This window comes from Dipodomys merriami, unplaced genomic scaffold (genome assembly GCF_024711535.1).
Source record: "Dipodomys merriami isolate MVZ:Mamm:240054 unplaced genomic scaffold, mDipMer1.0.p SCAF_59, whole genome shotgun sequence".
In the NCBI taxonomy this organism is placed as follows: domain Eukaryota; kingdom Metazoa; phylum Chordata; class Mammalia; order Rodentia; family Heteromyidae; genus Dipodomys; species Dipodomys merriami.
In genome coordinates this window covers 5333172-5405260 of record NW_027206168.1, presented here as the reverse complement: position 1 = coordinate 5405260, position 72089 = coordinate 5333172, and the positions used below count along the sequence as shown (strand labels likewise).

The window sequence follows — 72089 nt, the reverse complement described above, 5'->3', positions numbered from 1 at the left end:
GCATCTATTGAAATGTTGAAATGAAATACCCTTGCACAATTAAATGATGTGAATAAAAACACAGGCAAGGGGAAAAAGAAAAGGTATGTGCATATGGCAAGATTAATGAGTAAAACAATGATTATTTAGAAAAAATAATGGTGATCTAAAAAAACAAATAAACCAAAGTATTAAAATGTTAAAATATTATCACAAGGCATAACTCTCTCCCAGAAATATATGATTTTTATAATAGGAAATGATCATTAAAAGCCATCAAATTAATGAAAACATAAATGAATAAAAATATGATTCTTTCAATTGTGATGGAGATATATTTGACCAAATTCAACCTTCTTTAAACCCTCAAGTAAAAGAAAATTGTCTTTGCTTATAAAACCCATCTGTAAGCATATTGACAAACATCTCAGTTAATGGTGAAAGCATCTGAAGTCTTTCCACTGAAAGGAAATTTAAAGTACAAAGATGATTTCTGCTGCCATCATCCTGCACCAGTGTTGTATTGGAGATTTAGTCAAAGCAAGGAAACCAAATGGCATGTGAAATTATTGAGAAGGAAAAGGGGACTTGGCAGTGGTCACATATCATATATTCTCCTCTTTGAAAATTCAGTATTTTTTTCCTATACCACCAATGTATTTTCATGTAGATTTATAGCCACATTATAGTTACTACAAATGAGGGAAACCATGCAACCTATGTTTCTTTGGGACTGACTTACTTCACTTACTATAATTTTTTCCAAGTCTTTCCATTTCCTTGCAACTATCATTCTTTCTAATGGAAGCATAGATTTCCATTGTGTATATATACCACAGTTTCTTGATGCATTTGTCCACTGAGGGGCATCTGAGATGACTCCATATCTAGGCTATGGTAAACAATACTGCAATGAACATGGTTGTGCTGGTATCTTTAGTGTGGCCCTGGGATGACTCCATATCTAGGCTATGGTAAACAATACTGCAATGAACATGGTTGTGTTGGTATCTTTAGTGTGGCCCTGTTTGTGGTATATTGGATAAATGTCCAGGAATGGAACTTCTGGGTCATAGGGAAACTCTACATTTAGTCTTTTGAGGAACCTCTGTACTGCTTTACAGAGTGGTTAAACAAGCTTATATTCCAACCATTGGGACAGGATAAATTATACAGGTCTCTAATCATTCATACAGGGTGAAAAGAAAGGAAGATATTCTTAGGAGAGGATCACAAAGGCTCAAGAGCTATGTGCATCTGATCATATAAAATAATACTTATCAAAATGAACTCCAGGAAATGGAAACAAGGGGTTGTTTTGTTGTTGTTGATGTTTTGGCTTTCTTTTCCTTTTGTCCTATTTGTTCATTTATCTGTCTGTAGGAGGGTACCGGGGGCATAAGTATGGAGGAACAAAGGGTGAGCAAATGCAGAAGTGGTACTCACTGGACACTATGTTGAAAATGAACTATTGAAATTGTGTGGATGGGAAGGAGGGGGAAAGCTGGGAGAGAGAAAGAGAAGGGGTAAAATTGTTCAGACAAAAATGTACTCTGTATCTGATTTATGTCACCCCTCTGCATATCAGCTTTCCAATGACAATAAATAAACATTTAAACAAAGAAAATTCAGAATCAAATGGAAAAGCATTACAACTGCTGGATGCTAATGATGCACGCTTGTAATCCTTGCTACTCAGGAGGCTGAGATGTGAGGATCACGATTCAAAGCCATTCCCAGCAGAAAGTCTGTGAGACTGTTATCTCCAATTAATCAGCAAAAAGTTAGAAGTAGAGTGGTAGCTGATGCTAAGTGGAAAAAAGCCAAGTGAGATTGCAGCATCCTGAATTTAAGCTCTAGTACAGCATGAAAGTGTAAGGAAGGAAGGCAAGGAGGGAGGTAAAGAGGGAGAGAGGGAGGGAGAGATGAAGGGAGGAAGAAAGGTTGCAACTAGAGTGTGTAAATGTGCTAGCTATAATATTCAAAATCTAATATACAAATAGATAATTGATAAACACAATAAAGAAGACCCATACATGAACCCAAGCTCATAGCCTACTTTTGTTACAAGTTTTACTGCAGCACAGGTGGACTGGCTAGCTGTACATTGTCTGTAACTGCTTTCACACCGAAGTGGCAGAACTGATCGTCTGAAATAGAGACTATATTGATCGCAGAGCCTAAAAGATTTGCTTGGCTATTCACAAAGACTGCCAGCCTGTGAGATAGAACATTCATTCTCATCAATGATGAGATCCATAAAATAGAAATAAATTCTTGGTTTGTGAAAGGAGTAGGGAAGAATCAAGGGGAAGAGGGGTAGATGAATGATGAGAAGAAATTGGGGACTGTAGTCAAGAATCCAATCAATATAGAGCCTACAAAATTAAGAAGAGTGAGGGAAGTGAGGGATGGGTGAAAATGTTGAAAGGGGCAATATTGATCAAGATATATTGTATTAAAAAATGCTTTGTTGCTGGGTGCTGGTGGCTCATGCCTGTAATCCTAGCTACTCAGGAGGACTGCAGTTCAAAGCCAACCCAGGCAAGAATGTCTATGAGACTCTTATCTCCAATAAACCACCAGAAAACTGGAAGTGGTGCTGTGGCTCAAGTGGTAGAGTGCTTGCCTTGAGCTGAAGAGCTCAGGGACAGCACCCAGTGTGGGGAAATCTGTGGGGAACACAGGTAGCAAAGATGGCCCTGAGAGGAAGTTGAGTGGGCAGAGCTAGATTTGTTTAGGTTCAGTGTGTAAACATCTCATGGAAGGTTGGGTGCATGATAAGGTATGGCCTTTCAGTGATTGGTTGATCCCATTTCCTCTCCTCCCACGCAGTCTTTTGCTTTAAAAAGGGGATGCTCCCTGTTAATAAATGAGTTCCTGCTTGACTTGACTCCCCGCTGTGTCTGATTGTCTCTTGGGCTAAGGGAGGCTGGGGAACGGGCACTTACCCCTCCTCAGACCCCATCCGTCCAAAGACTGACGAAGACCCAACAACCCAGGCCCAGAGTTCAAGACCCATGACAGACAAATAAAAGCAAAACAACAACAAAAAAAACCCTGCTTTGTTAAATGGCAACTCCTTTGTGTAATTAAGGATAATAGAAAAAAATTAAAAAGAAATAAATTTATGAAATAAACTTACAACTTATCTATAAATAAAAATATAAAACATTAAAAAGCTAAGGCTTAATAGTAATTTAAATAAGTAGAATATCTATGTATTTTATTTTGGAATTAAAAATCCTCAGTATTATAAATATATCCATTCTCCTCCAATTGAATCTATAAACATAAACATAAAGTATTCCTATTTAAAATCCCAATTTGTTAAATATGATATTGTACTTTGAATGTTTTAAATAAAAGAGAAAAATGTAGGAATTCTACTTCCAGTAATGGCAAGTAATTTTGCTCCAAACCAGCCTTTGTACGTGTACCTTATAAACAGACAAATGAGGCCAAAGACAATATTCCAAAGCAGCTGCTTAAATATATCAAAGTGTTAACAAGACAAAAATTATCAAACCAAAATTGGAAAATGACCAGAGAACAAAATGGTGAACCCAGCTTTGAAGGACATTTGGTTCAACAAGCGATTCCAAATCAAGACAAGGTGACTTCCAAGCTCAAAGTTGGAGTCTAGGCCTTAGCACCTACTCACCCACTCACAGAGCTATGCTGCAAGAGAAAGGACAAACCAGAAGTACAGGACTTTATCTGTGACTCTGCTGTGAAGTCTTCAAGTGAAAAGGAATGGAGGTGATTGAACACTGCTAGCACAAGGCAGAACCAAATGAAATGGAATGGGGGCTGTGCCACACTTCAGATCAGAACTGAAATCAGAACCAGGTAAGAACTCTATGTGCAAAACCATGATTAAAATGAAGATCTCAGGACACAGCTGAAGAGGGAATTCATGAATTGACATATGCATCAGAAGAAACTATTTAGCTAAGTACAGAAAAGCAAAATAACAGAAAGTATAGAAAAGAGGGTAATAGGCACAGGGAACACAGGAGAAAGATGAATATTTATTTGGCATCCCCAGGGAAAGGATCGACAGAAAAGGTTAAAGGAAGATTTGAGCAAATAAAATAGCTTTAAGAACTTCCAGAACTAATGAGATAACTCAATCTATGGACTCAAGATACAATGAATCCTTAGATAATACATAAAAATACATATATTTCTGTTGTTTCTGTGAAATCACAAGAAAACCAAAGACAAAAATTTTATGTATAGCTAAGGATAAAGGAAGAAAGATCACATCTAGAAAGAAACAGATGTACAAGGCCCAGTGTCAGTGGCTCAAGCCTGTAATTCTAGCTACTCAAGGGGCTGAGATATAATAATGCTTTGTGAGGGCAGAAATATGTACAGGATTCAAACACTCAACAACAGAACCTGAGTAGAGAAGCCGAGTGGAATAGAAGAGTTCCGTGGGTCTTATATTGTACAAGAGGAAATAGGAGCGCCTGAGAATGTTGTATGTCAGTGAAGCTGATTTTAATGGACAGAATTCAGGAAGGAACAGAGTATATAAGATACAACCAATTTTCTGGTGGTTAATTGGAGATAAGAGTCTCAAAGAATTTTCTGCCTGGGCTGGCTTCAACCCATGATCCTTAGATCACAGCCTCCTGAGTAGCTCAGATTGCCAGCATGAGCCGCCAGCATCTGCTTTAAGCCACCCCTTCTATGGCATTTTATTATGGCAGCTAAACTAACCAAGACAAGTAGATGATTAATTATAGGAATGGAAAAGAATCAACAGTGTAAGGTCTATGGAAATTACATCTACAATGACAGCAATAATATTATGAGGAAGTGGTAACACTGTTCTAAGTGTTTTGCTTTAAATAATTTAAGGCATGAATTTATAATTAGTAATAAAATATTATCTGCTATAAAGGCAGTAGTTCAAGCTCCTATGAAAGAAAGGACTATTCAATAAATAGTTCGAAGAGAGCTATATACCCATTTGAAAAAACAAACTTAAATATATATTTCATACAAAACAAATTCCTACTACATAAAAATGCTAACAGTAAAAAATTGATAGTATAAAAAGTGTTAGAATCAAACTAGAGCATAAGTTAGATACAGTATCTCATTCCTGTAACCCTAACTATGTGGGAGGCTGAAATTGGAAGGATTACAGTTGAAGGTCAGCCCAGGGCAAAACATTCACAAACCCCTCATCTCAAACAATAAAAACTATTGAGCATACAACCTCAGTACTGCCAGAAGCAAACAAGACTTATCAGGAAATTATTATAATCTTGGTACTGGTAATATTTTTCTTAAAACAAGACATAACCAAAAAGCCATACAATAGAGGATTCACTTTTTTTGGGGGGGGGGGGGGCGGTCATGGGGCCTGAACTCTGGGCCTGGGCACTGTCCCTCAGCTCTTCAGCTCAAGGCTAGCGCTCTACCACTTGAGCCACAGCACCACTTCCAGCTTTTTCTGCTTATGTGGTGCTGAGGAATCGAACCCAGGGCCTCATGCATGCAAGGCAAGCACTCTACCACTGAGCCACTTTCCCTGCCCCGAAGATTCACATTTTTAATCTCATACAAATTGAAAACACTTTGGTTGAAAAATGATGATTTAAATACAAAGTTAAAACACATACAGCAATTGGAAGACCTTAGTCACAACCCAGTTAATACCCACTGAATTAGTAACCCAAGTATATCAAGATCTTACACAAATCAATAAGAAAGACACCACACCATAAAGCCCAGACAAATGATAATAATCGGCAATTCACAGAAGAAAAATACAAATGTCGATTATAAAGTGCTCAGCTGCTACTAATCAGGGAAATGGAAATTAAGACAATAATGAGACATGAGTTTCACATTCACTAAATTGCCAAAGTTGAGAGGATTGATAGTAACAAATGTGAGATCATTTACAATCAGGTCCCACTGAAACTGTTTAAACATACAGTTCCTTCACCCCAACAATTATTCTGGGAAGCCAGGCTTGGGGAACTGCTAGTCAATACAGAGACACATTTACAACCCTAGTCACTGTAGCTTGGTTTGTGACAGTAAACCTTTGGGGTGTTGAGTTTGTAAACAGAGACAACCAGAGAGACTAAATGAAGTATAGAACCACAGAATTCCCTGTGTACATTCAAATAATGCAGTAAAAAGGCTAAGCATGGTGTCTCATGCCTGTAATCCCAGCTAGCTGAGAGATGAAGATGGAAACAGTGTTGTTTGAAGCCAGCCTGGAAAAAAAAAATTGTAAGATCTTGTTTCAACCAATAAGCTAAGCATGGTAGTGCAAAGCCATAATTCCCTACCTCTTAGCTAAGTTTCCACCTACATAACTGGCAGACCTGGAAGCAGTCACCTTCCCCTCCTGCTAGGTCAGATTCCTGGGCCACCTCTAGTCACATTCCTCCCATCTGACCTTAGGGAGGGTCCCACACCCTGAGGTCACAGCTGGGATCCAGTGTGGCCACACCTTTCCCCCACCTGGCCAGACCTCTTCCTGTCCCTGGCCTAGATAAGTCCTGGCCCAGGGGTGGGTGGTCCTTTCCTTTCCAGCCAGACCTCTCCACCATGCACGTCGGGGGCAGCAGTTCGGTAAATAAACTTCTCCTGCCTGAATAGCGTGTGTTCTCTTCATCAGCTACCTAATGAAACCTACCTAGTTAATATACCTTACACATGGGAAGTATAGTAGGAGAATTGCCATCTGAGGTCAATCTGGCACTGGGCCAAAGTGTGAGACTCTATATGAAAAATGACTACAGTAAGAAGGGCTAGAGGCATGACTCAAGTAGGACAGCACTTGCCTTATTTTTAGGCATGCATTTGTAGACACACACTCTCACACACACACACATTGGGAAGAATGGATTCTAATCAGTGCTGTCACTGGTTAATGTAAAGAAGGGAGAGAATGAGTAATGAACAAATTAATGGCAACTTTCATGTGAGAAAGAAATACTTTGACTCAACATAGTGTCTTGTACGTGACCCACTGGTGATTCAACAGTGTGTTGTTCACCCTCTATGTGTTACCAGACTTCCTTTGATGGCTTTTGGTGTTGAGTTCTAATTTTATTCCCTTGTGGTCTAAGAGAAGTCATGGCATAACTTCAATGTTTCTGAATGTGGATAAGTTTGCTTTGTGACCTAAAATGTGATCTATTTTGGAAAATGTTCCGTGTGCTGCTGAGAAGAATGTGTATCTGATGCTCCTGGGTGAAATATTCGGTAGATGACTGTTAAATCTAGTTGAACTTTACAATTTAGATGGGGGAGGGGGGAGGGAGGAATGTAGTTGTGGAGGTGGGAGGGAAGGGAGGGTAAGAGAAAAACAAAGGAGGAGGTAAAAATGCTTGATAGGAAATGTACTCATTACCTTGCTCATGTAATTGTAACACCTCTGTACAGTATTTTTACAATAAAAAAGTATTTTAAAAAAAAAGAAAGACTTTGACTGAAGCCTACAATCCTGGTTACTTGGGAGATGGAAATAGGGAATCTCAGTATGAGGCCAGCCTGGACATAAAAATTCTGGAGACAGCTGGGCGTTGGTGGCTGACACTTGTAATCCTAACTACTCAGGAGGCTGAGCTCTGAGGATCATGATTTGAAAATAGTCCAGGCATGAAAGTCCATGAGACTCTTATCTCCAATTAACCACTAAAAACCTGGAAGTGGAGCTCTGGCTGAAAGTAGTAGAGCACTAGCCTTGAGCAAAAAAACAAAAACAAAACAAAATAAAAACTAATGGACAGTGCCGAGGTCCTAAGTTTAAGCCCCATGACATCTCACTTAATGCTGGGTGCCATGGCACATTGTTGTTTCCCCCCCACCCCCAGTGACACTAAGAAGCACAAGTAGGAGGACCAGAGCCCTGGCTGGCCCATGCATAAAGCCATACCCTATCTCAAAAACAACTCAGGCAAAAGGTGTCTGGAAATGCGGCTCAAGTGAGAGAGTGCCTGCCTAATATGTGTGAGTCCCTGAGTTCAGTCACCAATACTGACAAGAATATGGGGGAAGGAAAGAAAGGAGGGAGGGAGGGAGAGAGAGGGAAGCAGAGAAGGAGGAAAAGAAAGAGGAAAGAAGGGAGGGAGGTGGGAGGGAGGGAGTGAGAAGGAAGGAAGGAAGGAAGGAAGGAAGGAAGGAAGGAAGGAAGGAAGGAAAATGACACTGAAGTATGTTGTGTGTTCAGCATCTTGAAGGGCATTTATGGTTTGAGGGAAGGGCAGGCTGGGGTCTCTAAGATCTGACTTCTTGTCAGGATTGGGCATCCTGTCAGGCCCATGACCCTGTGCTTGGAACAGGCAGTTAATAGCCCCAGATCCATTTGTTATCCTTTATCTTTCAGATACATGATTTGTTGTTTTTGATTAACGAGTCATGTCTGATGTTGGTTGGAAATTATCCATGCCACAAACTTAACCCCTCTGCCAAGAGGACTGGGGTTTCTTTATGACCTCGTGAAGTCACACAGCAGGCCTTGTCCGGCAAGGCAACTATGAGATGAGGAAGAATGGTCCAAGCCCAGCAGAGAAAGCTCAATCTCTCCCCCAGGACATTTACTCTCCACACTCAATCCTTCAATTAACAAGCACTAAACCTTGACTCATGTCTGGAAATTTTAATTGACTGTGCTTTGCACTGTTCTGTTTAAATCTTACTCTAAGCATGTACTGACGTAATCTCTGAGAAAAACCTGAGACATCCCCAGCAATTGAGAGGAAGTCTAGAATTTCCTTCCAACCAAGGAAATAAGGGCAATGATAAAGGTAACAATTTCTTGAGTCTAATAATATGAAACTTACAGATTCATTGAGGAATTCATTTTCCTGGTCTTGAACTCCTGGTCTTGGCTCTCCTGTGAGTAGTGATCCTCCTATACCAACCTACTCAGGATATTTTAGATCCTGGGGTTTATAGAGTCAAGGGAAATAATTCAGATAAGGAATTTCCCACAAAACATATATAAAGCAATGATGATGCTGATGATGGTCTGGTGACAGTGCAGGGGGTATCATCTTTGTGAAGGAGAACCACTTTCTTCTATGGACAGATTCTAGTGATGCTTAAGTCATAATGTCACTCATTGAACTCAGCTCAGGTGAGAAACTGTCTCCAAAATATGAGCCAGTGGATTATCCTGGCAATGGACAACCACTTGTGTCCTGGCTTGGGACCTGGCACTGGGCCAGCCTCCAGGATCCCCCATTCACTCTCCACATAGGTAGGTACACCATGCACTGTTCTGAGGTTTTCATCAGAGAAGCAACAATGTATAGAGAAAGCGTCTGGGGAATAAGGTATGGTGATGCATGCTAATCAGCCTCAAGTGGGAAGCCAGAGCAGCCTTTTCCTCTTGTCCTGTGTTCCCAAGCCCACCACAACCCATACCCAAAGGTCACCTTGGGCAACAGGTTCTCCAGCTATGAGGCAGAAGACACTGGCATGGAGCATTCCCATTTCTTGGCTCATCCATATTCCAGCCACACAGTAATACATGAATAGATCTAGTGGCTACTTGATTCTTTCATCACTCTGATCTTTGGAAAGACTGAAGCCTAGAGAAGTCCAGAAACCTGAAGAGCACCACAAACCCAAAGAGAAACGGGTGCCAGGTGACAGCCTTGATCATGCCCTTTACCTCCCCTCTAAGCCACAGCAATCCATGATATCATCCTCTAACACACCAGGACTTGTTAAAATAAGCACCACATGAGATAGATCCTGCTCTCCACACCAGTCATTCTCTCTTACTGATGACCAGACTCTGCCATCAATCTTGTCTTTGTAAAGTGGGACCTTGAGCTTCCTTGTTAGCTGAGATATGGGGAAACTGGAGTTTGTATCCCATTTCTAAATATACCTACCTCTTCTCATACACTCATGATGCTTCCAGCTACACCCACCCTCAAAACCTTTGCTCTGTGCACTGTCTCCCAGACCCCAGCCCACCTCATTCTCCCAGCGCAGGAAGGAAGAGGTTACGATCATAATCCTCTTCTAGAAACATCTTCCTGACCAGCATTGCTCTTCTTTCTCTGCATGGTTGAAGCCATCTGGATACAATTGGGTTACGCAATGTCTTCTCTTCAAATCACCCAGGCAGGGGCTTGGGTGTGAGATGAGAGAGTACAGTGCCAGGCACTACAATTCCTATTGAAGCTCAGAGGATACTGGCAAGAAATGAGCAAGTTCTTCACAGTGGAAAGAAATATAGGGAAGTCCATATCTGGAAGAGCTGGAGAAACTGAGCTCAGGACATCTTAGCTGGTGATACCCATCCTGTACCCACTCATCTGCCCCAGCAAGCCCAGCCCTGTCTACCAAGTTGAAAGTGTGAGATGGCCTCACCGGGCCCCTCACCTGACCAAGGGAGATCCTGGCATCTGGGGGTCACACTGGACCTGGACTCTACGTGCCCAGTGCAGGCTCAGGACAATGAGATTTCCAAAGAGGAACACTCAGGCATCCACAGTGCCTGCTGGGAGCTCTGATGGGCAAGCCATGGGCTGGCTCCCTGAACAGGTGTCTGTATAGATGGCAGCCCTCACTGAGCTGCTGACACCAGAGACAAAGCAAGTAGAAACGGCAGGGTCAGGCATGGTCATCTGCACATGTAAATACTGACAACGGAAATGGTTAGAAGGGTGGTTCCTGTCCCCATGGGTTGGCAGCTTTGTATCTGAATCTTCTTATCCATAATACAGTTTCTGCCTCAGTCAAAAGCCTCAGGCCTGTGTCTCTGAGGGTCTGAGGCTACCCTCTTCCTAGCATGACACACGGAGAGCCAATGAACCCAAGGCTGGAGAGTCTCTAAAAGCAACCTTGGCTGCCCAGTGATTTTATAACAAACTCCCAGCTCTGCCTCCCCCTCCAAGGGACTCATCCAGCATTTCCTTGCATCCCTCCAATGTCAGGGTTCTCACCACCTTCCAAAGTCTTCATGTCATCATGACCAGCTCAGATGGAAAGAACACATTACAGGAAATAGAAATCCAACCATCTTGGGAAGGGTTAAGTAGACAGTCACTAGATATTCGCAGCAGAGCCTTCACACTCCTCACATCCTGGAAGCATTTGTTCCATTATCAAATTGTCAGCCCTGGGGGATGAACTTTTCAAATCTTAAAGCAAGGTAGGTTAATTAAAATCTTTGATCAAAGGCCCATAAACAGCATAAAGCTTCTCCCTCTTAATTATCCTGGATGGTTTCACAAGCATTAAAGCCAAAGGGGAGAAGATAGAGGAGAGGGAAGTGGGGTGGGCAATAGGGAGCTGGAGGAAGGAAAGCCCAGAGAGCAATGGACAGCAGCTGGAGGCTGCTCACAGTGGACAGTCAGGACAAGGTGTCCCAGTCTGCTTCCCACCCCAGGGCCCTTGCACATTCTGTTCTGAGTGTCTGCAGTATTCCTTCTCTCATGCTCTCCTTCCGTCCACTCTTCCTGTCTCACCTTCCACTAGCTTCCTTGGCCCCACCCAGGTAGCATTGGAGAGCAAGGTCAGTATACAGACTCACTAGCCCTACCCTGCTGCAGACCCAGATCTGATTCCGTAACTTGTAGAGGGAGGGCCTGGGGATCTCCACCTTAGCTGGTTCTAAGTACATATTCTCCTCACAGGCTGAGACCAAGGCTTCTTCACTGCACTGCCCTGTCTCTCCTAGAGTTAAATCATAGTAGCTAGAGAATGCATGATGGCATCCATACCTTCTGCTCCAGGTCATTTATTAGAATAATATGATGTCTACTGCAATGATAACTTTTGGAAAATTTGTGTTTTGTGGTCTTATATAGAACATAAATAAGAGCATCTGGGGGAAAAACTTGGCTTTTAAAAAACTGCTATTTATCACTATGGAACTCAAGAAAACTCAAGGTGCTTTCTATGCAATTGCTACTTAAGCATTTATTCCACTCTTCCTTCTTTCCTAGCACAGTTCCTCTGAAGCCTCTGTATATAGAAATTCCAGCATGATGACATAGCGATTGGTTTTCCTAGGCCCCAGGCTGAAGGAAGCAACAATGGTTAAAAAACAATTGATTGCCAAGGCTCCCCTTCCCCATAAGGCTTGGGGAAGGCTCAAGGACAGCATCTCAGCTTACTTGGCCAAGAGCACACACAGCTTCTCCCTGTTCCAATTCTTTGTCTCATGAATAAGATCAACTGTTTGTCTTCCTGAAACTAGCTGGACACATAGATAAACATTTCCTGACTACAAAACCAATCCCAATGCCAGGTGCTGGTGGCTCACGCCTGTAATCCTAGCTACTCAGGAGGCTGAGATCTGAGGATCATAGTTCAAAGCCAGCCCGGGCAGGAAAGTCCATGTGAGACTTGTATCTCCAATAAACCACTAGAAAACCGGAAGTGGCAATGTGGCTTAAGTGGTAGAGCGCTCGCTTTGAGCTGAAGAGCGCAGGGATGGCACCCAAGCCCAGAGTTCAAGCCCCACGACCTACAAAAACCACCAACACCACCAACAAAAAAAAATCCCAACTGTAAAATCATGCCACCTATAACCTGGCTACTTCCCTCTCTTAAAAGCTGAAGGCAAAAACCAACCTGACAAGATACCCTGGTCTTCACACCTAGGGTGTTAATTCATATTGCACAAAATTCCCAGATCCCTAAATTGGTTTTTATCCTTCATAGATGCCAACATTGTTAGAATATTTATATTTTGGGATGCTTGACAGCCAAGATAAAACTAGGGAATTGGGCCAAAATTACATTACAGCCTCCAATTGGACTGTCAGTTATTACCCAAAGAAGGGATTCTGTGTCCAAGGCCCATTGGCTATGTGAGTCCTTCTCTGCACACAGCAAATGAGAATGTGGGTCAGAAAGGAATCATGAGAGAAAAGAGGCCCTCAAACCCAGGCAGTCAGGGCCCAAGGCCCAGATCACTTACATTTTAGGTCATTTCTGAGAACTCCACTGGCAGAGATGAAGCTGTGAGATTGTTCCCTCCGAAGTCTCAGGCTACGAGGTAACCATGACTTCCTGAATTACTGCCATCCCTTTAAGTGGCGCCCTTTGTTGCATCCATGGCCACCTCTGTGGGTAAGCTCAGACACCAAGAAAATGTGGGCTTGAGTGAGACTCTTTTTTCCAGACTTTGGCGACCTCAGACAGATACACACACACACACACACACACACACACACCTTGTTTTGCTAGTTCTTCCGACTTTCCTGTAAGAAATCAATTTACAACAAGAAAGGTTGGCTGTGGCTCATGGCTTTGGAAGTTTTGGTCCATCCTCAGTTGGTCTTGTGTCTTTTAGGCCAGTCATGGTGCAGAGCATCAATCAGAGGTATATGGAAGAATAAAGCTGCTCACCCTATGGCCAGAAAACAAAGGGGAAACAAAAGGAAGGGACTAGGACCCCTTTCAAAAGCATGCTTCCAACAACCTGAAGACGTCCCCTGAGGCTCCACCTTCTAAAGGCTCTGCCACTTACCATGGTGCTGCAGATTGAGGATCCTGGGCCTTCACATACATCTATCATCCCTACAATAACACCCCTCTTCCAGGAAGCCCTGCTGGCTGCTTCTCCATCTGAAATCTGGAATCCCAAGGCTGTTCCTTCTCTAGTGCTCACCCTTCTGCGGTGCCACAGGGTAGCCTTTCCCAGAATCAGCTGAGTGAATCCTGAGGATCCCCAGAGCACCATGTGGAACAAGCAGGTCTGGGAACCAGGATGTAGTTTCGCATCTCCATGTAACTTGTGGAAGGCTCGCCCTAGCCTTCAGCAAGCTGAACCTGTTTCTACTGAGCCTTTTTCCATGTCTGTGTAACAATGATTTCCGTCTATACAGGAACCACTGGGGACCTCGTGAGATTGCAGATTTAAACTTGGTAATTGGGGGTCAGCCTCAGGGGCTGCCATTATAACAGGGCCTCAGGAGCTGTGGTTGGTTCTGGCCAGCAACAAAGCATCATATACTCTGTTCTTGTGGAGAATGCAGCATTTTAAAGGACCAAGCTTATGTGGGGCGCCAAACAAGTGAGGCTTTGTTAATCCTGTTACTATCTCATCAGGGCTCTGACTGGCAGGCACTGACTGTTAGAAATAAAGGTAGCTAGTTATCCTTTCTGCTATCTGTACTGTTCTGGGGGCAAGATATACGCCTAATTCCATTGCAATGCTGTGCACACGCAAAGTTAAACTATGCACCTGTGAAGGAAAGCACCAAACAACACCTCCCAAACCCTGGAGAGCCCTGCCCCCACCCATAGCCCACCAGGCCCATTGCCTGACCTCCCAGCATCTACCAGCCCCGCCTACTGACTGCCAGCCCCACCCACTGCCTGACCTCCCAGCCTTTACCAGCCCCGCCCACTGCCTGCTAGCCCTGCTCACTGCCTGACCTCCAAGCATCTGTCAACCCTGCCCACTGCATCACCTCCCAGCTCCTGCTAGCCCCGCCCACTGCCTGCTAGCCACACCTACCTGGTCCTGCTGGTGGGAGCAACTACGGTGTTCCCCTGGAACTCTCTATCTCAGAAGCCAATTTCAGATGGAAATGAGCTTCCTGCCTCATCGCATCTGTACACCAAGGAAAACATTTGGCTGCATAACCTTAGGGGGAGAAAAAGACAAATAAAGAACTCTCAAGAGATTTATCAGAGACCTCGGGAAGCTGTAAAACATATGTTGCAACATATTGATCCTTGACAGACTCCAGCCTCAGAGGAAACCTCCCACACCGGCTAATGAGGACCGGGGTGGAAGGCAGTCTCCCTCTCTGCCTACAGCCAGTTCCGTTTGCAGTTTCCTCTCCAGCTTGCCAAGACAAATGAAGAGGAATCCATAGTCAGCTCAGACCTTCTGTCTCCAAAACTCAGGGTGCAAGTATGAAGCCAGGATGGCAGCAACCTTTTGAACCATTTGAACTCTCGGAGGCAGACCCCAGTTATGTCCTCAGGTACTAGGGGCGTTAGTGAGGGCAGGTGGATGGCCCCGGAAAGGACTAGGGAGCCAGGTCCACAACAGTATTTCTCTATCCTGGCTACCCAGGAGAATCATGTGGGAGCTTTAAAATATTCAGGTTCCTGAGACCCACCTCAAGAGTTCTGAACTCTGAGAAGTTTCCCCGGGGCATCAGGGTTTTTCAAGCACTCTGAAAAGTTCTAATAAACATCCCCTCTGTGAACCATCTAGTCTAGGGTGAGCAATTGTTGCTTAGTTTTAATTTGTAAAACTGAGCTCTGAAAGACCTTCAACTTTTCATTTGCTAGATAAACAATTGTCACTTTCAATGTGCTTAAAAAAGAACTTTAAAAGAACTTAGGCTTCTGCCGGGGCAGGGTTTGGACAGCTGCCGCAGGTACCCAGGGTCCAGGCAAAGACCATGATGCCAAGGAGGAGGAAACAGATCACAGCAATGGGAGGCAGAGCAAGAGTGAATATGTATCATCTGGAAGTGAAGCAGCTGAGCAGGAAGTTGCATTGACTCAAAAGTGGGTTTCCTTCTGCTGAGTTGGAAGTAGGGGACAACCAGGAGGAGTTAAACATAGTTGAACAAACCAAACGGTAGTTGCATTTCTGCACAAGGAAGTGTAGCTGTATCTTAACCTTACTGTGAGGTCTGTTCAGAAAATAAGAAATACACAGGGCCCAGAAGTAAGACTCTGCCTGGGCAGTAATCCAGGACACACATCAAAACCTTAGCAACACAGATTTGGGCCTATCAAGGGAGAGTTCTTTTGAAATCTAATAATCAAATCAGCAAAGATTTGAAAAGCTAGCCTCTCTTGGGTAATGTGAATTAAAAGAATTTTAATAAATAAACTTTCAGTGCAGTGGTTTGGGGTATTTATTTATCCTAAGGAAATAACCAAGGATTAGAAAGAGCTCTGGGAATCTGAAGGTTCTTCCATGTCTTTTACTATGATCCTGAAATACTGATGATGGACAAATCCTACATAATGAAGAACTGGAACATATAACTATATTTTGAAATAGTTCATAAAATAGCATGAACCACTAAAAATAATTTTAGAAATATATTTACTGACTTGGAAATCATTATAATATATTGTTAAATGAGAAAATAAGTTAAAATATTGTATTGATTCCCAATTATTGTATATTTGTATCATTTAGTTAGAGTAATTCATCTACATAAAATTCTAGGTCTACCTCTGTGATATTAATAAAGTTTCCCCTAAGGTGACAACATTATTACCCTGATGGCAAATTCTTTCTCTCCCCTTAACTATATTTTCTCATCTTTTGGCAATAAGCATGTATTATGTATGATTTTTTTAAGTTAAATTTTGTGTATAAAACACATGCACTTGGTTCTGATGGAAATGAAGATTAAAACTCAAGGAAAACAAAGTCTGTCCAAGAACAGCAAGATCCCAGTCCCTTCCTTCTTCCCCCCTACAGAGAACAAATTCTTCTGGCCAAAAAAAAAAAAGAACAGCATTGAAGAACTCCAAGAACCATGGAGAGCAGGGGGTTTAGTGAAAGTTTACATTTCACTGTTGAGCCACACCCCCAAGCCTTTGTCCTTCCCTTAGCTCCCAGAATGCCCAGCAGAACAAAGAAAGATCTTTTCTAGATCTTCTGACAACCCCACAAGAAAAACTCTATGTACTGACATTGAAGTTCCTCAAAGAACACTTAAGAGATGTCTGCATTGAACAACTCCAGCAAACACAACATCAAGTTTCAGCCTTGAAACTAGGTGAGACACACTTGAGCAAACGTCAGTGTGAAAGACAGAACCTGAACAAGCATGAGCAAAAGAGCAACTTGGAAGAAATAGAAGCCATTTGCGGGTGAGGAGGAGATGGTGATCTCCCCCACAGGAAGGAGGAATCACAGGGTAGAGTAATTACAGGATGGAGAAGAAAATTGTTGTCAAAAAGTAACAGAACAACAACTAGTATCTCCTGAACTCAAAGATAAAGTGGAAATAAATCTCCTAGAAAAAAAATGAGGAAAAAGACAGAGATGAAAATAGGGAGGAAAACACAAGATTTTAGAGGGCAAATCCAGAAGTCTAAGCAATAGGAGTTTCAGGAAGATAGGACTATCTGGAAGCTGGTGGCTCCCACCTGTCATCCTAATGTTGTAAGGTAAATCATCCCAGAAGCCACATTTTAAAATATAGAATATTGGAGTCTTTATTATACAGATAACATGCTTCATGTCACCAGTTGTTAGAAAGGCCTGCAGCACACAAATACGCATAACCCAGCTAGGAAACATGCTAAAGAGGAAAGAAATAACAAGAACAATACCAACAAGCCAACTCAGCTCCATTGGAGAGCTGAATTGGGACTCCATGATGACTGGAGACGAGCCAGGACACAGGACACAGGACACGATCAAGGAGACACACAGGCATGGAGCCCAGTGGCTAGGCTGGTTCCGGCCTAAAATAGGTTGGCGCAGGGGGCAGATCCTCAGTGCCAGGAACTAGAATGACAGATTCAGTAACCTATCAGCCAAGTGCCTGCCGCTGCCTCCAAGGGTCCGAGCACGCCCATTACCTGCGAGGCAGGTGATGGGGGGGGGGGGGAGTTCCTTCCCCTAGAATGAAGACAAGATGCCAAACCCTACCATCCATGTGGCCAATATGACACTGGCCAGACCTGGCCTCCTTATTTCACTAGGTGCTCAGGAGGCTGAGATATGAGGAACATAGTTCAAAGCCAGCCTAGGCTGAAAAGTCCATGAGACTCTTATCTCCAATGAACCACCAGAATACAGGAAGTGGTGCTGTGGCTCAAAATGGTAGAGTGCTAGCCTTGAGTACAAGAGCTCAGGGATACCGGCAAGAAAGGAAGGAAGGATAGAAGGAGGGAAGAAAGGGAAGAAAGAGAAAGAAAGAAAGAAAGAAAGAAAGAAAGAGAGAGAGAGAGAAAGAAAGAAAGAGAGAGAAAGAAAGGGAGAGAGAAAGAAAGAAAGGGGGGGGGGACTGAAGAATAATGGGAGAAGTTGTGAAACTGAAAATTGAGTATGAATTACCCAAGCTGAAACATCCACATTGAAAGGACCCAACCTAATGTCTTTACTCCACGAAGTTATCAATTATGTTTAAAGACCAAATAGATATTTTCATTCATGCAAGATGTCTAAATCCTATAATGTGGGTATCAGTTCTCATGGGGACATGAAGTGTGTACTTTCTTCTTCAATGGAAATTTATACAAATGGCAGATAGTTTAGCATTGGATTGTAATGAAAAGCAACAAAATGACAATCTAAAGGGAACTGCTAAGTACAATAAAGCAAAAAGTAGAACAATTGCAGCACATGAAAAATAACCATAAGACAGAATCATTATGTTTCTCTCACAGATAACAAATTTACACAGAGAAAAAGGTGTTATTTTGGCATATAGTGATGGAAGGTTTCAGTCTATGATCAGTTGGGCTCATTGTTTGGGGTAGGGAAGTGCACATTATGGTAGAAGCACATAGTAGAGCAAAACTGTACATCTCAGGGCCAGGAATCAAAAGGGAGGAAGCTGCAGCATCCAGGATTACACAGTTTCCTTTGAGTGCACACCTCTGATGAAGAGAAGCCCTCCCACCAGATCCTACTCCTAAATCCTAATAACATCACACTCAGGAGCATAAGCATGATGTGTGGGCTTTCTCAGGAGATTCCAGATCAAATCTTCACAATCTGTTGGAAAGAGAAGGAAGAGGGAAGAAGTAAAAGAGTGAAATCTAGCTTGGTTCCATATCTTAGCTATGGTAAATAGTGCTGCAATGAACATAGTTGTACTGGTAGCTTTAATTTTTGGTCTTTTTTGTATAGATTTTTATTGTAAAAATACTGTACAGAGGAGTTGCAGTTACATGAGTAAGGTAATAAGTACATTTCCTATCAAACATTGTTACCTCCTCCTTTGTTTTTCTCCAACCATCCCTTCCCTCCCCACCTCCACAACTCTTCCCCCCCCCCCGCAAGTTATAAAGTTCATTTTCAACATAGTGTCTTTTTTGATTTGTTGAAAATGGCCATTCTAACTGGGGTGAGGTGGAATCACAATGTTGTTTTGGTTTTCATTTCTTTTATGACCAGAGATGTTGAGCATCTCTTTATGTATCTGTTGTCCATTCTTAATTCTTCTTCTGAGAAGTCTCTCTTTAAGTCTTTAGCCCACTTGTTAATGGGGAAGTTGTCCTTCAGAAGATGAATGGTTCAAGAAGATGTGGTATATATACACAATGGAGTTCTATGCTCCCATCAGAAAGAATGGCATTGCCCCATTTGTAAGGAAATGGAAAGGCCTGGAAAAAATTATATTAAGTGAAGCAAGCCAGGCCCAAAGAAAAGAAGGCTGCCTGGTTTCCCTCATTTGTGATAACTAGAATATGTCTATGTTATTCTTAACAGGGAATCTCAATAGCCCATGCTAAGTGCATAGGACCATATACAATGAAACATATCAACATGAACCCCAAGAACTGGAAACAAGAGGCTCTTTTTAATGTCCATGTGCAGTTTTCTTTTTCTGTTTTAGTTTCCTGTACCCTTTGTCTTGTATATAAATTTATCCAATCTGTGGAAGGGAAAGGGAATTACAGAAACAGCAGGACAAAGGATGAACCAATACTCACTTGACACTATGTTGGAAATGAACTATACAGCTTAGGATGGGGAGTAAGGAGGGGTAAGCAGGAATAAATGAGGGAGAGGGTAAGATTGTTTAAAAAGAAATGTACTCATTACCTTAGCTTACTTATGTAACTATAACCCTCTTGTTCATCACCCTTACAATAAAGATTTTTTAAAAGAGTGAAATCTATACCATTTACAGTAGGAAACTGTAGATCCTGACCCAAATGGAGAAACAAAGAAGCAGTTTCTCTCATTATTTAAAGAAGAGCAATAGCTATACAACAGGCTAAAGAGATGAAAGTTGTGTCTTATGGAGGTAGACAAAAGGAAGGTTTGTTTCTAGTAACAAATTTCAGATGTTTATCTAACTGAATAAAAAGAAAAACAACTGATCACTGGTTGCTCACACCTGTAAACCTGGCTAGCCTGGAGGCTGAGATCTAATGATCATGGCTTAACATTAGATCAGCCAGGAATGTCAGTGAGACTCTTATCCTCAGTTAACTAGCAAAAAAAGCTCAAGCTGAAACTGTAACTCAAGCAGTAGGATGCCAACCTTGAGTTTAAAAAGTTGAGGTACAGTTTCCAGGCCCTGAGTTCAAGCCACAGTATTGGCTTGAACAAATACATTTTAAAGAATTCTACCTTTGTGAACTTGGCCATTGAAGTGATGGCTTTCATAAGTCACTTTCATCTGAAACAGGGTGCAACTCCAAGTGCCTTATTTTAGGACTCATAGCTGGCAGCTGTGATTGAACTCTGAGGCATCACTTGCTGATTGTGAAACACTCCCTAAATCAGCATATAAACCAGAGTCTCCTTTCCTCCCTGAATTTGGTTTGGTACATTTTGACATGACATTGCCCCCTGAGCCCTTTGACTCAGCCATAAAACTCAACACTAAGGAGATATAGGTGTGGGTCAGCTGCCCTTCATCACTCCCAACTCTGTTCCAGACAAACCTCTGCCAGTCAAGGGCAGCTTCTGCTCCTTGATGAGGACTCTCCCAGCCCCCTCCTCTGTCACCCACTAGGCATTGTCACTAGACTGCTCTGAGCAACTCCTAAGAGAAGTCCAGATCCTTTGGCAGGCACCATCTTATCTCTACCACCAGTTTATCATCAGCATCAAATGTTCACTGCATGTGCACCTTGAGTGCTGGGGACTACAGCCTTGGGATGAGTCACTGCTGGGAAAATGCTCTTGAGCTTCAGCCCCGAAACAGGAGGTGGCCGCAGTCACGCAGCCTGGCCACCCCCAGAAAAAAGCAGTGAGTTGTCTCCACTGTGGATCTAGCATTGACTATTCTCAAGATCAAGTGGTTCCATGCAACGTTCATTCCGGAGAAGAAGCTTCAGATTCCACATCCTTTGGAAGGCTTGCCTCCACAAGAAATGAATGGGTCTTAATTTAATACTGCATTAACAAACCAGGATGTGGGGAGAATTCCAAGTAGGTACTCTCTGCATAGCCGGGCTCTCAACTGCCAGGAGCTGGTGGCCATAGCAGCATTGCTTCTCGGTGTGTGAGAAAACAAGAACAGCAACCATCTGTCAAGCTTTGTGCCCAGGGCCTCCCTTTCATTGCTGCACTGGAACTTCCTAGAAAGTCTGGAGGCGGATAATACTCTTATCTTTATTTTACAGAGGAGAACTTACAAAAGTGCCCTAAATTCACCATTTTGTGACTCTCTTCCTTTTACCTGTCAGATCATCTAAATCGATGAAACTTGGAGCTGGGCACTCGGTGGGCACTCATGCTTATAATCCCAGCTGTTCAGGAGGCTGCAATGTGAGGATCAAGGTTCTGTTTGAAGAGAGTAGAAACTAGGGGGATTTCAGGCATATGCAGCTCAGTAATCCTTTGAAATTCAATTTCTTTCTATTTCAAGTGGACTATGTGTGGTTAATTTAAACAGCTGTGTTATAATCAAATTCCATCACCCTTTGTATATTTACTTATTTGTTTCTTTACTCAGTCATTCATTTTCGGTGCCAGTACTGGGACTTGAACTCAGGCTTTATCTTTTCAAGACTGATCTCTTCCACTTGAGCCATACATTCAGTTATGACTGTATATTTACTTATTTGTATATTTACTTGTATATTTACTTATTTGTTTCTTTACTCAGTCATTCATTTTCGGTACCAGTACTGGGACTTGAACTCAGGCTTTATCTTTTCAAGACTGATCTCTTCCACTTGAGCCATACATTCAGTTATGACTCTTTGGTGCTTCATTGGCGATAAGAGTCTCCCAGACTTTTCTTCTTGGCCTAGCCTCCCTCTTTCCCCTCTCCCCAAATGTAGGTAAGCATAACCGGAAAAACTAGAGGATTGGACCCTTTCCTCAACACAGGGCTCAGGAAAAACTTGCCTTTTATTTGTTCTCTACCTAGGCAGATGGGAGGGAGAATTTGCCAAGACTGTTTTCTATGTCAAATCCATTTCTCTGAAGCAAAAAGGAGCTGCTCTCAGTTCTGGCTCAAATAAGATATTTTGATTTTTCATCAGAAAATCCTCCCAGCACCTGTGTTCTTCATCCCTGCTAGCTGCTACGTCCTTACCCTGTTCCAAAAATCTCATTCTATTCAGTATGTATTGACAACATTTTCCATGTGGTAGACTTTTTTCCAGGCCTTAGGAACACAGAGATGAACTAGGCACAATCTCATCCTCAAAAGAGACCCCTGAGCTCCTGGAGAAGCCAGGCACACACACTCTTATCTCTAGTAGAAGGAGACAGTAACCAAGGTCATAGAATGAACAGACATTGTTACAGAGGGAAGATGTCAGAGAGGTATTGACCTTGACCTTGACATTGATGTGTCAATGATTCAGCCTTGAAAGATGAGCCTAGACTTCAGCCAGGCAGCTGGGAAAGAGCAGCTGCAGGAGGAAAGTTAGGGGATTGAGAGTACATACTGATTCCTGTGGAGAACAGGATGGGAGGGGATTCATAGGTTCAAAGATTCCAGGAGCAGAGGAGAGGAATGTGAGGAACGGAACTTAGGCTAGGAAGGTAAGCACCCCGAATGCTCTGCTAAGGCCTTAAAAGATGGTTCCCCCAGCTACCTAAGTGACCAGACATGCTACTGAGCAGGATAGCAACTTGATCTGCTACTTTTAAAAAGAGTCCATTTGTGTCAAGATAGAGAATGGTTTGTCAGGAGGTAGGGGAGGTAAAGCAAATGGAGAAAAAGTAGTGGGAAATATAGCCATAATATTCAATATACATATGTGAAAATTGAACCAGGTCAATCCAGGGGATAAGTAAGGTTAGGAGAGATGGGAGCAAAGCATGGAAGGAGTGTCACTGATTAAGATGCATTAAGATGTATTCATACGCTGACTTGTTGCATTGAAACCGCTTTGTATAACTGCTTAACATAATTTTAAAAACTAATTTAAAATCTAAAAGTAGCTAAAAATTTATGGAAGATAGATATATGATTGAGCAAGGCAGTGACTATAGAAACACATCAGGAAATCAGCAAATCATGTCAGGCATTGTCTTTTTAAGCTTGGATGGAAATGACATGTTTCATGACACAGATTTCTACTTTGCCCACAAAGGGCACCAGAAAACTCTCTCAATACAGAATTGTAAACAGAAGGTCTCTGAACTTTCTATGGAAAATAACTACAGCTCGGGTCTTTCACCAGGAAACCTGGAAGAAAAGATTAGGATTTGTATCTATGATGTCTTTTCTTTAAAAACAAAGAGCTTCAAGTTCAAGATGGTAGGCTGAATATTCATACATATCTCTCCTTCCTGTCAAATCTTATTACAATGACAGAAGAAAGATAAATATAAGAATAAGCTCATAGCTGCATTGGAAAACAAGGAGAAATGCTACTGGTAAACACTAACAGTCATCAATCAACAGCAAAAAATTAACATACACAGGGAAACAAAACACAAATTTCAGAAAAGTGAGACAGTAAGCTTTGTTTTCACCAACTGTTTTAGTTAATGACAATTCCTTTGTTCAACTACTTAAAGTTTTGGGTTTTTTTTTTTTTCAGTCGTGGGGCTTGAACTCTGGGCTTGGGCACTATTCCCTGGGCTCTTGAGCTCAAGGCGAGCAATCTACCGCTTGAGCCACAGCGCCACTTCTTGTTTTTTAGTGGTTTATTGGAGATAAGAGTCTCATGGACTTTCCTGCCCAGGCTGGCTTTGAACCGTGATCCTCAGATCTCAGCTCCTGAGTTGCTAGGATTACAGATGTGAGCCACCAGCACCCGGAAAGATTTTTTTCTTAATTGAGACAGTAAGAGCATGATGGAACACATTCACATAGCTCTCTTATGAATTATCTTACCTACCTGGAAACAGTGCCTCACACCTGTAATTCTAATTATTCAGGAAGCTCAGATTGGGAGATTATGGTTTGAGGCCAGCCTAGGCAGAAAACTCTATAAGCTTCCCTCTCAAACAAAAGCAGGGCTGAAGTGGTAGAGAGCCAGCAGAACAATCAGGACAATTAACCATGAGACCTTGAGTTCAAACCTTTATGCCATTGTCAACAAACAAATACCAAATTATCTCATGAAGCATACCCCATAAAAGAGAGAAAATTCAATTATATACCAATAGATATCTATGGGACTTCATAAGCTACAAAGCAAGCATCGTATATTTGTGAAGACTGGCCAGGAGGATGTGACTCCGAGGAGAACTTTACTGAATTTGACAACATAAGGATCCTAATAAGATACACCCTCAAGCCCCAAGATGACAAAGCTAGAAATATTTAACAAGAGAATGATAATAAATACAAATAATAAATACAAAAACTAATCACAATATTTCTCAAGCACTACCCAAAGGTACCTAAAGGTCAAAATTATAGATCATTTATCAATTAAAGACATACAGATCATTACATATCAAATGCCATTGGATATGGACCAAGGCTCAGCTAAAACCAAACAAACTTGACCACCTGTGACACACTGTTATTGCAAAAGTAAGACTAGAAATAAACCAAGATACATTTAACTCAGTAACTTACATAAACTATGACATTTTTTTCAAGATTGAATAAAGATTCAATCTCTGTAGTTTAAAGCAAACAAGAATGCATTACAAAGAAAAATTTCTAAGGAGCTGATCAAACTAAAACCTGATTATTTGAAAATTCTAATAAAACTTCTGGCAAACCTTCAAAGAGTCAAAAAGAGAAAACACAAATGCTCAATATTTTAAGAAGTGTATTGGAACTATAAAGAGATTTAAGATGACTAGGGAATGCTAGACACATTGCTGCCAAAAAATGTGAAATAGTGATTTTCCTGAAAATAAACATGTCAAACATGACTGAGGGTAAAGCAAGACTCTTAGATAACCAGAGGAACAGAGAAAACTGCCTGAAAGACACCCCGAGACAGTGCCCAAGTCAGAGGCTTTGTGGAGAATACCTATTAAATATCCAATATGAATGCAGCCCATGTTGTGCAAACCATCCCATAGATTAGGAAAATATGGAAACCATCTCCAATCACTCAAAGAGGTAAACAAGCTCCTAAAATTGACGGCACATAAACACACCATGAATGCTTGTTTGCATACGCAGAGCATCCATAAGCCAGCTCACTTTTGAATACAAATGTAGCAATTCTAAATAAAATGTAAGTAAATTAAATTTAGAGGTACATTGAAGGAAGGTTTTAGTATGTACAGCTAGGATTTATTCTAATGATACAAGAATCATTCAACACCAGTATTATATAAAAGTAGCCATGAGAAGACTCTGAAAGGTGGAGAGAAGAAAATCTGATTTAGGATTTCAAGACCCACAGAACGACCCAGTGGTGAGTGCCTTGGGTTATCTTTTCACTTGTGTATCCTAGATTTATGGATGAGAAAGCTGGGTGCCTAAATAATGATGGTATAGCCCCCAAAGGTTCCAAGACAAAGGGTCAGGGAAGAAGATAGCCTGACAAGATAGAAAACTCATTCATAATGGGTGATTTGCTCGGTAACACACACAGACACACACACAGACACACACACACACAGACACACAGACACACACACACACACACACACACACATACACACACACACACCCCACAGTCTCCAGTCCCTCATACCAGAGAAGACTAAGTGGAGATGCTGGTCTTATTTCCCATTGGACTCTCATAAGGCTCCTCTCCTCAATGGATGTTTTCAGGGAAAATTGAGAGCTGTAATTTTCACGACTGTTAAAAGTAATAAGGATAGTTAGCTCTGTGTGTTTCTGGAAGCTGTGTGAGGATCACCAATGAGGTACCCCATCCCATCAATATACAGCCAGGGAGAAATCAGTGGAGGCCTAGAGGGAAATTAGATATCTCACCCTACCCTTGAACAGTGAAGAATTCCAGCAACTCTGGTGTTGACAGGCGTTTCAACACCACCCAGCAGAGGTAACGCAGGGCTCCTCCCCTGACAAATGGTAGAAGAGGAATAGAGAGAAAAATTGAAGGCTGAAATAAGATCCAGAGTCCCTGCTATGGTTGAAGACAAGTGTTGGAAACCATCTCTAGAGCAGCTGTACTTGGAGGTGGGACATAATGAGGGGTGTGGTCAGGCCATGTGTGTATGGATGGCTGCCACTACCACAGCACTGGGCTCACTATAAAAGGGTGAGCCATCTCCTACTCCTAGTTTCTTTCTCTCCCTTCTCCATTAATAAGACACTCACTGGAGGCTGGTCTATTGATCCTGGACTTCTCAGCTTCCAGAGATAAAATAAATGAATGCCCATTAGAAACCACTCTGTGTGTTTGTGTGTGTGTGTGTGTGTCTGTGTGTGTTTGTGTGTCTGTGTGTCTGTGTGTCTGTCTGTGGTGTTTTGTTACAGCAGCACAACTGGACTAAGGCTGCCTCAATACATATCATATCCAAACAGCCCAGACTTCAATTAAAAATAACTTGCCATGCCATGAAGTAGAAAGTTCTCAAACTGGATGAGAAAATGCAATAGATAGTCATGGATTGAATTGTATCCTATCTAAAAGGTATGTTGAAATCTTAATCCCTATAAGCACAGCATGTACTTATTTGGAAATAAGAGTCTGTGTAAATGTAATTGAAAGACCCCAGACTCACTGGGATGCTTTCTTCAATGGGAGGGCACCCCAAGAACCAAGACTCCAAACAAGCAGATGCAACAAGCAAGAGGATTTTATTAGGCGTTTGCGCAAACGGGCTCCCCGTCCAAGGCAGACTGGAAGCCCCAAGCAGAGGTTACAGGCACTTTTAAAGACAAAAACCACAGGATTAGCATAAGACCCCAGGCTCCCCAGGATTGGCTCAGCTCTGCACGGGAAGTTTTGTAACACTTGTTGAAAACTAGTTGGTTCCCTAAGGGGGGAGGCTTCTCTGGAGGGAAGTCCACATAGTTACAGGCTCCCTAGTTTGCTGGGCTCGCCAGATGGTCTTTATTTTGAGCCCCCTTGCTGAGAGTTTTTAAACAGGGATTTAGAAGAACATACCTATGTTTGCAGACCTTGTCCCTGGGCCGGCCTGCATCTGGACTTTGTAACTTTTTAACTTATTTCTGGGAGGGGAAGAGTCAGTGTTAGCAAGCAGGTTTACAGAAGCAGAATTAGCAGTTAGCATATTAAAATGGACATGGCTCATATTGTAAAATGGACATAGCCCCAATTTCAGTCTTTCAGTAATTAGTTGAAACTAGGTCATACTGGAATAATCCAATATGAGTTGTGTCCTTATTTTAAGACAGAGACATAGAGTCACATAGAGAATATCATGTGAAGAGTGATATGCCTGTCATCCAGGAAACACTAAGGCTGCCAGCTGTCACCAAGAGCTGGACAGGAGACACGGCACAGACTTGCCACTGGAGCCTCAGAAATAGCCAAGCTCAACAGCACTTCGACTGTGGCTTTCCACCCCCCACAACTGTGGATAATACATCCCGATAGTTTTTAACTGTCTGGTTTGTGGGACCTTGATCTAGCAGTGCTAGGAAATTAATACTGAGGGAAACGTTTCCATGCCAAATATGCTAGAATGATCTTACAGAGATTCTAAATCAGATGTCACAAAAAGTACTTCAGTGAGTAGCCATAAAAGCAGTGGAAACACGTTGTTTAAAGCATAGGGTTTTTTCCCCCAAGAAATGTAAGCTATAAACAAGAGCCAAATGGAAATTTTAGAATTGAAAATACACTAAGCAAGATGAAAGACTTAGTGGATCAAGAGTTACTGGGCTTGAATGTAAAACAATAGAAATTACCCATCTGAATCATAGAGATAAAAAATGTTGAAATAATGTAACAGAACCTCAGGTATATCAGAACTATGATACAGAGTGGTAAGTACACAACACTACAGTTCTGAAAGAATAGGACAGGGTTAGAAAGAGACATAAACCAATGGATTGAAAATCTGATTAAACCCCAAGAGAGTAAGTCCAGAGAAACCCATAACAAGAAACATGAAGCCAGGAAAATGAAAGACTAACAAAAAAAATCCTGAAAGAAGCAATACATTACCTAATGGGGAAAGCAAACTGAATGGCAGTAGATTTTACATCAGAAACCATGAAGGTTAGAGGAAGTGGCATAGTATATTGTAATTGTTTTAAAATATAAATCAACCCATAGCCATCGTCCCAGTGACATGTATCTAAAGAATGAAGAAGAAATCAAGCCATTCCTTTTTGAAGGGAAATTTAAAGTATATTCCAAACAGACTAAGCTTCAAAAAGTTTTTTAAAATTTCTCTAAATGGCAAATGATCAAAGTTGCCAGGAACATGAAGAAGGAAGATACGTGGTTATATACAGTTGATTTTTCATTTTAGTTTTCTGAGTTGTATTTGACAGTTAAAGCAAAAAAATAAAATATTTTCTCAAGTGGTTTTAAATGCATATGAATTAGTCATTTATGACAATTAGCAATGTACGAGGATCAAAGCTTGTAGAGGGTAATAAGGTTTCTACATGTCACTTGATCTAGTAAATTATATCAATAGAGTGTAATAAATTATGCATATGTTATGTAATCACGAGTTAACCATATTGTAAAGAAGATACACTTAAAACATTCAAGATGTAAGCAACTTCTTTTCTGCCAAGGGCCATTTGGATATTCATAACATTGTAATTGATAACAAATGATCAATACAGGCAGGTATGCCTTGGGCAGGCCATGAGAAGCATGTATGTTTGCCCTGTCATGAATCACATGCTTTCACCAGCTTTATATGGCTGTGGGTCTGACACTGCCCACCACCTCTGCAGGCTGAACTGGGAAGGCAGTAAAAAGAAGAGAGAAATAATAAACAGAGTGAAGTAAGAAAAGATACAATGATAAGCTCAAGCTCTTATGTATTACTAATTAAATTAAATGCAAATAATCTGGATATAGCCACTAGAAGACAGAAATTGGCAAAGTACACTTTAAAACAAGATGTGTCTATGTACTGTCTTCTACAAGAAATTCACTATGAGCAAGTTAAAAATAACCAGATGGAAATTATGTATTACTTAAATAATAATCAATGGGAAGCAGGAGTCTCTACAAAATAGAATATTATTTCAGAGCAAAGAAAATTGTGACAGTGTTGATTCTAAGTGTAGAATGAGTATCAAACATCACAGAACTGAAAGATCACAGCTAGATGTGAAGACATGAGTTCTCTCTTACAGATCGGTAGAGACACTAGACAGGAAATCATCAAGGACAAAATAAGTGAACACAATCACCATCAGAAATGAATTAACATTTATAGGATTCTCCACTCAAAAACAGCAAAGCATGGATGCCTTTCAAGTGTACTCAGAGACTATGCCACAGTAGACCACATCCCATGTCATTAAACAAATGTCAAAAAACTCAAGAAAATTGAAAAGATGCAGCATATCTTCTGACCATTATAGCCAAACTAGAAATCAATGACATAAAAATAACTGGAAAATCTCTCAGCACTGGGAACCTAAACAATACACTGCTGATAAGCCATGGCTAAAGAGGAAGACCCAAAGGAAATAAAAAATATCCCAAACTAAATGAAGATGAAACCACAACACACCAAACTTTGTGGACACAGCTAACAAAGTACTGGCAAAGACATTTACAGGACTAATTACATACTTTAAAAAATAGAGGGGAAATGTCTCAGTAATTCAAACTGTTATTTCAGGAACTAAGGAAATATAGCAAAATAAATTCAAGAAAGAAATGACAAATATAAAGACAAAAAACAAAATCAATGCACTGAAATTGAAAACAAAAAATCACCAGGAACAAACAGTAAAACAAAGAACATGATCTTTGAAAAACTACAGTGCTAACTCTCAGAGCTAAAAATATATAGTAGAATAATGAATGAACATTATCAATAAATGGGTACACATAAATTTGACAACATAAATGAAATTGAGCAAGTATTTTCAAATAAGTGAAAGAAAACAGAAAAATCAGCACAGGATACAGTAAGCCAATCTACAGAGAAAAGCAAACGCTTTTCTCTTATAAATATGTATGGTAACACCCATAATTTTCAAATTATAAGCATTTTTGGGGGGTCTGGTTGTGGGGCCTGAACTCTGGGCCTGGGCACTGTCCCTCAGCTCTTCAGCTCAAGGCTAGCGCTCTACCACTTGAGCCCAGCGCCACTTCCAGCTTTTTTCTTTTTGCTTATGTGGTGCTAGGGAATTGAACCCAGGGCTTCAGGCATGCAAGGCAAGTGCTCTACCACTGAGCCACCTTCCCAGCCCAGCAAATTGTAAGCATTTTTACCCACCAAATAGACAAAATATTAAAACTTTAATAAGCAGGCAGTTCTGGCAAGCATATAAAGGAGTGTGCTGTCTCCTACTACTGATAAGAATTGCTGAAATTGTAGAAGTAAAAAGTATATTGTTCTCTGTGGATATTACAGAATCATGGCTGCTGAGAAGTGTGCACCTGTGCCATGTCTCTATTCCCTCAGAAGAGAAAGAGGATAGAAATGGCTCATCCCTGGATAAGAATGTAAGCCTTTGTAGTAGTGACAAACATTTTTCCTTCTGTTAGATGTTTTTTCAGTTCCATGAGAATGATGTGCTCATAGCAGTAAGCCACAGAATACAAAATTGCAAGAAAAGTAAAGAACTCTATCATCTTTCTCCGTCATCAATTTTCCACCTCACCCTCAAGGTTACTGATGTTAGCAGTCTGATATTAGTCCTTACACACTTTCCTTTCTTGTGCGCAAACACACACCGCTTAGAGCAGTTGCTTTATTTACTTACATTTTAAAAAAATATGATTATAAGCAGGGTGCTTGTGGCTCAAGCCTGCACTCCTAGCTACTCAGGTGACTAAGATCTGAGGATCACATTTGGAAGCCAGCTCAAGAAGCAAAGTCCTTGAGGCTCTTTTTTATTTTTTTTGTCAATCATGGGCCTGAACTCTGAGCCTGGGTACTGTCCCTCAGCTCTTCAGCTCACCACTAGCGCTCTACCACTTGAGCCACAGCGCCACTTCCAGCTTTTTCTGCTTATGTGGTGCTGAGGAATTGAACCCAGGGCCTCATGCATGCAAGGCAAGCGCTCTACCACTGAGCCACCTTCCCAGCCCCCCCTTGAAGCTCTTATCTCTAATTAATCACCAAAAAGCCAGAAGTGGAGATATGTTAAGTGCTAGCCTTGAGTAAAAAGGCTCAGGGACAAATCCCAGGCTCTGAGTTCGAGACTCAGAGTGCTTTCTCTTGCACTCTCTCTTGTGCTCTCTCTCTCCCTCCCTCCCTCCTTCCCTTTCTTCTTCTCTCTCTCTCTCTCACACACACTAACACACACACACATGCTCACACACATATACAAAATGATTATATCATTCTCCTTGCTCAGGAAATTGTTCTACTTAGCAACATATTACAGTCATTCCACATAACTCTAATCCATAGTTTTTAATAGCTGTATAGTATTCCATAGCATAGGTGTGCCATCCTTTAGCCAACTGCAATCTTAGTCATGGATGTCCCAATATGGTCCAAATACTGAAGAAAATGAAGTTCTTGTTCTACTATCTTTAAGTATTAGCATTTCTTTCCCCCAAGAAATGGATGCTGAGTCAAAAAATGGATACTTATCTGGTAACAAAGGGAGAAAACAGTTTCTATTTTGAAGGTGCACCCAGAATTCAAGTGACCTCAGAGAAAGAGGACCTTAGGCAGACTAGGAAAGTCAGACAATGTCACAGAGAGGCTGGCTGATATGTCACTGGGGCCTGAGAGAAGATGAATCCTTGACTGATGATGAAAAAGTGCAGGAGGTATGAGCCAAGAGATAAAGAGAGCATTGACTGGGAAGGAAAAGCAGCAGCAAGTACAAAACCTGCAATTTTCAGAATGTAGAACCTAGAGATGACATCTGCTGGCCTGGGAGACCAGGGTTGACCAGATGATGCAAGTCAGCCATGCTCCAAGGCATTCCAGAAGAGAAAACAGGACTGATGCCTGGAGTGTGTGTGTGTGTGTGTGTGTGTGTGTGTGTGTGTGTGTGTGTGTGTGTGTGTGTGTGTGTGTGTGTGTGTGTGTGTGTGTGTGTGTGTGTGTGTGTGCGTGCGTGTGCGTGCTGTTTGTTTGTTTTTGGCTGGACGTGGGGCCTGAAGTCTGGACCTGGGCAGTCCCTCAGCCCTTCAATGCAAGGTGAGCACTCTACCACTTGGGCCACAGTGCCACTTCCAGCTTTTTCTGCTTATGTGGTGCTGAGGAATTGAACCCAGGGCCTCATGCATACAAGGCAAGAACTCTACCACTGAGCCACCTTCCCAGCCCATGCGTGCGTGCTGTGACTGAAGAAGGCAGAGAGAACAAAGAGATGTGATTTACTCTATACCCAATGGAGATCCACTAGAAACTTTTAAATGGTAGAATAGCATGGTTAGATCTATTTTAGAGCAATCACTTGGGGAAAAGATCATCAACAGAGGACTCTAGCAGGCAAGGGAGTGCACTACCAGAGCAGATGCATCCACAAGGACATACAAACCCTTGCCAGCTTACCCAGAACTGGAAGGGAGCAGTGGGCACTAAAGGCACTAAATGTCTCCAGGCCTCTACAAGTGAGCTGCCCACCCATGGTTTTGTGGCAGCTGTGGACACACAGGGCTCTAGGTGTCAGAAGTGTTTATCTACTTGAATAGGCCTAGTCATGCTCTGCATCCTTCACTGCCTGCCCCAACCCAGCATGGTGTCATCCCCTGTGCTCCTCCAAACACACAGATGAGACTTAAAGACTTGGCTTAGCAAGGACATACCCTGCATTGCAATATTCAATTTCACATACAGTCCTTTAGGAGAAAGTCCAAACTTGGCCATCCTCATACCCACAGGGTTTAAGGACACACACCCCAAAGGGCTGACTGCTGCATGGTGATTCATTTAGGAGCATTCAAGTTGCCTAGGATTTCAAAAGAGAAGGCAAGATAATTTCTCTTTCCCTCTCACTCTGCTTTGCAGAAAACAGTCTACAAATAAAATCTGCCTTCCTCCCAATTGGAGAAGTAAAATTCTTAGCTTTTTCCCCAATGTACTATCTTTTTTTAGGGAGCAAGGGGTGGGTGGACTTCAACTCAGGGTCTGGCCACTCTTCTTGTGTTTTTCTGCTCAAGGCTAGCACTCTACTATATAAGCCATGGCTTTACTTCTTGATTTTTGAGGCAGTTAATTGGAAATAAGAGGCTCATGGACTTTCCTGCCCTGGTTTCAACCACAATCCTCAGATCTCAGCCTCCTGGGTAGTTAGGATTTATAGACATGAGCCACTGGCATCAGGCTGTATTCTCATTTATACAGAAAGACAAAGCTCCTGGGCTGTCCCTTGTTCAAAGTAGAACTTGGAACAGAGATGACCACACATTTTAGATACAGTCTGCGAGAGTCACTGAGACTGAGACTACAGTGCTATGTCCAGGACTGTGTTGATGGCAGAGGCCAGCATCCAAGACCGAGACCAGGGTGAAGGGTCAGCCTGTGACCTCAAGCATATGTATAATTCTCACACATATCACATGATAACCTAGGTGCCCTGAGCGCCATGGACTGAGTCTCCTTCTAACACAAGTTTCAGATGTTTCTCATCCATTCATGGTTTATGTACAAAACCTGCACAGCAGCCTGGCCAGGGTCCACCCCCTTGCAGAAACAAGTGTCCTGGCACTCCTCTCAGAGACATAATCTGAGGATATGCTGGAGCATCAGAAGCTCCCTTCAACCTCACCATCCACCCCTCCCCCCCCCACCTCTGTGTGATCTGTCTCTCCATCCGAGCCCCCAGGTTGCCTTTCAAAATTAAATCAAAGATTAAGGAAAACAAAACAAAGTCTGTGGAGGCAATCTGTTTTCATAGTGAGGGCAGCAGACTTAGAGGCATTTATGAGACCCTAACAGTGACCCTTCCAGTGGCAGCTGAACCCTTACATGAATTTTCAGGACTTTTGGGTCCTGGACAATGTCCTTTAAAGGCCAGGACAGATAGAGAGAGGCCAATGCGTTAGTGAGACAAATTAGAGAAGGACTTGGCTCCCCAGGAACAATGGGGAACTGCTCCTGTTTTTATCAAAGACTGAAGGAGCAGTAGCATTCAGCCATGCCAGTTTGAGGAGCTGGGAGGAAAGATGAGGAAGATTGACAGAGTGTGAGTCTGAACAAGGCACATTGTCTATGTGTATGGCCATGTCAAAGTGAAACTCCCTTGTACAACTGATTGATGCAAACTAGTAATTAATTTTAAAAAAAAGGTGGGAAGAAACAAGAGTTCATTCTCCGGCCAGACACAAGCTTCATTTGTGGCCTGAGGCCAGAGAAAGTGTTATCTTCCTGTTAAGCAAAGACCTGTTATACTGAGTCTTCTCACAGCAGTCTTCCTGGCTTGGTGAAAGTATTGCGGAGATGGCAGCTTTAGGATGACTGATTGGGGGCAGCAGGACTAACATCATGGGTACTTTCTCCAGCCTTTGAAGGCTCCTGCTTCTCACAAAGGGATAGCACTTCTGATCAAATCTGTGAGTTAAGCATTCTGTTGACATTTGTCAAGTGGAAAAAGAGAAAGAGGAAGAGGCAGAAGAAGAGGAGAAAGAGACAAGTGAGAAGGATGAAGAGGAAGAGAATGAGACCACAAGGGGAGAGAAGAAAAAAGATGTATCTCTCTATGCAGCCTTCAAAAGCTAAAATATTATCTTTGGCTATTTATAAAAAAAAATCATTGACCCCTCGTCTAAAATCAAAGAGCTGGAATTTCAATCATGGTGCATCAATTGAGGCCTCAGAATGAATCTATTAACTTAATTTCTCTGTAATTCAATTTCATTTTAACCTCACACTCTTCCATGATGGCACCAACCAATCTAAGTCAAGGTGAGAGCTTACTCCTTTGCTCTAGTCTTGGTCTTCCTTTCTTTCTTTCTTTCTTTTTAGTTTGTGCCAGTACTGGGGCTTGAACTCAGGACCTGGTGCTCTTGGTTAGCATTTTGTCTCAAGGTGAAAAGAAAAGATGCTCTAGAACTTGAGCCATAGCTCATTCCTCAAATTCTACTGGTTAATTGGAGATAAATGTGAGTCTGTTGGATTTATATGTGTGGGCTGGCTTTGAACCATGATCCTCAGATCTCAGCCTCCATATGAACTAGAATCACAGGTGTGTGCCACCGATGCCCACCTTTTCTGTGTAAGATGACCAGATGCTTCAATGTGATCCATCCACAGGCACCTCCTCTGAGATTCCCATCATCCTCTGCTTCTCAAGCTGCTTCACTCCAGTCCATCTGTCCATCTCAGGTTTGCAAACTCCCTTGTGTCTCTCTAGGTTGTCTGCAAACCCAGAAATCATCACATGCAGCTGAATGAAATAGGGATTCCTTCAGAGAGCCTATCACTCCATCAACTCTGTAACTTCTCTCTCTACAGTTGCCTTAGGATTTCCTCCAGAAAAAGGTCATGTCTGCTTTCAGATCCCAGAGATCTCCTGGAGCTCATGCACCCTCCATAGAGCTCTTTCTGGGTATTAGAGACCATATAACAATTATATTACCAGCCTTTCCTCCAGTGTTTTGTTTTGCCTTTCCCTAGCATTTCAATTTTGTTTTTGTTCCAAAGAACAGATGGTGGTTACTCCTCTCAACTTCCCGGTCTTAAACATTAGTGTTTAAATGTCCCAAAGAGATTTCTATCCTGCTAATAAAATTATTTCAAAATGTAAAATCTAGGAAGACAACTCACAATTCTTTCCTTTCCAATGTACCACACTTTTTTTTCTGAAGCAAAGCATATAGGATGACTAGACTGCTCAGACCTGGATGGAAGATTAGACTAAAGAATAAAAAGAAAAATTTGTAATGTTTCACAATTATGTTCCTGTCACACTAAACTATTTGTTTATTCATTCAGGCACTTATTTATTCTTTCTTTCTTTCTTTCTTTCACTTCTGGCATACTATTGCCAGTTGTTACATTTGGGGGGAATTTACAAGCAATCACAGACTTGCGGTTGTCCACAGCAGGAACATTTACACCACAAGAAACAGCATACGTTGCATATGGTAGCATTCCCCCATTCACCTCTTGAGTCATTTGTTCACATTTGCTCATGCACTTCTGCATATACTTCTTCTCATTCCAGAAAGGACTCAAGGTGGATTTCCCAAGGTTCTGTGTTTCAGAGATGTCAATTACCAAGTGTACCCACTTCTAGTGGAAACTTTTCAACCCACAATTTCTGTGGAGGAAAAATGCAGCCATGTTTGTAACCTAAGACCCTGGCCTACTCTCTCCATATATAGTCATGGGTAAATGGCCTGGGATGGGCCCTCGATGTAAATCCAGACAGTCAGTACACTGGCTAAGAAATTCCTGACTTGGAGATCTTGGCTCCAAAGATAATCCTGTATAGGATTTGAAATATGAGCCATCCCAAATGTGCATGGCTTGTCCCATTCTGTGGTCCTACAGTCAGATTGCTGAGCCTGTATTACTATGTGATGAAAGACCTTCTCAGATCCCTCACAGACAGCCCCAAGTGGTCCTTAATCACGTGCCTGCTCCATAGACCTCTTGCCTTCCAGTTAAAGGCATTCTTGCTGTCAAGACAAAAGACAAGATGCCAGGGCACCCAATTGTAGTTCTCATGTTGCATTGACCAGATCTCCATTACTGTGACAAATACTTAAGATCCACTTATAAAGAGAAAAGGGGTTATTTTTAACTCACTACTTTGGAGGGTTTCAGTGCATAGTTAGTGGGCCCTGAGGCCTGCACTGAAGTAGTACACTGTAATAGAGCAATGCTGGCCACCTCATGGCCATGAAACAAAAGAAAAAGACAAAAAAGGACTAGAAACCAGGTGCCATGAGCTCCTGACTATAATCCTAGATATTTTGGAGGCTGAGATTTGAGGATTGCAGCTTGAAACCAGATCAAGCAGGAAAGTGTGTGAGATTCATATCCACAATTAATCAAAAAAAAAAGGCTGGAAGTGGAGCTGTGGTTCAAGTGATAGAGGGCCAACCTTGAGTGAAAAGGCTATGAGACAGTGCCTGGTTCCTGAGTTTATGCCCTGCACTGGCAAAGGAAAGAAAGAGAAAAAGAGAGAAGAAAGAAAAGAAAGAGAAAAAGAAAGAAAGAAAGAAAGAAAGAAAGAAAGAAAGAAAGAAAGAAAGAAAGAAAGAAAGGAAGAAAGAAAGAAAGAAAGAAAGGAAGGAAGGAAGGAAGGAAGGAAGGAAGGAAGGAAGGAAGGAAGAAAGGAAGGAAGGAAGGAAAAAAGAGACAGAGAGAAAAACAGAGAGAAATGAAGGAAGGAAGAAAAGAAAGAGAAAGGGCTAGAGTCACACAGTCCCCTTTCAAGTACATTCTCAATGACTTAAGTCTCTCAAAGTTTACACCATATCTCAATAGTACAAGCTAGAGACCAAGCCTTAAACACATGGGTCTCTAAGAGAACCATATAGATCTAAACTAGAGCATTAATAAATCATCCAATACGTGAACAATTAACACACCTGAGGGCAAATTCTAATGAATGATCTATTCTATTTGCTTCCAATGGATCAATTCTCCTCCCTTCCTCATCCTTGAGTCCAGCTTAGGCCTCAGCCTCAGCTCTACTGACATGGTGATGTGGGGACTCTGTTGGCATGGGGGATGCCGTGCACCAGAGGGCTTTTAACAGTATCTCACTTCCAGCCCACCACCAGTGCCAATACCAACTCCATAGCTTTGGCCAGCAAAATACATTTCTAAACTTTGTTAACTATTCCCTGGAGAGACAATATCTCCATGGATTAAGAGCCACTGGCCCAGATGTACAGCTAAGAAATGATGCAAGATAACAACAGATGCTGGAGGGGATGTGGACAGAAGGGAACCTTACTGCATTGTTGGTGGGAATGTAAACTTGTTCAGCCACTTTAGAAAGCAGTATGGAGGTTCCTCAAAAGAATCCACATAGAGCTCCCCTATGACCCAGCAATCCCACTTTTGGGCATTTACCCAAATGTTTACAAACAAGACCACACTAAAGCTACCAGCACAACTATGTTTATTGCAGCATTATTTACCATAGCTAAGATATGGAAGCAACCCAGATGCCCCTAAGTAGATGAATGGATCAAGAAAATGTGGTATATAAACACAATGGAATTCTATGCCTCCATCAGAAAGAATGACATTGCCCCATTTGTTAGGAAATGGAAAGACTTGGAAAAAATTATATTAAGTGAAGTAAGCCAGGCCCAAAGAAACATAGGTCCCATGGTTTCCCTTATTTGCAATAACTAGTATATGTCTGAGACAAGCAGAAAAGGTCAGATAAATTGATGTTAGGGAAATGAACCCTAAGATATGTATTCAAATGTTGCTTTTTCTTTCATGCAATTGTTTCTAACACATTTATAAGATTATTTCCTTGTTGCTTTGTATGTCCCTCCCCCACGGTATAACCCCTGCTTTCACTGTATTTGATGTTGGTATAATTTGTGGAGAGGAAGGGAAAAATAAATCGTTTAAACAGGGCTACAGGTGGGCTCATTGCAACAATGAGATGTACAAGAGGTTATGTTGAAACGAACTTTACAACTTTGGTGCGGGGGGCGGGGAGGGAGGAAGATTAGGTGGGGGGGGCGGGGTGAGGATGGGAAGGGATGGGAAGGGGAAACAAAGGGAGAGGCAACAATGGTTGATAAGAAACTTACTCATTATCTTGCCCATGTAATTGTAACCCCTCTGTACAGTATTTTCACAATAAGAAAAAAGAAATGAGGCAAGTTCATACAGTAGATTTCTGAAGACTCTCTACAAGATAAAAACTTATTAACAGAGACAAAGATAAGTTTTTAATGTACTATGTGATTTTTTTATGTCTTTTTTATGTTCTTCCCCCATGGTATAACCACTGTTTTCACTGTATTTGATTCCGGTGCCCTGCATCTTGTATATACATTTTTCTAATTTGGAGAGAGGAAGGGAAATAACAAAATGCTGAAATAAGGATACAGGTTGACCCATTGTAACAATGAAATGTATAAGACACTATGTTGAAAATGAACTTTACAACTTCGGGGCTGGGAGGGAGGAGTTGGGGAGGTGGGGAAGGAATGGATGGTAGGGGGAAAACAAAGGAGGGGGTAAAAATGCTGAATAAGAAATGTACTTATTACCTTACTCATATAACTGTAACCCCTCTGTACAGTATAAATATATATATTTAAAAAACTTACTAACAACTTTGGGCAGGTTAGCCTATGTGATCTCCCTTGTTTCTTAACCTCACTCCATATCCTTCATTCCTGCCTTCCTGAAAGTACTTCTGTTTTCTAGAAAACATGGCCCAGACACTTGCTAACCAGATTCCATTTAAAAAATGTGAATGAACAGGGAGCTGGTGGGTCATGCCTGACATCCTAGCTAGTTTTCTCTCATAGGTGGAAACTAGAATTAATCTATAAACATTTAAATATGCACTTTTTGATGCGACTCAAATGTACACCAATTTATAGGTTCAGGGAGAATTCAAATGATGTAATTCCTTAGAAAAACTAACTCACTCAAAATAAATACCACAAATTTGGTACATGAGAGTAGTGGGATCAGGGAGGATGGGGAAGGTAAATGAAGAGAGAAAGAGGGGAACTGCAGTTATAAAACTCCATGCATGTTCTACAAAATTAAGAAAATTGAGGGAAGGGGTGGAGTTGGGAAGGATGGGGAGAATGATAGAAGGGGTGACATGGATCAAGATTCACTGTATTGTTATACTACTTCATTGAATGGCAACTCCTTTTTACAGCTACTTAAAGATAAAAATAAAATAATACAAAAGAGAAAAGTTGCCAAGTAGGGATAGAGGCTGCTGCCACCCATGGTTGTGGTATAAGAATTGAAGATGTCGGGCTGGGAAGGTGGCTCAGTGGTAGAGCACTTGCCTTGCATGCTCGAGGCCCTGGGTTCGATTCCTCAGCACCACATAAGCAAAAACAAAAAAAGCCAGAAGTGGCGCTGTGGCTCAAGTGGTAGAGCGCTAGCCTTGAGCTAAAGAGCTGAGGGACAGCGCCCAGGCCCAGAGTTCAGGCCCCACGACCGGACCCAAAAAAAAAAAAAGAATTGAAGATGTCCTTGTGGTTGAAATTAGGAAAGTAGAAGCCATGAGTCAGTGAAAGAGAATAAAACACAAAGAAACACAAAGAATAAAGCTGTATCTGCCAGATTCCCCTCAGTGGATGAATGGAAAAAGAAAATATGGTCTAAATGGAGCAGAAGGAAAGGGAGTCCATGGAAACCATAACCAATCAACTAAGTGATTTGAGAATGAACACTGAACAGCAAATTAAGAAAGTAAAGATGTTCATACAAGATCTAAAACAAAGCTGTAACAAAAAAAATTGAAGCCATCAAAGCCAACCAATTAGAAGGAAAGGAAATAAAAACAAAGTAGAAAGTCTTGAAAGTAGGTTAGACCATGCAGAAGATCGAATCTCAGAGATTGAAGACAGCCTAGATATTTTAGAGAAAGAACATACAACTATCCAAGACAAATCCAAGAAATATGATAGATCTATTCAACATTTAGAAGACACCACCAGGAGGCCTAATCTGAGGATAATGGGTGTAGAGGAGCACCTAGAGACAGAAGTTAATGTTAATGGTCTAGGAAATTTATTTAACAAGATCCTAGCAGAGAACATCCCAAACATGCAAAAAGATAGGCCTATTCAGATACAAGAAGCTTTTAGAACCCCAAATAGACCAGACCAAAACAAGACATCCCACTATCACATTATAATACACACAGGATCAATTCAGACCAAGGAAAGGAACCTTAAAGCTGTCAAGGAGAAAAGAACAATCACCTATAAAGGGAAACCAATTAGAATCACCTCAGATTTCTCGGCAGAGACAATTAAAGCAAGAAGAGCCTGGAATGATGTATTCCATGCCCTAAAGACAAACAACTATCAACCAAGAATACTGTACCCTGCTAAACTCTCCTTCATAACTGAAGGTCAAATAAAAACCTTCCATAGCGGGCTGGGAAGGTGGCTCAGTGGTAGAGCGCTTGCCTTGCATGTCTGAGGCCCTGGGTTCGATTCCTCAGCACCACATAAGCAAAAAGAAAAAAGCCAGAAGTGGTGCTGTGGCTCAAGTGGTAGAGTGCTAGCCTTGAGCTGAAGAGCTGAGGGACAGCACCCAGGCCCAGAGTTCAGGCCCCACAACCGGACCCCCCAAAAATAACAAAAAACAAACAAAAAAAACTTTCATAGTAAAGAAAAACTGAAACAATATATCTCCTCCAAACCAGCCCTACCAAAGATACTTAAAGATTCCTACACATAGAAAACCAACCAGATCACAGTAAAGGCCAAGAAACTGTACCCAAACTGAGAATCCAAGAACCATAGGGAGAACTCAGTTGTCGCAGCCCCCAAGAAGGTGGATAACATGGCAAGAACTGCCAAACACCTCAGTCCTAACTCTCAACACTAACGGACTTAACTCTTCAATTAAATGACATAGACTATCTAGTTAGATTAAAAAGCAAGATCATTCTATCTGCTGCCTTCAAGAGTCATACCTTGCCCATAAAAAGAAATATATTTTGAAAGTGAAAGGCTGGAATAAAATCTACCAAGGAAATGGCCCCCATAAATAGGCCGGAATTGCATCCTAACACCAAATTAAAATTAGTGAGAAGAGATAAAGAAGATCACTGCATACTAATTAAGGGAGTTCTCTTTCAGGAGGATATTACAATTCTAAATATCTATTCACCAAACAACAGAACACCCAAATTTATCCAAAAAACACTACTTTCCCTCAAATCTCACATAGATCCAAAGACATTAATTGTTGGGGACTTTAACAAACAGTATCCCAACTAGATAGATCAACTCTGCAAAAACTCAACAGAGAAACTACAGATCTAAACAAGTGCATAGATCAACTAGATTTAACAGACATCTACTGAATATTTCACCCAACAGCATCAGAATACATGTTTTTCTCAGCAGCACATGGAACATTTTCCAAAATAGACCACATTTCAGGTCACAAAGCAAACTTGTCCAAATTCAGAAACATTGAAATTATGCCCTGCATTCTCTCAGACTCCAAGGGAAAAAAACTGGAACTCAACACCAACAGCCACCAAAGAAAATCCTGTAACACATGGAGGCTGAACAACACACTGCTGAATCACCAGTGTGTCATGGAAGAGATTAGAAATGAAATTCAAATGTTCATGCTATTCAACAAAAATGAACACACAAATTACCAGCTCCTCTGGGACCTAGCAAAGACAGTACTCAGAGGCAAATTTATAGCTCTGAGTTCTTACATCAACAAATTGTAGAGATCTGAAACCAACAATTTAATGAGACATCTAAACCACTTTGAAAAAGAGCAGCAAGCTAAACCCCAATAATAAATAATTAAAATTAAATCAGAACTAAATGAATTAGAATCCAAAAAAAATAGAGTCAACAAAACAAAGAGTTGGTTCTTTGAAAAAATTAACAAAATTGACAGACCCTTCACAAATCTTATCAGAAAAAGAAGAGAATATGCTCAAATAAACAAAGTCAGAGATAAGAATGGAAACATCACCACAGAAACAACCAAGATTCAGAACATTATAAGGGAATACTTCTCAAACCTTTATGCTAATAAGTTTGAGAACCTGGAAGAAATGGATGATTTCCTAGCAAATATCGATAAACCAAAACTAAACCAAGATGAGTTAAACCATCTTAACAGGCCCATATCAAGCATTGAAATAGAAAGAGCAATAACACATCTCCCATCTAAGAAAGCCCAGGACTGGATAGATTTACAGTGGAATTATACAAGGCCTTCAAAGCAGAACTCACACCAATACTCCTCTAACTCTTGAAATTGAAAGAGAAAGTTCACTACCAAACTCTTTCTATGAAGCCATCATAACCCTCATCCCCAAACCAGGCAGGGACTCATCAAAGAAAAAGAACTATAGACTCATTTCTTTGATGAACATCAATGCAAAACCTCTCAACAAAATTTTGGCCAATCGACTTCAACACCTCATCAAAAAAAAATCATACACTACACTCAAACAGGATTCATTTCAGGGATGCAAAGCTGGTTCTATATAGGTAAATCAATTACTATAATTCATCACATCAACAAGAGCAAGGATAAGAACCACATGGTTATCTCAATAGATGCAGAAAAAGCATTTGACAAGATCTAACACCCCTTTATGATGAAGGCTCTAGACAAACTTGGAATCCATGGAACATTCCTCAATACAATAAAAGCTGTATAAGACAAACCTACAGCCAGCATTATACTCAATGGTGAAAAACTAAAGCCATTTCCTCGAAACTCAGGAATGAGACAAGGATGTACACTCTCTCCACTTCTCTTCAATTTATTAGATGCTTAGCTACAGCAATAAGACAAGATGCAAACATAAAGGGGATCCAAATAGGGAAAGATAAAGTAAAACTCTCTCTCTTTGCATATGACATGATCTGTATTTAAAGAATCCCATAGACTCCACTCCAAAATTACTTGAGCTGATTCAAAACTTTGGCAAAGTAGCAGGGTATAAAATTAATCCTCAAAAATCAATGGCTTTTCTGTATGCCAACAATGAGAAGGGTACGGCTGAAATCAGGAAAGCAACTCCATTCGTAATAGCCTGACAAAAAATAAAATAACTAGGAATTAACTTTACCAAAGTAGTGAAGGACCTCTATAATGAAAACTTTAAAATCCTGAAAAAGGAAATCAAAACAGAACTTAGAAAGTGGAAAAACCTCCCATGCTCCTGGATTGAAAGGATCAATATCGTGAAAATGACAATACTTCCCAAGGCTATCTACAAATTCAATGTGATGCTGATCAATATTCAACCTCATTCTTCAAGGAAATAGAGGAGGCAATCCAAAAATTCATATGGAACAATAAAAGACCCCAAATAGCAAAAATGATCATTAACAAAAAGAACAATGCTGGAGAAATATCAATACCAAATTTCAAACTCTAGTACAAAGACATTGTAATCAAACCATCTTGGTACTGGCACAAGAACAGACCTGAGACCAATGGAATAGAATTGAAAACCCAGAAATAAACCCACGGACCTATAGTCATCTAATCTTCGATAAGGGAGCAAAAAAAAAAAAAATAGAATGGAAGAAAGACAGCTTGTTCAGTATATGGTGCTGGCAAAATTGGTTAATCACCAGTTGAAAACTAAAGCTAGATCCTTATATATCACCCTGCACCAGAATCAACTCCAAATAGATCAAAGACCTAAAAGTCAAAGCAGACACCCTGCAAACATTACAGGAAGTAATAGGAGAAACCTTAGGTCTCCTTGGCACAGGCCAAAATTTTCTTAGTAGAGACTCAGAAACGCAACAAATCAAAGAAAGGTTGGACAAATAGAAATGCATAAACCTGCAGAGCTTCTGCATTGCAAAGGACATAGCTAGCAAGATCAATAGAAAGCCCATGGTTTGGGAGAAGACAGGGGTTTCCTATCTAAAATATACTGGAACTCAAAAAATTAAATCCTCAAATAACAAATCCTCAAAGAAACAACTGCCCGATAAATAAGTGGGCTAAAGACTTAAAGACTGACGAGGAAATAAGAATGGCCAATAGACACATGAAAAAATGCTCAACCTCTCTAGCCATAAAAGAAATGCAAATGAAACAACATTGAGATTCCACCTCACCCCAGTTAGAGTGGCTATAATCAAGAACTCTAACAATAACAGATGCTGGAAGGGATGTGGACAGAAGGAAACCTTACTGCATTGTTTGTGGGAGTGTAAAACTTGTTCAACCACTTTGGAAAGTAGTATGGAGGTTCCTCAAAAGACTCCATAAGAGCTCCCTTATGACCCAGCAATTCTACTTTTGGGCATTTATCCAAATGATCACAAACTAGACCATACTAAAGCTACCCGCACAACTATGTTTATTGCAGCATTATTTGCCATAGCTAAGATATGGAACCAACCCAGATGCCCACAGTAGATGAATAGATCAAGAAAATGTGGTATATATACACAATAGAATTCTATGTCTACATCAGAAAGAATGACATTGTCCCATTTGTTAGGAAATGGAAAGACCTGGAAAAAATTATATTAAAAGTGAAGTAAGCGAGGCCAAAAGAAACATAGGTCCCATGGTTTCCCTTATTTGCAATAACTAGTATATGTCTGAGGCAAGCAGAAAAGGTCAGATAAATTGATGTTAGGTGAAATGACCTGAAGATAAGGACTCAAATGTTTTTTTTTCATGCTATTGTTTCTAACATGTTTATAACGTGATTTTTTTTGTTGCTTTGTATGTCCCTCCCCCACGGTATAACCCCTGTTTTCACTGTATTTGATGTTGATGTAATTAGTGGAGGGGAAAGGAAAACACAAAGTTTAAATAGGGATACAGGTGGACCCATTGCAACAATGAGATATACAAGAGGTTATGTTGAAAAACGAACTTTACAACACTGGTGCTGGGTGAGGGGGGTGAGGGGAGGTAGATGGGAAGGAATGGGAAGGGGAAACAAAGGAGGAAGCAACAATGCTTGATTTGAAATGTACTCATTACCTTGCTCATGTAATTGTAACCCCTCTGCACAGTATTTTTAGAATAAATTTTAAAAACTCAGATAATTCATAAATTTAAATAAAATAAAAGATGATGTTAAGCAAAATGAACCCCAAGATAGGGACACAAGTGGTTTTCTCTTCCTTGCTATTGTTTCTAACATATTTATAACGTACTATGTGATTTATTTTGTTGCTTTGTATTTCCCTCCCTCATGGTATAACCCCTGTTTTCACTGTATTTGATGTAGGTATAATTTCGGGAGGGGAAGGGAAAAAACAAAATGTTTAAATAGGGATACAGATTGACCCATTGCAACAATGAGATATACAAGATGCTATGTCGAAAAATGAACTTTACAGTTTAGTGGGATTGAGGGGTAAGGGGAGTTGGGGAGGTGTAGTTGAGGAGATGAGAGGGAAGGGATAGTAGGGGAAAAACAAAGGAGGAGGCAACAATGCTGGATAAAAAAATATACTCATTACCTTGCTCATGTAATTGTAACCTCTCTGTACAGTATTTTCACAATAAAAAAACTCATTAAGTAAAGAAATCCTGGTCTATATACACAATGGAGTTCTACCCATCCATAGAAAGAATGATATTTTACCAGTCTAAGGAAATGGAAAGACTTGGAAAAAATATTAAGTGAAGTAAGCCAGACCCAGAGAAACATAGGCTGCATGGTTTCCCTTATTTGTGGTAACTAGAATGTGCCTATAAATCTACAAGTAAACACACTATATCATGAAGGACAAAAATGTAAACCAAAATACCCTGGGACATGAAAAATTATACAGGTTCCTAGGCCTTCACACAGTGAGACTAAAGGAGGATATTCTTAGGAGAGGATCACAAAAGGCCAATAGCTATATATCTGATCATATAAAATGATACTTATTGAAATGGACTTTAGGAAATGTAAACAGATGGGTTTTTAATATATTTTTTATTGTAAAGATACTGTTCAGAAGGATTACAGTTATTTGAGTAAGGTAATGAATCCATTTCCTATTGAGAATTGTTACCCCTCCTTTGTTTTTCCCCTACCATCCCTTCCCTCTCCACCTCCCCAACTCCTCCCACCCCTGCCCCCATAGTGTCTTGTACATAGTGTCAACATAGTGTCTTACATCTCCTTGTTACAATGGGCCAACCTTATACTTATCCTTACTTCAGCATCCGTATCCTTATTTCAGCATTTTGTTATTTCTCTTCCTCTCCCCAAAAAACATTGTTCAAAAAAGATATATACTCTTCATCCGACTAGCAACTTTAACCCCTCTGCACATATCTTTGTGATAACAAGAGATAAGTTTAAAAAAAATTAAATAGAGACAATACTAGAGAAGAAGGAGGAGGAGGAGGATGACGATGACAACAATGTCGACGACAAAGGCCTTCTAAGACAAGAGCAAGAGTGGGAGGGAACAGTGTCCTTCACATCCACATTATGAGCTCCTGCCCTTAACTTCCCACAAGGGGATGGGGTGGGGGTCTTTGACCTTCTTACAACAACAAAAAAACCTGCCAAACATTGGAAATAATCTAAATTCCTATACATAAAGCTCATATGAGGTTATTCTGGCTCAACTTAAGGAAGAGCCTTTTAACAATGTGAGAAGTTCCCTCATGGAACAGAGTTCCTGGACAAGAGAACCAGAGTCTCTGTGATGACTCTTGGACCATGCTGCCATGTGACCCCCACACTAGCCCTTGCCTTCAGTCTAGTTTTTCTCATCTGTATAGAATGTCATGCTTGTGAAATATTCACAAGACAGGACATTGATCTGATGGATGTCAAAATCAGGAACCCATGTAATTGCCAGCAGGTAAGAATGTAAGAAAGTCTGTGAAGACCAAATCAAAATACCTTTCTTAGAAATCTAGAAACCTAGCTATGTGAGCCCAGCATGCTGAGAAGCATCAACAGACCTAGAACAGAAATTGGCAAAAACATTCAACTCTAAGTCCATTGAACTAAATGCATGAAGTGCTAACCAAGAAAACAGAATGAATCTGGGGATTTCATCAATAGAAACACTGCATCAGAATATGTCTTGTTTGCACCATCCCAGATTTACCTGAGGTACTGGATCCCCCTGCACTCAAAGGGGAATGGGAAAACTAGAATTGACCAAATGAAGACTGATCTGCATCTACATCTAAATCTGAGTCTGTAGATACTGCAGGGCCTGGATTAAAACGATGATCACAGCTAGCACTCACTGAGTTCCCATTGAATGCTAAATAATCAAGGAATATTCCATCCTTACAACAGGCCAAGAGGCAAGTATCATCATCTCTCGCTTACAGTAAAGGAGACTGAGGCTTGGAGATGCTAAGTGACTGGCTGATAGAGCTATGGGAAACAATCGCCATGAAATGACTCCATAGCAGATACTCTAGGACTGATGAAGTTAGCAGAGATGTCATGAAAATGACAGAGGCCATCACCTGAGATCATGTTAATGATGAGAAGAGGATTCTTCATGGCACTAGAAGGAGCTGGACCCCATTCAGAGGGTTTTAGACATGTCAACAAACCTCAGCCTTCTGTAACAGTGGCTGTGATTGTTATTCCAGGGTACATCAGGGGAAACAGAAGCATGGATAACTGTGTTCAGGTTCCCTGGCTTGTCTTAGCTGCTGTACTTCCTGGATTCCCTTTGAACAAGATTCAAAAGGTTCTCTCCGTGTGGCTTCCTGTGTCAGCAAGTGTTCATAGCCCACGGAGGAGGCTCAGAGACAAACCCAATTTCCCTGTATCTCAGTCACATTCTTGCCAAAGTCACTATTTGGTAGAGGAATCCCTTGGTTCCTGGAGTAGCAGGTTTTGTCCTTCTCAAGTTCCAATCTCATTAGAAAGACACACTAATTCTCTGGCACAGTGGTCAATGACCTTGCATAGGAGCCAGGGCCACACTCACTCACCTCTCCCAAAGCCCAGAGCTCTGAAAGCCGGCTCTGCCTCTCTCAATGACTTCACTCTAGTGTGACAAGGGCAGCTATTTTGGGTGAGAAATGGGGCAGGCGGAAAGAATTTCATTCAAGCAATTAAAGAATCACTGCATTTTTCATGATTAACTTCATGTTCACAGATTGAATGCAAAAAGCTGTTAGCAGAGTATTTCCATTTCTGTACCTGACATGAGCAATGGGAATATTTGTTCTGCCCGGGAGGATTACACCTTCCATTAATCTCCGTTTTATTGAAAGTTTAAATAACAGACAGACACAATGTGATCAATTAGCAGTGTAATTCCAAGGAGATGTCATAGTAAAATTAAATCTTGAGCACATTCACGGCAGAGATGCCTGCGAGTTTTCTCTAGTTCCCCTTCACCATCACAGTGTGTATATTTTAATTGAAAGTTTATTCTGCTATGTGCCTCGTCTACTAAATGTTAATTTAATATTGTAATGAGGAGGGTGTTTCTCAGGAGCTCTTCATAGGCAACTCGATGAAGTTTCACAAATTAAAGAAACAAGTGAATCACTGGTACTTTCCAGCAGTCATAAGAAGAAAGGAGAACCCCTCCAAAAAAAATCTTTTCTGGGGAACCAGCCCCCTCCAGGGCCTTGACAGTTAGCACCTGTAGCAGCTGAGCAAAAGTGTGGCCACACCAGAAAAGCAGCAAAGATCGAAAGAGACAGGATCCCAGGCTAGACCCCATAGAAGAACAATAAGGAAAACAAGTATGGCATATCTTCTCCATTCTAGGATCCATCTGGTGACCCCTATTGGTACAGGACAGTAGGAAGCTAGCCAGGAAAATTAAAAAAAATGTCTCTAGTAGTCCCAGCCCAACTATGCAGCACAGAATATGGATGGCAGGTCTATGAGCAAGAGGCAGTGGCTTAGATACTAACAGAACATTTGGGAGTACCACTGTGCCTCACTGACCTTTAACTTCTTCAATCAGAAAATAGGGCCAGTGGGATCCAATGCTCAGAGTCCGATTCTCAAGTCTTTCATTCAGGGTGGCAAAATATAATATAGTATATCGTGTTGATATTTCAGAAGCAAAATATAATATTATATATCATGTTGACATTTCAGAAGGGCTTTGGATGGGTTGGAGGTTGTGTGAATTTCATTTCAACTGATGAATATGTGGAGGGATGAGGCCTCTATGTCCCTAACAGAAGAAGCAACGCTGTGATGGAGATTCACCTGCCCCGCCTTACCACAGCCAGAACTGAGGCATCCCACAAATTACTGCACAGAAGCCTTGAACTCAGACTCTACCAGGTGGTATCTAACCTACTTGTGCAGCCTAGCCTGTAGAGCACCTAGCTTCTGGCACACACTCAACAAAAATGGATTTGAAATGGAGGAAATCAAAAAAACAGTATGCATTGTACACACTAGCAGCAACTACTGGTGGAAAGTAGTATTACAACTCAGCTGTGTTAGTGCTCCAAATGATGGCTCTAAATACTGCCAAGAATTTCCCTGGGGGGTGGGGGGGGGGCGGGTAGAGAATCAGACATGAAAAAATGATGCTCATGATTAGAAAAACTAAATGACACAGGAGAGGAAAGAAATGTAGTCTCTCTAATTTTTTCTCCTATTCTTTTTTATGGCTTTAAGTTTACCCATAATTTCTATTTAATTCTATCTACATAATACACTAATTAAAATATATTATTAAAGGATGTAGCTCAGTGGTAGAACACTAGTCTAGCATGTGTAAGGGCCTAGGTTTCATTTCAGCAACAAAAAAATATAAATCAGTAAGGCATACTGTATTCACCTTAATCTCTTTTTTATTATTAGTAAGTTTTTTTAATTGTGAAAATACCATACAGAGGGGTTACAATTACACGAGCAAGGAAATGAGTACATTTCTTATCAAGCATTATTGCATCCTCCTTTGTCTCCCCTTACCATCCCTGCCCTCCCATTTGTCCCCCCACCCCCTGCAAAAGTTGTAAAGTTCGTTTTTTGACATAGCATCTTGTACATGTCTTTGTTGCAATGGTTCCACCTGGATCCCTATTTAAACCATTTCTTTTTTTCCCCTCTCCTACCCTCCCCAAATTATACCAAATTTTATACCAGCATCAAATACAGTGAAAACAGGGGTATACCATGGGGGAGAGACATACAAAGCAACAAAAAAAAAAATCACCTTATAAATATGTTAGAAACAATAGCAAGAAAGAAAAACCATTTGAGTCCTTATCTTGGGGTTCATTTCACCTAACATCAACTTATCTGACCTTTTCTGCTTGTCTCAGACATTTACAGTTATTACAAATAAGGGAAACCATGGGACCTATGTTCTTTTTCTCCTATTCTATGCTTTGCTCACTCCATTCTGGCCCCAGTGCCTTCTTGCTCTTGTTCAACTGTATTAACAAGATCCCACCTGAGTCCTTTGTCCTTGCTTTTCTCTTTACCTAAAATGTTCTTTAATGTATCCTCCTGGCTTGCCTCATGGTCCCTACTCAAATGTCTTCCCCTCCAACGTGACCTCTCTGACCATGGCATTTAAAATAGCAATAATTCCTGTCACTCTTGCTCCACTTTTTGTCACAGCACTTATTGCCTGCCATTATCTTATATATCTATTCATTCTTTTGTCTGCATCTTCTGAATACAAATTCCCTGAGGGTACATGTCTTTGTTGTCCTCTATTATATCCCCAGCACCTAATGTAATATAATAGTCACTCAAAAAGCATGTGTTGAATTACTAGAGGGAAATATGTGATGTGACTCAGTAAGAGGACTCTGAAGGTGATCCCTGCATTTCCTAATAAGTTGGGCTGGGGAGATATTGCTCAGCTGAGCCTTGGGGGGCAGGAAATAAAAAAACCTCATGATAAAAAAAGTCCACAGACTGTAAATTAGGGATTTGACAGAGCAATGGATTCTGATCTTGTCCTTCTGGCCCCAGCTCAGTGGTGAAAGAGTATGCCAGGCTCTCCTGTCAAGGCAAGAGAACAGCAAATAGGTCATCGGTATGTTCTCAGGTCTCAGGCATCCATGGCCACGTGACCTGAGAACTCAGAAGCCATTTATGAAGAATCGCTCAGTGCCACACATTCATTACCCTGCAACCATTCCCACATTGTGTCCAAATAGAAATAGTTCTTAAATGCCCATGATAATATATTCCTCTGACTTAACCATTGAACTTAATTGAGAATAAGGGTTCACATTACAGAAATCAGTTCTGCTAAGATAGATCTCATTCCATAATGCAGTGACCCTCCTGAATTTGCTGTCATGGGTCCTAACCAGTCTAGTCTACATCATTTCAGACAACTAAAGCACAAACAGTCACATGGGAACAGGGACAGGGTTTGGTTTTGGTTGTACTTTGTTTTTTAATGGTAAAAGCTGAGTGTACATGGAGGCTAACAAGGTTTCTTCTCGGCTAGGACTGATACTATGCTCGTAAGAAACAAAAAAGTCACTGAAAGATATAGCACTTCCTTTTATAAAACTTAGTCCAGGTTGACCAAGTCACAGCCAAGTTTACCATAATTATCAGATTTTGGCCTCAGTCTTCTGATAGAGCCTGCAGAATCTTTACCTGTAGCCTCAGATTCTACACCCCAGGGACCTAAGAAGGAAGAGAGAGACAGAGTAGCTTCCTTTAATTCCTGTCTGTCGCTTCTCTCCAAACAGATGTTGCTGCATCTTGGGCATAATATGCCTTCCACCTCTCTGGCCCAAGAAATTTCTGGATCTTCTTTAATTCATTTAGTCTCTACAAGCATCTTTCCCCAGAATTTTTATCCCAAGCAGGTGAATCTGTTTCCCACTCATACCTCCCCTCATCTCCTCTCACCTTTCAGGGTTCACACACTTGCTATCTCTTTCTTTCTTTTCTTATTTTTTTTTGTGCCAGTCCTGGGTTTGACCTCAGGGCCTGGGCACTGTCCCTGGGATTTTTTGCTAGCTAGCATTCTGCTGCTTGAGCCACAACTCCCCTTCTTGCTTGCTGCTGGCTAATTGGAGATAAGTGCCTCATGAACTTTCCTGCCTGGGCTGACTTTGAACTCCAATCCTCAGATCTCAGACTTCTGAACCCTATGATTACAGGCACGAGCCAACATTACCATTTCTTAATTCCACTCTTCTTTGTGCCAAGAACTTCTCAAGGCCAAAGTAACCCATGCCCAGCCCACCACCAGAGGCACAAAACAATTCCTACAACGGGGCACAGAGAACAGAAGCCCCATAATCCAAGTCCCAGCAGGATGCAGCATTCTGCAGAAATAATGCACAGAAAGAGACTCAAATCAAATACTGGGTTCTTTCCCCACATAATAGGTGGGAATGATAAAGTACTCCACATCTAACCACAGTAGGAGGGATTGCCCCCCATAGGCCAATAGGGATAGAGAGAGGAAATAAGGAGACTGCAGCCTAGGAAAGAGCCACAGTGCCATTGAAAAGGAACTCCAGATAGGACATGGAAGGGTCTAGAATCTTCCAGAAGCATGGCTAAGTGCTGGGGAGACCTGAAGATAGCATACCTCAATCAATCTCTCTCCTCACATTGGTTTCTTTTCTCCAGGTATCTCTTGGTACCTTGCAGGTCAAATTCAATAGATAATTGTTCAGTTACTCAGGAGGGAGTGGATTAGGGCATTGGTGGGGGTGCACAGGGAATAGCAGGCATGCGCAGTTCTGAAGAGCATCTGCTCTACAGCCCACCTCACTCTCTCCCCAGCCTTGTGAGCCCACACACAGCTCGCCATACCTGGTCCTCCACACACAATCTCTGTCCATCTATTCCACTCTGTCTGAAAGGCTGCAGGCAAACCTGCAAAGGCAGACTCTTGCCAACCTTTCCTATTTCTTGCTATCTCCTTTCTATTCCCTTGCAATAAACACACCTCTGATTCCCTCAAATATATATATATATATGTCCTTGGACAGAGGCAGCTTTGGTGGTCAGGCAAAGGAACAAATGAGAAACACACAAGACCCTCTCCTAAAATCCAAAATCAAATAACCAGATAGGCAAAAGACTACAATGTGCCCTCTGCAAGGCAGCCCGGTCTGTGGGATTACAAGGTGACTCCATGAGGCAGTAAGTAAGGTGAGCTCAGCTTCTGGCTTCCTTTAGTGGGGTTATCTACCACCACCACCACCACCTCCTCCTGCTTACAAGCTGTTCAAATACGATTCTTCTAAAAATATCCATGAAAGGAATCATAAAACTGGAAGAAATTGGGTTTGAGATGAATCCAGCAAGTGAAGGTTTAAACACTCATGCTCTATGAACATGTACCTGTTAGGTTTTTAAAAAGAGGTAGCCGCGTAAGAACAGCACCATGCACGTGGTATTCAGGTAAGGGTTACGTTTATTTAGTAGACCTGCTGGGACCAGGCAAGGTTGTCACTCTACTCGGCTGGCAAAAAGGGAGCATCTGGCCCTGGGTTAGGCCTTATATAGGGTAGGGGTGGGGAAAGGTATGTCCAGGTAAAGGGAAGTGGGACCAGGTAAGAGGTGAGACCAGGTGGGAGAAAGGTGTGGCCACATCAGATTAAGATGTGACCTCAGCGGATGCAGATGTGACCTCTTCCAGGTGTCCCAGTTGCCTAGGTAACGCAGGTACTGGGCGGGGTCTGCTCGCCAACCAGGAATGGACCTTACAGTACCAAACCAGGCCAAGCTTTGTACACACATGATGACACCACCATTTTTATCACTTTGTCTCATTCCCAAGTTGAGCCCTAATTCCCCTCCCTGGCCCCATGATAATGCACATCTCTGTTGCTACGTGTGTCTTTCTGTAGGGTACTTATGAACCAGGGCAGCCTATAAAAAACAATGAGCTTTCTTGGTCACTCCATAAATTCACAGGCCTGTCTGACAGCTAACAAGCTCTGTGGCCAGGAAGTGCAGCAGAGTGAAGGCCCAATTACACAGAGGAGAGCCTCCCACAAAAGGCTTAAATGTGCTAACAAGCCATCCCGGAAGGCCAGGGAGCCCTTAATGGCCTGCCTGCTGTCAGAGAGGCAGAAAAAGACTAGAAGTGAGCCAGCCGCTCCACAGCTGTGACACAGTGGTGTTGATCACAAATCTTTCTTGTTCAGAATCAGACTTGATAAAAAATAAAAAATAAGAGAAGAGGGCAAGTATGGGGGGAGGGAATCACTTGGTAAAGGAGGAGAATCACAGCCATTGGGCAATGTTTGTTAAGCAGAGTTCTGGATGGCTGCCCACTCCCTCCTCAAATACTTTTTAGTGATTTTTCCATTCCCTGCAGACAACTACATCAACAACAACAACAGCAGATAGATTCTCCTGCACCCTTCTAAGATCCTGAATTAGACTCTTGGGGCTGGGCAGGGAATAGATCTAGGTGTTTAACAAGCTTTCCTGGGGATTCATTCATTCCTTTGCTCATTCATTCAATGAACAAGTATTCATGGGGCAGTTTTTTTCTAGGCCCCATGCTGTGCTGGGAGCTGCAGAAGAGGTGAGCAAAAGGCATTTGCTTTCTATTCCCCTTGCAGCACAGATGTCAAACAATTGCACACTTCATTACCAGCTTCAGGTATGGCTGGCAGCCTGCTCATGGTCCACCTTGTGGTGTGGTGACTGACTTGTTTGACCCTGGAGTCAAAGTTAGCCTTCTCCTGATTCTACCTCTGACCTTGTGGCCCTGGGCAAGTTATTGGATGCATTTCAAAATCTTTGTTTCTTTGGCCATAAAATAAGCTAATCATGCCTTCCCCATGCTGCTGAAATGACTGTGGTAATCCACATCTGTGGTTTGCAACTATGTGATAAATGGTGGGGAAGGGAGATGGCCATGGTAGCAGGACTAGCATTTGTGGTAATGCCATGTGGCATTAGTAGATGTCACAGTAACGTTTTAGTGGCATTGAACTAAGCTTTCATAATTCCTCTTGGTTGTATTCTACATACCACTGATGTGAGGACAAAGTTCATTAGGTACCATAATCTCTTCCTTCCTTGCTTGGAAGTAGTCCCCTAAACCTAAACAATGACCATCACTGTTTAATCTCATGACCATGGTAACTCAGTTCTCCTGGGAATTCAATCACGAAATATAGAGAAGCCACATCCTGAGAGGTCAAATCAGAAGTCTTTATTAGAAAGCCAGTGACTGAAGGTAGACACATGTCCCCAGAAAATGTGCTGCCTTGAATACACTGACTACTGTTAGAAAACTGAACCATGAAGGTAGCAGAGTAAACAAAGAACAGACAAACAATCCCAACAAACCTGTTCCACTGTAATGGAGAGCTCAAGAAGGATGCCATGGTGACCTGAGGAGAGTCAGGAGACACAAGGGGAGGTATAAAAAAGGTGGCTGAGTTGGTCCGGACCTAAATAGGGTCATGATCCCAGGGAGGTCCAGTTCATGGTACAGGACTGGTAGGTGCAGTAACCTATTGTCCCAGTCCCCACCCCTACCTCTAGGAATTCAGGCATGCCCATCACCTGCTTCATCCACCAAGAAGACAAGATGGCTCCAGTTAGACCCAATTTCCTATCATGCACCACATTACCAAGATGGCATCAGTTAGACCTAGTATCCTTATTTCATGTGAGCAGTGGTCTCCTCATCCAGAGAATAAAAGAAGTAGACTGAGGGATGATTGAGCCTCCCCCCACCCCATGTGAAGATCAGTCACTTATTTTACCAGATAGATCATTTTAAATTTAAGAATAAGAATTTTGAGCCAAGAACCAGTGGCCCATGGCTATAACTCTAACTACTCAGGAGGCTAAGATTTAAGGATCAAAGTTTGAAGCCGACCCAAGCAGAAAAGTCCTTGAGAGGCTTTTCTTTCCAATTAACCAGCAAAAAGCTGAAAGTAGAGGTGTGTAATACAGTGCCAGCCTTATACAAAAAAAAGGCAAGTGAGAATGCAAGATCCTGAGTTCAACACACACACACACACACACACACACACTCACATACACACACACACACACACACACACACACACACACACACACACACATACACGCACAGAATGACATTTAGTGTTAAAAGTATGGGGAAAACATTGGCTCAGAATAAAAAGACAGTTTTATCCTAAAACACATGGAAAAAATGTTCACACTTATAGCATGGACACGTGGTTCCATTTGGACTGGCTGGGGGAAGCTGCCCACATAGTTTTGGTCCAAAGCCCCACATTCAGGATTGATCATTTCATCCAACGATGATGATGAAGATAGTGATAAGGACATTAATTACAGTAAAAATGTTACGTTACACTTGCCATATCCTAGGTCATATTTGAAGCACTTTCCATCTCTCTCTCTCTCTCTCTCTCTCTCTGTGTGTGTGTGTGTGTGTGTGTGTGTGTGTGTGTGTGTGTGTACATTTTCATATATTACCACAACACCATGAACTAGAAGTGTGAGCAGCTCTATTTTTTCCAGGTAAAGTGAGTTGCCCAAGCCTCACTGGTAGAAAGCTATGAGTTGGAATCAGAATGGGGGCCATTTGGGTTAAGTACCTCCGTTCTTAGCCACTCAACTCTGAAGATAGGGAACTGAGGTCCAGAGACAGAAAGAGACTACCCAAAGTCATAAAGCCAGTAAATCTGACAAGGGATAACAATCTCTGCCTTCCCAGAGTCACATCATGGTTGTCTGAGAACCACCTTCTGTGAGAGCACTCTCAGCCCCCTTGGGAGCAGCAGATACTCCATTTGGCCCCTTAGAATGAATTTCTAACTTCTTTGAAAGAAGTCAGCTCCTCAGTGGGGATACTCTGACAGTTCTCCTCTGCCAGATTCTTCCATCCAGCACCCAATGCTGTCCAATGGCAGCACAGAGCTGCCAGTGGACTCCGCCAGACCCTTGCTGCCCTTGCTTGGCCACCAAGTGGCCAAGTGAGTGAAGCCACAATGCCATGGGTTGAAGTTCCAGAAGAGAGAAACAATGTTCAATGGTTCAAATCACCAAAGGTCCAGTCACATGGGATCTCCACAGGACCACATGGCAAGATGACAGTCCAGCCTCATCTAGAAGTCCTGCTGAGGACTTGTTTCTACTTCTTTGTGTTGCCTCAGTTTCCTCTGCTTTTCTACCCTCTTGCCACCTCTTTGGTGATTTCTGAAGCTCCTCTTCTTTGGTTCTCTTCAGAATACGTCTCTCCTGTGTCATGTGACTTCTCATTCATGGACCTCAGACAACAGATTCTTCTAATACACCATCTTGCCCCATCCATTTTGTCTCCTCTGGGCTTGAGTTCCTCAGCCAGCATTGATGGGGCTTTGGCTATGTGTCAGAGACCCAAGCATATATCAGAGCGAGGCCCAGAGTTATTCTCAGAGTGGAAGAAACAACAAGCCAATAACTCCCTTCAACACCATATGGCAAGTATCACCTAACAGATGATGGAGCACTGGCCAGCAGCAGGAAAGAGCTCACCTCAATGTGGAGTCCTCAGGGTGGATGTGAAGGACGAGGGCCTGCTCAGCACAAGGCCAGGCCATTAACAGCATGTCCCCTCGGAGTCTAGCAGAGCCTGCTGAGCCACAGAACCTTCTGCACTTGAAGCAGGGTGGATTTCATGAGAACTCTCTCCCTCCCTCACAGGGTGGCCTGCTCCCACCTGTCACAGATGAGAGATAGAAGTCCCCAGCTGGGCCGTGGCAGGCCATCACTCTGAGGGGCTTAATGGTGGAGACAGTAAAGAGGCACAGATGGCTGGCCACAGGACCCACTCCCTCAGCTCAGAGCTTTCTTGCATTGTACTTAGATCCACAGAAGCATAAAACAGGCAATTTGGATCTGACCTCAGAGGTTATTCTTCTGTGCTTGGAAGTAGCGATCTGGCCCAGTAGAAATAACAATCCTTTAAATTTGCCTAACATTATATAGTTACACTCCATTTCTCTTGGCTGGTACCTGCAGACATAATCAGCGTTCATATTCACCCTGGTGATTGCCCAAAGTAACCCTCTGTGGACTTAGCATGAACCACACATCCAGCCACCAGCTGGGACTTTTTGCCCTCATCTTTTGATGCCTACATGGCCACTGCCTCTAGGTTTGAGATCTGGGAAAATGAATATTCCGGGCCTTGTGCAAGAGCACAAAGTGTCCTGAGTCACTGAAGGGAACCCGAGACAGTAAGCTAATAGGCATCCTTAATGAGCAGCACACACAGCATCTTGCTCGGTGGAGCACAGCTGAGCTGGCAGGAAATGTCTCATCTGCAAACACAAACACAGTGTCCAGTGCAAAGCAGGCAGCAGCAGGGGCATGCTTGACTGAGAAAGAGAAAAATTACTGTGACAAGAAGGAGGGGAAAGATTCCACTTACCCCCACACCTGGCCATTCATCCTGTTTGCATAAATGGAACCCAGCCAGGCGTAGAGACCCAAGGAATCCCTTGGGGGAGGGATGAAAGGGGACTCCGGGATATTGGCTATGACGCAGCCCATGGAGTTTAGGGCACATGGCGGATTAGAGTTTGCCTTGTGTGTGAGGCGAGAGGGCAACAGGTTGGCTGAAGTGGCTGAAGCAGCAGTGTGGAAGTAAGGTGAGATGTCTCAAAGTACTCATAAAAGAAATTCTTCCAAGTGGGCTACCAGGAGAGGCAACCAAACCCCATGAGACAACCTGCGTACACACGGCATCAGAGGACAAGGAAGATGTCATAAACTGTCCATGGAAAATGGACAAGAAAAATCCCAGAACTGAGATGTGGGCGATCCACTGAGTTATAGGTTTTAATTACCCACTTCTTATAATGAATGATTAGAATGATAGAATGATTAGAATGGCTATCACCCTATGGTATGTATAATTGGCTAACATGTCCCTTGACATTGAACTTGTCCAGTGGCTTGTTTTGACCAAAGAATTCACTGGAAGGGAGCAGGAGGGAGAGCAAGGAAGGGCTGAAAATGATGCTGCACCATGGTCAGGCTTGCTGTCTTGTGCCCCAGTGATCTTCCTGCAAGTGGGCCTTCCTGCAAGAATGAATGTGGAAGGGCTATGACCCTAAATCCACAACCACAAGAAGACAGATCCACAACCTGAAAGAGATCTATCAGTCCAGCACAGCCCACATCAGCCTAACTGAAGTCCACTCACAGATCTGTGCCCAGCCAAAGAGAACGTGGTCTTAAGCCAATGAATCTTAGAGCCCTTTGTTATAGAGCATTATCCACGGAAAGGGGCCTAAAAAACTCAGGCATACTAGTGAACAAAAAAATCAGCAATAATCTGCAGCTGATTCCAGAATAAATAATTTCCAGCTCCCCTGATCCAGTCCCTAAGACCATTGCTACTGTTTGCCTCTTCCCTTACCCTGGCCCACACCTTCTGATCCCAATCGGGTACCTCGTTAGCTGAAATTGAAGGGGAGCCTGGAGCACATTGTCAACTTGGTTAGGCTACAACACCCAAGCATGTGAAGAGGAATCAGTATGCTTCTGTGAAAGTATTTTGTATACATGATCAAAGTTTATAACAAGTTGACTTTAGGTGAGAGAGATTATTGCAGATCATTGGAATGTGTGGGATACCATTAAATGAGAGGCTTAAGAGAAAAAGCAGAGGCTTCTCTGAAGAAGAAGACATGGTCCCCATAGGAGGAAGTTTCAGCTCATGCCTGAGTTCCACACTCCCTTGCCAGACACGTGGTCCTGCATGTTTCAAAGTTGCCTAGCCAGCACTTTCGATCATGTAAGCCAACTTCAATCAATAAATACCTTAAAACATGACTCCCTTGGTTTTGTTTCTCTGGGTGAAGGCTAGCTATTCTTCCAGTGCCAGGAAGTGGGACAAATATAGCAGCAAATATAACAATGTAACAAATATTTCAACAAATGTTGAATTGATGTTGAAGCCAGCAATAGACAGAGGATGAAAGAATAGAGAAACATGATTGAAAAGGCCAAATTTGTCTTGAATATACAGCTAGAAGGAAAACATAGTGTTACAGACAATACCATGCAGAGTCTAGGGGAAAGTGAATAGCAGGATATTAAAATCTATATCACTTTAGCAAATATCTGAGTCATTGTGAACAGGCTGTTGGAAGAAATCTGAATGTTAAAGGTGCTGCTCGTGAGGTCTCAGAAGGAAATGAGAAACATTGATATTGCAAGACACAGGAAAGAGGATCTGTGTTGCATGGATACAGAAAACTAAATTTTATTTTACAGTTATAGACACAACAGAACTTGTAAGCAATGAGCTCAGATGTTTAGCTGAGGAGATTTCCAAAGTAAAGGGTTGGAGGTGTGTCCTGGCCTCTTCTTGCTACTTATAGTAGAGAGCTAGAGGAAAGAGGTAAACTGCAAAAAAAAAAAAAGATCTAATGAGCAAAAGGATTAGGCAAGTTCCCAGTTTATGCATATTGAAAAATATAATAAAATTAGAGGGTTTGTTATAAAAAAAAGTATGCAAGTGAAGAGGAAAATATGACACAATGGAAAAGGGATCAGAGTGGTATGGAACCACAGGCCACAGAATGCTAGCAGCCTCTAGAAATTGGAAGATGGTAAAGACACAGATGGATTCCACCTGAGAAACTTCCACAAGGAATATAGGAATATAGTATTGACAGAAGGAAAATAAATCCAAAGCGGTAGTGTTGTTGCATAAGCATAGGTTTTTGATCATTTGTTAACAGCAACAGACAGGAAACTAATACAGGAGAAAGAGAGACAGACAGACAGACAGACAGACAGACAGACAGACAGACAGACAGAGAAAGAGGGGAGGGAGGGAGGGAGAGACAGAGACAGAGACAGAGACAGACGGGGGGAGCAAATCTTCCCACTCCCTTTTCTGATTGCAAACTTTGAATTTTGGAATTGTGAGTATTACCCCAGTCTGAGCATTCACAACTACTGTTGAGATAGTCCAGAAGCTAAGCTGACCACAGGGCCATGTTACGACCTAAGTGTGAGAAGCGATGTGTGGGGCCTCTAGATCTCCGCAGGAAGCGATCTCCCAGAGTGGGTTTAAGAGGCGACAGTGGAGGGCAATTCAAGGGTATGCAGGATTCCTGCTCATTCCTGAAATGGTGCTGCTTGGCCCTCGGCTGTGAAGTAGCAAAGGGTTTGATGCCAGTAGGAATGAGGATGATTCTGAAGGAAGGCGTTCTAGGACCCGCATTGTCCCAAGATCCACACCCCGAGCTCAGCATTGCTGAGATGTCCCAGGCCATTCCATCACCATCACCTGAGGAGGGCCACTCCGGCAGAGCCTAGGAGAAGGGAGACAGAGTCTCATCACAGTGGCACTTCTGGACCATCTTCATGGATCCAGCCATGAACCCAGGGGTTCTTCCTACCTTAAAGCCTCCTCATCTTTCAACACAATGTCACTTTCTCTGAGCCTCCTGAGTTGTACTCCCATGGAAGGGATGAGTCCCACCAACTCCATTCAGGGAATAAATGCTCCCTGATTTACACTCGATCCAGGTCTAGAGTCACATGTCAATTCATTAACTGTGAATAAAAAGAAATCTCAGGTACCCTCCTAAGCAGCCACAGACACTACATCCTGGGGCGCTCCGTGCGAACAGAACTGACTCAGTGTCTGAAGTCTGCCACTTCCTAAGTCCATGTCTTGAACAAAGCATGGAAGTTCTCCAACCTTGATTTCCTTCTTGCCAGGATCTGAATTCTCATTACCCAGTGTTGCAGGGCAGCTTAAAGGAATCTTGCTGAGGTGGGGAGTGGGGGTAGTTAGTAAGTGCTTGGTAAACGTACGCTAAAATAATAGTGGTAATAATTACTGAGATGAGCTGGACCCATGCTACCTACACTGGCCCATTTCTGGCCATCTTTCACCAGCCTCTCTGCCACCACTTGCTCCTGCAGTGCCATGGGCTCTCAGTCCCACCACTGGCTCACACAACGTGGCTTCTGAAAGCCCGTGGCCATACGCAGAGAATGTGATTATGGCATTTAGCCCACATTTGCAGGCGCTTCCTCTCTTTAATCACTTTGAAAGTGTTTCCAATTCCTTTCCGACGTGACTGAAATCAAAGTGGCACCTGTGACAGCGGAAAGCCTGGCTGCCGGAGCGAGGTGGAGCTGTAAAACAGTCAGGCTCCGATGGGGAGAATTATGTCTTTCTTAATTCCTTTTACCCTATAATTACCAGGCACGACCACGTGGCTTCACGGCAAAAAATAACTTGCCACATAAAGACGTCTGCAGAACCGGAGTCTGAAGCCTCACGGTAGACCCCATGGGAGGCCCATACTCCCTGCCCGTGTGTGCATGTCTGCACAGCTCCTCAGCCACCTTCCTCCCCATATCCCACCCAGTCACCACGTCCCTGAGGCCACGGCTCTGTCCTCCTCCTATCTCTGCAGCGTGTGACTAGTGATCACTCCTTTCTCACCCCCTTCTCCCTGCCTCCCTCCGCCCTTAGTCTGTGAGCCTCTCTACCTCCTCCCTCTGCAGCCCTGTCAGTCAGCATCTCTCTGCCTCCTCTCTCCCCTCTCTGTCTTTCCTTTTTATGCCACTTGCTTCTTGTCCATTCACGCCTTCAACCCCTCAATGCCAGGGATTCACACAGACCCAGTAGCCTAAAATCCCAGAGGTCATGTGTGGACTCCAGGGCTCCTAGGACTTCACACTGTGGATTTACCTGCAACCCCCAACCCCAGCTATTCTGCTACCAGCAAACCACTTCTTCCTGATTTCTCCCTACAGTAATGACTCTGCTATCCTGGCTTGAAATCTCAAAAATGTCTCCTCCGTCTTCTCATTTTTTCTCACATCAGGATCCAACCTGAAGCCACCCACACCAGAGCTATCAGTCTGACTTAGAGGAAGTGGCAGGAGCCTCTGAGTCCTGGGAACTGAGTTCACATCCTGCTGTGAGTCTTCAGGTTACATGATTTCGGGGAAGTGACTTCAACATCATTATCAAAAGCAAAGCATTAGCTCACAGTGTGGATTTAGAGAGCCGACCTCAGCCTTCATTGCTTAGTAAATTTCCAACAAGTGCCAGAACCCTTCCTCTACTTTCCCCAAATTTCTTTTCTATCTATCAGTCATACCTCTACCAGAAAGCTCAGCCAAAATTCAGTTCTGAGCCTGTCACTTCCTAAATAGAACCCTTGGGGTTCACACACAGCTCTAGGGGAAGCATTCAGGCTTCTGCTGTGAATTCAATGGACTGCAAGGAACACTGACTTCTTGTGAGATCATCCAGGCCAATTTCTTTCTTTCTTCCTTTCTTTCTTCCTTTCTTTCTTCCTTTCTTTCTTTCTTCCTTCCTTCCTTCCTTCCTTCCTTCCTTCCTTCCTTCCTTCCTTCCTTCCTTTCTTTCTTTCTTTCTTTCTTTCTTTCTTTCTTTCTTTCTTTCTTTCTTTCTTCCTTCCTTCCTTTCTTCCTTCCTTTCTTCCTTTCTTCCTTTCTTCCTTTCTTCCTTTCTTTCTTGTTAGTCATGGGGCTTGAACTCTGGGCCTGGGTCCTATCAGCTCAAGGCAAGCTCTGTACCACTTGAGCCACAGTGCCACTTCTGGTTTTCTGGTGGTTAGCTTGACATAAAAGTTTCATGGACTTTCCTGCCCAGGCTGGAGTAGCTAGGATTACAGTTATGAGCCACCAGCGCCTGGGCTAATTTTAAACCCTCATTCTTCTAATAAGTAGCAGTTGAGACTTCATTTCCTTCCTTTCTTTCTCCTTTTCTTTCTTCTTTGTGTTCTCATTGTCGCTTCAACTCAAGGCCTCACGCTCTCATTTGGCTTTTTCCACTCAAGGGCTGGAACTCTACCACTTGAGCCATACCTCCACTTCTGGCTTTTTGCTGATTATTTGGAGTTTCATGGACTTCTCTGGCTTCAAATTGTGGTCCTCAGAGATCTCAGCCTTCTGAGTAGCTAAAATTACAGGCATGAGCCAGCAGAGCCTGGCTTCTTTTCCTTTTTGATTATTATGTTTATTAGCATTTGGGGGGTGGATATTGTGACTTTACATACATGTCTACACGGTATCCCAGCATGTTACACCCCCTCAATCACTCTCCCTACAACAATCTCAACAGATTTATTGTTCTATCTTTATACATACAAACACACTACCTGAACTCTGTTCTCATTCATCTTCCTGGCTAGCCCAACCCCTTCCTGGTGGGACCACCCACCCTCCACAGAGCAACAGTTTAGACCTTGAAACCTCAATCTGTTCAACTGTTTTATAGGAATAATAAGTCCTAGCTGAAAAGATTGTGATGGGAATTGGGTAAGCCGTGGACAGCCTTTGTAGGTGATTTGCATTCCCTCTTGAGCCCTCCCTTTACCCTATCAACCCACAATCCCAACCTGATCATTCACAATTTTCCTGGCCTCTGTATTTCTATTTCTCCACCTGCCTTTCAGTTTATACATCTTCCTTTTGATATAAAACAATGGTTTATACTGCCTGCCAACACATTGCAGGGCTGAGCTGGCAGATTAAGAACTCCACCGGATTGCCGACCACAGAGCCCAATGCTATTCCTGGCACAACGTGAAACATTTCCACCTCACTGTGTCTGACCAGCTGGGAGTGGGGCACTGTGTTTTGTGAATTCCTTTCCTGCCCAATATGTTTTCTTTTGTAATCTTTAAGGGAAAGGTCTCAAGGAAAAAACAGCAAACACTGGCCTTGCTCTTAGTAGAGAGACTATGAGGGTTATAAAATCACACTGGTAAAATCCAACAGATACTAAATTCTGATCTCCTGCTTCCCTGGGAACTGGAAACAGCACAACAGTGGAGAAGGTTCAGGCCTGGATTAAAGACATCTCAGGATGGAGTCCTCAGAGAGGGAGCTCCCTGAATGCAAGAATTCCCACAGACAGCCAAGCACCAGTGGTTCATACCAGTAATCATAATTACTTGGGAGGCTGAGACTGGGAAGATTGGGATTTGAGGCCAGCAGACAGAAAAGTTTATGAGGTGCTCCCTCATAAAGGCATGGTTGTATGCATCTGTTATCCTGGCTATACCTGGAAGGCTAGAATAGGTAGAAAAACCCAGCACAAAAAGAGGCTGGAACAGCAAAAAGATAAAATCTCTTGTGTCCCTATCTTGGGGTTCATTTCGCTTAGCATCAGGTTATACGGTCATATGTACATAGCTTTTGACCTTTTCTGCTTGTCCTAGACATATACTAGTTATTGTGGTAGAGAGGAGGGAAGAGTTGATTTTATATGTATATTAAAGAGGGTGGAGGCATGGCTCAGCCATAGTACAGTGCCTGCCCAGAAAACATAAGAACCTGAGTTCAAACCCCAGTACCACCACCAACAGTCAAAAGTCTGGTCAAAGACAATGTGCCAGTTGATTTTTATTTGATTGATCCACTAAGAAACATAAGTATATATCTGTTTTCCCCTACAAAGCATCATAGTTTAATGCAATATACCCAAATTGTGGAAAGAAAATGCTTACTGCTCTGGCTTTTCTAGGGAAAAAAAAACCATCTTGATTGAAGAATATTTTAATCTAAAAATTGCTCGTGTTCATATGACGTGATGGTAGTATGGATTAATGGGGTGAAGTATGGTGAGTCAGTATATATTGTGGGATGGACCAATCAGATTACTTAGCATTTCCATCTCCTCAACTCTATATTTCTTCATACTATTCATGGCATCCCAAGATTTGCTATGTATGGGCACTTGTCCAAAGCTGAACTTGGCTTTTGTCTGCACTTATCTGTTCTAATTGCCCTGAGCATTCTGATCCCATTTCTTTCTGATCTCTCCCTCTTGCTGTCCACAAAGATTTGGTCCCCAGCTGCCCACAGCACCTTGCTCACGCCACAGCATTCCCTCTCCTTATATCCATTGCACTTATAAAATCTTTTTTTTAAACTTTGTTTGTTTCTTTCATTCTTTCATTAGTTTCTTCGTTTGTTGGTTGTGGGGCTTGAATTCAGGGCCTAGGTGCTTTCCCTGTTTTTCTTTTTGCTGTTGTTTCTTTGTTGTTTTTTTGTTTTTGTTTTTTGCCTGTCCATCCTGGGGCTTAAACTCTGGTCCTGGGCACTATCCCTGAACTTCTTTCACTCAAGGTGAGTGCTCTACCACTTGAGCCACAATGCCACTTCTGGCTTTTTTGAGTAGTTCATTAGAAATAAGAATCTCAGACTTTCCCACTCAAGCTGGCTTTGAACTGTGATCCTTAGATCTCAGCCCCCTGAGTAACTAGGATTACACAATCATCACCTCTCTGCTCTTTGTTTCCCTTTTTAAATTTTCCTTTCATTCTTTCTTTTTCCTTTCTTTCTCTTTCTTTCTTTCTTTCTCTTCTTTCTTTCTCTCTTTCTTTCTGTTCCTTTCTTTCTTTCTATTCCTTTCTTTCTTCCTTCTTTTCTTCCTTTCTTTTGTCAGTTAGTTGATTGTGGACCTTGAACTCAGGGCCTGGGCACTATCACTGAGCTTGCCTGCTCAAGGCTAGCACTCTACCACTTTGAGTCACAACTCCACTTCAGTTGTTAAGTGGTTAATTGGAGATAAGAAGCTTCTGAACTTTCCTGCCCTAGATGGCTTCAAAACCAGATTCTCGGATCTAAGCAGCTTGAGTAGCTAGGATTACAAGCAGGAGCCACCAGCCACCCAGCAGACTCTTTTTAAACAATGGTAAAATATGCATTACAGTAACTGTTTCTTTTCATTTTATTATTAAATAGTTGTACAAAGAGGTTACAAGTCAGGTTATGAGTACAGTGAACCTCAATCACTGTCACTTCTTTCAGTGTTCTCTTCCTTTCCCCCCTCCCATCCATGCCTTCAAGTTGTTCAACTTTTCCATAACGCACATTGAATATAATAGCTGCATTTGTTCACCCTTTCACTCCTTTTATGTGTCTCTTCCACTACCCTCCTCGCCAAACATGTTTCCTCTTCTTGGTATTCATTTTGTTAAACAGTTTTTCAGTTGTTTAGAGGAGTTACATCTTTGAATTCTGCCCCTAATTATAACACCCTTTAGTTAGTTTTGTGTATATGCACAAAACCCTGAATACGATATCATGTATATTTGTATTTTGGATCTAGCTTCCACATATGAAAAAAAATGCCATTTGTCTCTGACTTAATTCATTTAACATATTTTTCTATGTTCTTTCATTTCCATATCTTCGGACATAATATTATTTTTTCTAATAGATTTGGGGAATTCTATTGTGTTCTACATTTTCTTGATCCACTTATCTGCTGTAGAGCATCTGGGCTGTTTCCATAACTTGGCTATTGTAAGTAGTGCAGCAATGAACATGGATGTGCAAATGTCTTTACCACATACTGACTTTTAATATTTCTAGACAGAAGCCCAAGAGTCACACTGCTGGATTGTAAGGGAGTTCTATGTTTAACATTTTAAGGAGTCTCTGAACCACCATCCAGAGTGTCACCATTTTTTAATGTTCATCCCAGTGACCTTTCATGCATTCATGCCATTGAACAAACACAACATCCATCCTTCTCCAGAACTCTTCATCTTGTTGAACTGAAACTTCATCCCCATTAAATAGCTCCATGTCTTACCCCACCTTTCCACTGGCAACCACCGTGATTCTGCTTCATCTCTAGGAATCTGAGCTCTTGAGGGAGCTCATCTAAGTGGGATCTTTTCATGATATTTCACATGTCCTCAAGGTTGGTCCATGTTGTAACTTCTGTCAGAATTTCCATTCTTTTTAAGCCTGAAGGAAAAACCATTCCTTCTGTGTATACACACCTTTTCTCTGCCCATGCACCCATCAGTTCATCCCTGGCTGCTTCCACCTTTAGCTCACGTGCCTGTAGCTGCTTTGAACACAGGAGTACAAAACTCACTGAACACCTACTTTTGCTCCCTCAGGGCTAACTCCAGTGGTGTGATTGCTTTCTGTTATACCTCATCATTAAAGGGTCAAACGTCTCCCCTGGCCTCCACCTCTATATCACCAGCTCCTTACCTTCCTGAAATATGGTGTCCTGGCACTGGGGTATATTTCACACCTACACACATGTTGGTGGGTGACCTGAGGCAGTCTGAAGAAAGCATCTAATGAAGACTTGTGGGTGTGAACTAGGAAAATAGTGTCAGTTCTGCTGTGAGCCATTCTCCTGCTTGGAGTCCCCTTTTTGTTTTCAGAACAAAAAGAAACCACGATTTGCACATTTTTCTTTTTCTTTTTTTTTTTGATTTTTTTTTATTGTGAAAATAACCATATAGAGGGGTTACAATTACATGGGCAAGGTAATGAGTACATTTCTTATCAAGCATTGTTGCCTCCTCCTTTGTTTCTCCTTCCCATCTCCCCCCAAAGAGTTGCACATTTTTCTTAGTAGCACTGGATGCTTGACTCCGTCCCTCGGGTTTCCAAATGTGTTTTTCCCAACTAGTTTGAAAGGTTCTGTTGTGTCAGGCCGCTGAGATGAGCAGGAAAATCCATTGCTGATGGTGTACCTTTCAGGAGGGGTCTAGCAGTGAAAACCAGAGTGGATCAGAGGCCTGTGACAAGAAGCTAGCTTGACTGAGAGGTGGTGCTCAAATGGGCAATGCCCTCCATGGACAGATGTGCAGAGGGTAGGGACAATGGGGGCACCACAAATACACATAATGCCTGAGGCCAAGTTTAGTAATGCCCCAGGGACTGGAAGAGAGAGATAAATTGTGGGGGCCAGAGGGTTCCCTGAGCCTTGCAGTCCTCTCAAGAGGAAAAAAAAATAATGCCAAGTTAAACTAGGATCATGTGGTACAAGAAAGAGATACTAGACATTAGCTGAATAGGAATGTGAAGTACCCATTGTGCAGAGAGGGGAACAGAGCACTAATTTGGCAGTCTGGACACTCTGGGCAAATTGCTTTCCTAGATGGCACCTAAGATGCCTGCTTGCTCCACCAGTAGGTGGCACTGTAGGAGCTCCCTGCAGGCAGTATCGTGATGATTGCAGTAGCTCACAGGAGTTCTGTATGTCATGTTCAGAGCTGGACCTCGCATGTAGTAGATGGCTCAGAACATGTTCACCTGGTGACCTGTGCCACTGTACAAACCCATCCTGAACTCCCACCTGTTCAACCTTCACTAAGTGGAGTATGGAGATGAACATGTGCCTGGGAGTATGGCAGGTGACGCCTACAAAGTCACAGTGCTAACAAGCAGTAGAGGGTCAATTCAAACTGAAATCTTCAGGATCTTGAGTTAAGAAGGGTGATTATAATAATTCTCACCTGCTGTGGGCCTGACTGACCCTGTGCTGGGCTCCGAGCTTTCAAAAGAAAGGAGATCTGAGTGTCTTCTTGGGATGGCAGGCTTGGGCAGTGTGACACAGTCCATATAGAGAGCAAGCTGGCAGGGCCCAGAAAACACAGCAGAGGCTCCTCAAGGCTGAATCTTCATACATGAGCAGTTGGAGCTGGGTGGCCAAGGAAGGACATGTATACACAGGCAAAGGGCATGGTGTGTGTCAGGCCCAGAATGTGACTCACGTGGCCGCTGTGGGCAGAGAACAGCCCAGGTGGCAGCCTGGCAAGAGAAGATTCCTTTCCTGCCACAAACATGCTGCCATGACAGCTTCCCAGGGATGGTGATGAAGACTCCAGCTGGGCACTTGGGCGTTCACTGTTGATTCTCTGATAACGCTGATGGGCAAAGCCGTAGCTCCCATCATGCTCTTGGGAGATGCCCTTCTAAGCCTTGGTTTTCTTTCCACCCTGGCAGATACTGACATGGACCAATCCACCTGCTGCCTGCTTCCCAGAGCCAGCACTGGTTGGACAAACAGTTGGCCATGAACTCTGAATCCCACATTTTTACATGGCTTGCAGGATGTTTGAAGGTCAGCCAATCTAGTTTGGCTCTAAGCAGACAGGTAGGAAGTAGAGGTTGGGGGTGGTTAGGCTCAGCTGCAGAGGGGCAGGTCTCATGCGCCATGGGAGAGCCCCTGAATTGCAGTGTAGGACTCACCTACACATCTGGCAGTGAGACCTGGATGCTCATATGCCTGCAGCCTGAGCTTTCCCGAGACTGCTGAGTGGGCACTTTGCCCATCTGTCCATCTGTAAGTCCTGACTGATGCACTCATGCTCATGGTAGATCGCATTCTCTACTAGCACACCGCTTGTGGGAAAATCCACCACAGCACTCGAATTCTCATCTGTAATGCTTCTCAGGAAATTACTAGGAAAATCAAAACACTATGTTTCAAAGTGCTCTTCAAGACTCACTGCAGTTCAAACGGTTTCCATAAATCCAGAACACAAAAGGCATTTTTCAAAGCTTTACTATTCCCTAAATGACAATAATGCTATGCTGACTGACTTCAAGGGAGCTCTGGGAGTTTGGAAAAGCAGTCAAGCAAGCAGGATCTTTAAGAGGAAAGAGAAGCAAGCAGGATCTTTAAGAGGAAAGAGAAGAAGAAGAAGAAGGAGGAGGAGGAGGAGGAGGAGGAGGAGGAGGAGGAGGAGGAGGAGGAGGAGGAGGAGGAGGAGGAGGAGGAGGAGGGGGAGGAGAGAGGGAGGGGGAGGGGAGGGGGAGGAGGGGGAGGAGGAGGAGAGAGGGAGGGGGAGGGGAGGGGGAGGAGGGGGAGGAGGAGGAGGAAGGATGGTGAGCTTGACAGTTTTGTTAAAGTTCACAGCATTTCCCTGTTCTGACAGCACTTGTGCAGATCTTCATGCCTGGGGTGTCTCACACCATCTTCTCGCCACAGCTCTAGCTTCCAGCATCACCCCACCAGTCTGCAGCCACCAGATCTGTCTCTTTTCAACACAAATAAAAAGTTACAGCTCAAAAGCTTGCCACCACTATGGTCCACATTTTATTTATTTTGGTGCCAGTCCTTGGGCTTGAACTCAGGGCGTAGGTTCAAGGTTGGTATTCTACTAGTTTTACCATGGCTCCACTTCTAGTGTTTTTTGTGGTTAACTGGAGGCAAGAGTCTCACAGACTTTTTTGTCCTGGCTGACTTCAACCTCAGTCCTCAGATCTCAGCTTCCTGAGAAGCTAGGATTCTAGGTGTGAGCCCCTGGTGCCCGGCTTGTGCTGATGCTCTTGATTCTTGCTGGTTCTCTGGCTTTTTCAGTATCCCTCATCCTGCCTCAGCCAAAACATCAAATTTGGGAAATATTGACAATCTGAGAATTATTATGATAGAGAAGTCATTCATTCCTCAAACATTCATTATTTACTCCATACCAAACCCTGCAGACTGAACAATGGGGCAAAAGAAAACTTGTCCCATGGATGTTCATTATTAAGGGGACAACAAACCAGATAAAGAAGGAAAAAAACATCGCACAATAACCATATGTCAAATATCACTTGGTTGGATAATGGCGCCTGCCATCTTGGCCCCACCTAGGCCAGAGGTGAAGGGCAGGAAGCTAGCCATGTCCCTCTTCTTTGATACCACAGCATCCCTATCCAGTCTGAGCCACTTGGGAATGGACAGTGCCCTGATCCAAACCTGACTGT

At 42.4% G+C, this 72089-nt stretch overlaps 2 long non-coding RNA genes across 2 annotated transcripts; one reads left to right on the top strand and one right to left on the bottom strand.

Annotated features, from left to right (window-relative positions):
- Window positions 1-11925: 11925 nt before the first annotated feature.
- On the bottom strand, window positions 11926-14555 carry LOC138813177 (uncharacterized). Its single transcript, XR_011367736.1, has 3 exons — window positions 14456-14555; window positions 13167-13342; window positions 11926-12005 (listed from the first exon to the last, which is right to left on the bottom strand). It is a non-coding gene; the product is annotated as an uncharacterized lncRNA (long non-coding RNA).
- A 7976-nt stretch (window positions 14556-22531) lies between these two features.
- Window positions 22532-70425, top strand: LOC138813178 (uncharacterized). Its single transcript, XR_011367737.1, has 3 exons — window positions 22532-22615; window positions 30497-30588; window positions 70338-70425. It is a non-coding gene; the product is annotated as an uncharacterized lncRNA (long non-coding RNA).
- The last annotated feature ends 1664 nt before the right edge of the window (window positions 70426-72089 follow it).